General features: G+C 44.8%; 1 protein-coding gene, 1 long non-coding RNA gene and 1 pseudogene across 5 annotated transcripts; 1 reads left to right on the top strand and 2 right to left on the bottom strand.

The window, feature by feature from the left end:
* Positions 1–33,699: 33,699 nt before the first annotated feature.
* LOC100683528 lies at positions 33,700–34,499 on the bottom strand (annotated as a pseudogene).
* An 8,938-nt stretch (positions 34,500–43,437) lies between these two features.
* GNAS (GNAS complex locus) lies at positions 43,438–63,087 on the bottom strand. The gene is given in 13 exon segments (NM_001003263.1): positions 43,438–43,973; positions 44,210–44,277; positions 44,605–44,735; positions 44,911–45,031; positions 45,140–45,198; positions 45,313–45,386; positions 45,518–45,572; positions 48,746–48,843; positions 50,795–50,914; positions 51,001–51,055; positions 55,350–55,394; positions 58,614–58,686; positions 62,593–63,087. Coding segments are annotated over 13 exon segments (1,185 nt in total). The 5' UTR covers positions 62,732–63,087; the 3' UTR covers positions 43,438–43,826.
* LOC119865708 lies at positions 57,342–67,401 on the top strand. Of its 4 annotated transcripts, none has more exons than XR_005378067.1 (2): positions 57,342–57,417; positions 66,596–67,401. It is a non-coding gene; the product is annotated as an uncharacterized LOC119865708 (long non-coding RNA). The 4 variants fall into 4 exon arrangements; XR_005378068.1 differs by lacking the exon at positions 57,342–57,417 and adding an exon at positions 66,096–66,366; XR_005378066.1 differs by lacking the exon at positions 57,342–57,417 and adding an exon at positions 66,096–66,476.
* The last annotated feature ends 4,688 nt before the right edge of the window (positions 67,402–72,089 follow it).

Here is a 72,089-nt window from a genome sequence, read left to right as displayed (position 1 = left end):
TTGCTCACCAATTAAGTGGATGTTAGTCCAAGTGTTTTGCTAACCAATGTTAGTGAAGAGTATTCTGTTCTCGAGAGTAGATCTATATACCAAAAATTATTATTATACTTTAAACTTCATCAGTTAAAATTTTGTAAAGTTTGTTTCCTCTCTTAGTATAAAAGTGCCCATTATTGAGTTCCCCCCCTTCATTCACAGAGCCTAACATATTTACTCTCAGATGTTTTCTCTAAAAGCTTACATGTGTCTCACATTTAGGTCTTTCAACCACTTTGAGTCTATCTTTGTGTGTGGTGTGAGGAAATGGTCCAGTTTCATTCTTCACGTGTCTGTCCAGTTTTCCCAAAGCCGTTTGTGGAAAAGACTGTCTTATTTCCTTTGGATATTCTCTCCTGCTTTGTCGAAAATTAGTTGACCATAGAGCTGAGGGTCCATTTCTGGGCTCTCTATTCTGTTCCATTGATCTCTGTGTCTGTTTTTGTGTCAGGACCACACTGTCTTGATAATAATGGCTTTGTAGTAGAACTTGAGGTCTGCATTGTGACGCCTCCAGTTTTGGTTTTCTTTTTCAACATTCTTTTGGCTATTTGGGGTCTTTTCTGGTTCCATACAGATTTAAGGATTATTTGTTCCAGCTCTGTGAAATAAGTTGATGGTACTTTGATAGGGATTGCATTGAATGTATAGATTCCTGTAGGTAGCATAGACATTTTAACAATATTTGTTCTTCCAATCCATGAGCATGGAATGTTTTTCCATTTCTTTGTTTCTTCCTCAATTTCTTTCATGAGTGTTCTATAGTTTTCTGAGTACAGATCTCTTGCCTCTTTGGCTAGGTTTATTCCTAGGTATCTCATAGTTCTGGGTGCAATCGTAAATAGGATCGACTCCTTCTTTCTCTTTCTTCTCTCATTGTTAGTGTATAGAAATGCCACTGCATTGATTTCATATCCTGCCACTTTGCTGAATTCCTGTATGAGTTCTAGCAATTTTGGGGTTGAGTCTTTTGGGTTTTCCATATACAGTATCATGTCAGCTGCAAAGAGTGAGAGTTTGACTTCTTCTTTGCGAATTTGGATGCCTTTTATTTCCTTTTGTTGCCTGACTGATGAGGCAAGGACTTCCAGTACTATGTTGAACAGCAGTGGTGAGAGTGGACATCCCTGTCGTGTCCCTGACCTTAGTGGAAAAGCTTTCAGTTTTTCCCCATTGAGAATGATATTTACTGTGGGCTTTTAGTATATGGCTTTTATGATATTGAGGTATATTCCCTCTATCCCTACACTGTGAAGAGTTTTAATCAAGAAAGGATGCTATACTTTGTCAAATACTTTTTCTGCATCTATTGAGAGGATCGTCCTTTCTTTTATTAATGTAGTGTATCACATTGATTGATTTGTGGATGTTGAACCACCCTTACAGCCCAGGAATCCATCAAAATCCTAGAGAAGAACACAGGTAGCAAGCTCTTTGAGCTTGGCCACAGCAACTTCTTGCTAGACAGGTATCTAAAGGCAAGGGAAACAAAGGCAAAAATGAACTGTTAGAACTTCATCAAGATAAAATCTTTTGCACAGCAAAAGAAACAGTCAAAAACAAACAAACAAACAAACAAACCCAAAAGACAACCGGCAGAATGGGAGAAGATATTTGCAAATGACACATCAGATAAAGGGCTAGTATCTAAAATCTGTAAAGAACTTATCAAACTTAGGGGATCCCTGGGTGGCTCAGCAGTGTAGCGTCTACCTTCAGCCCAGGGTGTGATCCTGGTGTCCCGGGATCGAGTTGCATCTGGCTCCCTGCATGGAGCCTGCTTCTCCCTCTGCCTGTGTCTCTGCCTCTCTCTCTTTCTCTGTCTCTCATGAATAAATAAATAAAATCATTAAAAACCTTATCAAACTCAAGAACAAAAAATCCAGTCAAGAAATGGGCAGAAGACACAAACAGACATTTCTCCAAAGAAGACATATAAATGGCCAACAGACATGTGAAAAAATGCTCCACATCGCTCGGTATCAGGGAAATACAAATCAAAAACCACAATGAGATATCACCTCATACCAGTAAGAATTGCTAAAATGAACAAGTAAGGAAATGACAGATGTTTGGGAGGATGCAGAGAAGGGGGAACTGTCTTGCACTGTTGGTGGGAATGCAAGTTGGTGCAGCCACTCTGGAAAACATTCTGGAGGTTCCACAAGAAGTTGAAAACAGAGCTATCATATGACCCACAATTGCACTAGTGGGCATTTATCCCAAAGATGCAAATGTAGTGATCCAAAGGGGCACCTGCACCCCAATGTTTATAGCAGCAATGTTCCCAATAGCCAAACTGTGGAAGGAGTCCAGATGTCCATTGACAGACGAATGGATAAAGAAGATGTGGTCTATATATACAATAGAATACTACTCAACCATCAAAAAAAAAAAAAATGAAATCTGGGGCACCTGGGTGGCCCAGTGGTTGAGTGTCTACCTTTGGCTCAGGTCGTGATCCCAGGGTCCTGGGATAGAGTCCCACATCAGGCTCCCTATAGGGAGCCTGCTTCTCCCTCTGCCTATGTCTCTGCCTCTCTCTCTGTGTCTCTCATGAATGAATAAATAAAATCTTTACAAAAAAGAAATGAAATTTTTCCATTTGCAACAACGTGGGATGGAACTAGAGGGTATTATGCTGAGCGAAATAAGCTAATCAGAGAAAAATAATTATCATATGATCTCACTCATATGTGGAATTTAAGAAACAAAACAGAAGATCATAGGGGAAGGGAGGAAAAAGTAAAACAAGATGAAATCAGAGAGAAGACAAACCGTAAGAGACTCTTAATCATAGGAAACAAATTGAGGGTTGCTAGAGGGGAGGGGAGGTGGGAGGACGGGATACCAGGGTGATGGGCATTAAGGAGGGCACATGATGTAATGAGCACTGGGTGTTATATAAGACTGATGAATCACTGACCTCTACCCCTGAAACTAATAATACATTATATGTTAATTGAATTTAAATAAAATTTAAAAAAAGAAATAACCTTTGATTCAAAAAAAAAAAAAAAAAAGAAAGAAAAAGAAACTTTGGTTGAGTTTTGCTGGTAAAATTAAGGGAAAGTATCCATAATTGTCTGAAAAGGCTTTTAAAGTATTCCTCCCTTTTTTAACTACAAAAAAGAAAAAACCAAAAAACTTGCATATTAGGGATGCCTGGGTGTCTCAGTTACTTGAGTGTCCAACTCTTGATTTTGGCTCAGGTCATGACCTCAGGATCATGAGATTGAGCCCTGTGTTGGGCTCCACAGTGGACATGGAGTCTGCTTAGGAGTTTTTCTCTACCTCTGTCTACACCGCCCCCCCCCCCCAAAAAAAGCTTACATGTTAGACCAGATGGACTTAAGAAATATATAAAGACACTATACCCAACAACAACTGCACACACATTCTTCTGAAATGCGTGTAGGACATCTTCCATGATAGACCACATATTTGGCCACAAATGAAGTCTCAAAAGATTTAAAAAGATAGATATACAGAATATCTTCTCCAATCACAACGGGATGAAATTAGAAATCAGTAACAAAGAAAACTGGAAAATTCACAAATTTGTGCAAATTAAACAACACTTCACCAGTGGATGAAAGAAGAAATCATATAGGAAATTTAAAATATTTAGAGATAAATGAAAACACAACAGACCCAAACTTATGGGGTGCAGTGAAAGCAGTACTAATGAGGAAATTTATAGCTATAAACACAGTAAAAAAACAAGAAAGATCTCAAATCAGCAATCTAAATTTACAACTTGAAGAACTAAAAGGGAGAGAACACTAAACCCAAAGCTGGCAGAAAGAAGGAAATAAAGATTAGTGCAGAGGCGTCTGGGTGGCTACGGTCCTGGGATTGAGCATCACATTGGTTGACTGCTCAGCAGGGAGCCTGCTTCTCCCTCTCCTTCTGCCCTTCCCCCAGCTCGTGCTCTTACTGTCAAATAAGTAAATAAAATTTTTAAATAAATAAAAATGTGGGTACCTGGGTGGCTCAGTCAGTTGGGCATCTGCTTTTGGCTCAGGTCATAATCCCAGGGTCCTGGGATCAAGCCCCACATTGGGCTTCTCAGTGGGGAGCCTGCTTCTCCCTCTGCTGCTCCCCCTGCTTGTGCTCTCTCTCGCTCTTAAATAAAATATTAAAAATAAATTATTTAAATAATTTAAAAAATTAGAGGAGAGATAAATGAAATAGAGATGAGAAAAACAGTAGAGAATGAATAAAACCAAAAGTTGATTCTTTGAAAAGATCACCAAAACTGACATGCCTTTAGCTACATGTACTAAGAACAGAGAAGACCCAAATTACTAAAATCAGAAATGAAAGTGGGACCGTTACTACCAATTCTACAGATATAAAAGGATTAAAAGAGATTACTGTGAAAAACTGTATGCCAACAAATTGGATAACCTAGATGAAATGGACAAATTCCTAGAAAGATCAAACCTAACAAGACTAAATCATAAAGTAGAAAATCCAAATAGACTTATAACTAGTAAAGAGGCTGAATTCAGTACTCCAATCTCCTGAGAAAGAATGGCCCTGGACCCGTTGGTTTCATTGCTGAATTCTACCCAATATTAAAAGGAGAATCCTTTTCAAATGTTTCCAAAAGATGGAAGAGGAGTAAACACTTCCTCACTCATGTTCTTTTTTTTCTGTGCAAAAAGTTGTTTTTTATTTTTAATTTTTAATTTTTAAAAAGATGTATTTATTTTAAAGGGAGCGGGAGCAATAGGGAGAAGGAGAGCAGCGAACTCCCTGCAGAGTGCAGGGCCCAAACCCACGGTTCTGCGATCATGGCCTGAGCCAAAATCAAGAGTTGGACGCTCAACTGACTGAGCCATGCAGGCGCCCCAAAAAGGTATTTTTCTTAAAGCCCAGGGACAGGACAGAAACAACCGCACTATGATTATGAGGAATGATTGATTTTTATGGGGCTACCATTACTCTGATACCACAGCCAGATAAAGATGCTACAATAAAAGAAAACTGCACACCAATGTACTATACTACAATAACAATGATTATTGCAACTGATGCAGAAAAAGCATTTGACAAAATTTAACACCCTTTCATGATAAAAACATTCAACAAACTAGGAACAGAGGGAAACGATCTCCACATAAAAGCCACCTTTGAAAACCCTCAGTGAACATCATAGTCACTGATTGAAAATTGAAAAATTTCAATTTTTCAATGAAAAATTGAAAAATTGATTTCCTCTAAGATCAGGAAGAAAGAAGGATGTCCGCTCTCACCACTGCTATTCAACATTGTGCTGCAAATTCTATCTAGACAGAGCAATCAAGAAAGGCAAGTAGGAGGTGTCCCAAATGGGAAGGGAAAAAGTATAATTGTGTCTCTCCCCAGCTGATATGATCCCCTGTATAGAAAACCCTGTATAGATCTCACACACACAACCATTAGAACTATTAAATGAATTAGGCGAAGCAGCAGGACACAAAGTCAACATACAAAAGTGAGCTACATGTATATACGAGGACAATGGGTAACTTGAAAAGGAAATTACAAAACCAATTTCATTTATAATGGCATCAAAAAGAAGAAAAAATCTAGAAGTTAATCAAGGAGGTGAACTATGTACAATGAAAACTACAGAACACTGCTGAAAGAAATGAAAGAAAACATCAGTAAATGGCAACAAATCCCGCTGTCATAGACTAGAAGACATAATATTGCTAAGATGTCCACACTACCCGAAGCCGTCAACAGATCCAGTGTAATCTATACCAAAATCACATTTAAAAAATTCTGGGTTCGGGATCCCTGGGTGGCGCAGTGGTTTAGCGCCTGCCTTTGGCCCAGGGCGCGATCCTGGAGTCTCGGGATCGAATCCCACATCGGGCTCCTGGTGCATGGAGCCTGCTTCTCCCTCTGCCTATGTCTCTGCCTCTCTCTCTCTCTCTCTCTGTGACTATGATAAATAAATAAAAATTAAAAAAAAAATTCTGGGTTCTACAGAGTAGAAAAGCCCCATCCTAAAACTCACATGGAATCCCAAGGAACCCTGAATAACCAAAACCATTTTGAAGAAGAAGAGCTGGAGGACTTACATGTCTTAATTTCAAAACATTCTACAAACTACAGTAATCAAAATACTGTTGTACCAATGTAAAGACAGCTAGACAAATGGAACAGAATAGAAAGGCCTGAAATAAGCCCTAACATGTATATTCAAATGATTTTTGACAAGAGGGGCTGAGACCAGTCAATTGGGACAGGGTAGTTTTTTCAATACATGATGCTAGGAAAACTGTGTAGCCACATGCAAAAGAATGAAGTTAGACCCTTACCTAACACCATATACAAAAATTAACTCAAAATGGATGAAAGATCTACATGTAACACTTAAAACTGAAAAACCCTAGAAGAAAACAGGGCAAAAACTTCACAACATTGAATTTGGCAGTGATTTTTTTGGATATGACCCCAAAGGCACAGGAAACAACAACAAAAAAACCCCAGAAAAATTAGGGTCCCTGAAAATTTAACAATTTTGTTAATCAAGACAGTATCAACAGAGTAAAAAGTTAACCTCCAGAATGGAAGAAAATATTTGAAAATCAAAAAAAGGAATGAATATCTGGAATATTTAGAGAACTCCTAAAAATGACAAAAATCAACCTGATTTTAAAAATGGACAAAAGACCTTAGTAGACATTTCTCCAAAAAAGATACACAAATGGCCAATAAACACAGGAAGGATGCTCAGCATCACTAATCATTAGGGAAATGCAAATTAAAACTACAATGAGACACCACTTCACACCCATTAGGATGGCAACTATTAAAAAAAAAGAAACAGAACTAGTGTTGTCAAAGATGTAGAGAACTTGGAAACCTCATGCACTGCTGGTGGGAATGCAAACTGGCGTAGCCACTGTGGAAACAGTATGGCAGTTCCTCAAAAAATTAAAAATAAAACTACCATATGATCCATAATTCCATCTCTGTATATACCCAAAGAATTAAAAGCAGGATCTTGAAGAGATATTTGTATGCCCCATTTATAGCAACATTGTTCACAGCAGCTAAAATGTGGAGGCAACCAAAGTGTCCCTGAGTAGGAATGGGTAAACAAAATGTAGTTTGTACATACAGTGGAATATTATTCAGCTTGAAAAAGGAAATTCTGACACATGCCACAACATGGAGGAGCCTGGAGGATATTATGTTACGTGAAATAAGCCAGTTGCAAAAAGACAAATACTATGACTTCATTTATATGAGTTAGTGTAGACAAAATCACAGAGTTGGACAGCGGAGTGGTGAATGCCCAGGCTAGGAAGGAAGGTAAGTGGAGAGATATTGTTTAATGGGCATAGAGGTGGATTTTTTTTTTTTTTTAAGATTTTATTTACTTATTTGGGAGAGAAGAGAGAGAACATGAGTCGGGGGAGAGGCCGACTCTCTGCTGATCACAGAGCCCGACACAGGGCTCAGTTCCTGGACTCTGAGATCATGACCTGAGCCAAAGGCAGACGCTGAGCCACCCAGGCGCCCCTTGTTTTGTTTTTTTAAGTAGGCTCCACGCCCCTTGTGGAGTCCAGTACAGGGCTTGAACTCATGACCCTGACCGAGATCAAGACCCTGAGATCAGGACCTGAGCTAAGATCAAGAGTCGGTTGCTTAACTGAGTCACCCAGGCGCCCTTAGAGTTTTGGTTTTAAAAGATAAAGAGTTATGGGGATGGATGGTGGTAATGGTTGCACAACATTATGAGTGTGTTTAATACTCCCGAGCAGCACACTTAAAACCGGTTAAGATAGTGGAAGAAGAGGAGGAGGAGGTGGAGAAAGATCTTGCTCCGTGGTCCTAAAATCTACTTGCTGTGTTTTCTATGGACGAGCGCAGGCCTCTGCTCTTAAGACATCACAGAGGTCTGTTCTTCTTTCCCTGGGCTTATCTGATACTTGGAAATACAGTTGACTCCAGAACAACATGGCTTTGAACTCTGCAGATCCCCCATACGTGGATTTTTTTCCCCCAATAAATGCAATAAGTGTCTTTTAGCATTCTTACAATTTTCTCAATAGCATTTTCTTTTCTCTAGCTTACTTTGTTGTAAGGATATAGTATATAATACATGTAACCTACAGAGTATGTGTTAATTGACTGTTTATGTCACCAGTAAGGCTTCCACTCAATAGTAGGCTCTTAGTAGTTTAGCTTTGGGGGAGTCAAAAGTTATAGGCAGATTTTTGACCATGTTGTTTGAGGGTCAACTGTAATCACCCCGAATCTTTATTCTTTCAGAATAAAGTCTTTAATTCCCTTGAAAAAGATGTTAATATGATACTAAATAGATTAGAATTCATGCTGATATTATTAATAGTCATAGAAACCTAATTGGCTACAGATGGAAGATGTTGGAGAATGAACAAATTATTTTGAATACTAGTAAGTAAAGACAGAGAATTAAGCATTTACCTGTCTATCCTATACATACTATATATTTGGTAACCAAATAGTAGATTAGGGGAAGTTTCTTTTCAAAGAAGCATTCCAGCTAATACATGAGAAAGGAAGGCGACTCTTAGTTTTTGACCATATTACAGGCACTGATGAATTGGAATTGGACAAACATATAATGACATGTACCCGTAATTATGTTATCAGAGTAGTTTCTCTGCCTTAAAAATCCTCTGTACTCCACTTATTGATCCCTCCCTCAACAATGCCTGGCAACCACTGAATTTTCTTTTTTTTTTTTTTTTACTGATCTTTTACTGTTTCCATAGTTTTGCCTTTTCCAGAATGCCATATAGTTGGAATCACACAATATGTAGCTTTTGACTTAGTAATATGCATTTACATTTCCTCCGTGTCTTTTCATGGCTTGATAGCTCATTTCTTTTTAGCACTGAATAATATCCCATTGTCTGGATGGACCACAGTTTATTTACACATTTCTCTACTGAAGAATATCTTGGTTGCTTCCAACATTTGTTAATTATGTGTAAAGCTGCTATAAATATTTGTGTACAGATTTTTGTGTGGATATAAGTTTTCAACTCCTTTTGGTAAATACTACGGAGTGTGACTGGTGGATTGTATAGTAAAAGTATGTTTCATTTTGGAAGAAAAAGCCAAACTGTCTTGCAGAGTAGCTGCGCCATTTTGCATTCCCACCAGCAATGCGTGAGCGCTCCTGCTGCCCCCCACCCCCACCAGCACGTACGTGTGAGTGGATTCCATTATTTCACTTTGCATTTCCCTGATGACATATGATGTGGAACATCTTTTCATGTGCTTATTTGCCATCTGTAAACCTTCTTTGCTGAGTTGTCCATTAAGATCTTTTTTAGTTGTTTTTTTCCTCAATGTTGACTTTTAAGGGTTCTTTGTATATTCTGGATAACAGTCCATTATCAGATGTCTTTTGAAGATATTTTCTCCTGTTCCATGTCTTGTCTCCTCATTCTATTGCCACTGTCTTTTGCAGAACAGAAATTTTTAATTTGAATCAAGTCCAGCTTATCTGTTCTTTCTTTCGTGGATCATGTCTCTGGTGTTTCATCTGAAAATGCATCCCCATATCCAAGGTCATCTTGGTTTTCTCCTCCGTTGTCTCCTAGGGGTTTTACAGTTTTGTGTTTTACATTGAGATCTGTGATCCATTTTGAGTTAGTTTTGTGACGGGTGTGAGGTCTGTGTCTAGATTCATTTTTCAGCATGTGGCCTTCCAGTAGTTCTAGCCCCATTTGTTGAATATGCTGTCTTGACTCCTTCATATTGCTTTCGCAATCAAAGATTAGTTGACTATATTTATGTGGGTCTATTTCTGAGCTGTTTGTCTATATTTTTGCCACTATTACCCCATCTCGCTTACTGTAGCTTTACAGGAAATCTTAAAGTCTTGGAGCACTGGCCCTCCAACTTTGTTTTTCTCCTTTATTACTGGGTTGACTCTTCTGGGTCTTTCACCTCTCCACGTGAATTGTGGAATTTTTTGGTTGATACCCACAAAACAACTGCTGAGCCTTTGACTAGGACTTCAGTGAATCTATAGACTAAGTGGGGAGAAACTGGCAATCTGACAGTATTGCATCTTCTTATTCATGAACACAGAGATCTCTGCATTTATTTAGTTCTTCTTTGATTCTGATCATCAGAGTTTTATGGTAGATCTTGTACATATTTTGTTAAATTTATACCTAAGTATTTCATTTTGGAGTGCTGATGTAAATGGTACTGCATGTGTGCATGTGCATGTGTGTGCGTGTGTGTGTGTATGATATTCCACTTATTCATTGCTGGCACATAGGAAAAGCAATTTACTTTCATATTTTAAAATTGTATCCTGCAAACTTGCCAGGATCGCTTATTACCTCTCGGAGTCCCGCCACCCCCATTCTTTGGATTTCCTACATGCATGATCGTGTCATCTGCAAAGACAATTGTAGGTCTTCCTTCCCAATCCATATACCTTTTATTTCCTTTTCTCATCTCTTATTGCATTAACTAGAAATCCCAGGACAGCGTCGAAAAGCAGTGGTGAGAGGGGACATCCCTCCCTCGTACCTGATTTTAGTGGAAAAGCTTTGAGTTTCTTGCCTTTCAGTGTGAGGTCAGCCATGGGAGGAGGGGGGGTTGAGGATATTCTTTATTTTTTTATTTTATTTTTTTTTTTGCAGATATTCTTTATAAAGTTGAAAATGTTCTCCATTTCTAGCTCACTAAGAGTGTTTATCATGAATAGGTGTTGGGTTTTGACAAATGCCTCTTCTTCATCTATTAATATAATCATGTGGTTTTTCTTTTTTAGCCTATTGATGTGATGCATCACACATTAATAGATTTTCCAATGATGAGCCAACCTTCTTGCACCCCTGGGATAAATCCCCCAGGGTCATAGCATATAATTCTTTTTATACATCATTGGATTCATATGCTATTTTTAATAGTTGACCTAGAGTTTGCAACATGCAGTTACAATTAATCCCAAACTTGTTTCAAATAACACTATATCATTATACCATGTCACAGGTGGTACAAGAACCTTATAATAAGAAATGATTCCTTATTTTTTTCTCCCATATTAGTATTGCTGGTGCCATTCCTTTCACCTATACATAATCCTACATAAGTACTTGCAGGTACATTGGCACACAAAATTGAATACTGCTGTTACTATTTTGAACAAAGTATTACTGGTTAGGGGATCCCTGGGTGGCTCAGTGGTTTAGCGCCTGCCTTTGGCCCAGGGCGTGATCCTGGAGTCCTGGGATCGAATCCCACGTCGGGCTCCCTGCATGAAGCCTGCTTCTCCCTCTGCCTCTCTCTGTGTGTCTCTCATGAATAAATAAATAAAATTTTTTTTTTTAAAGTATTACTGGTGAGATCTATTAAGAATATGAAAAAATTAAAGTTTTTATTTTATCTTCACCATTCCTACTCTGATGCTTTACCTTCCTTTAGGCAGATCTGAGTTTTTGACTACATTACTTTTCTGTAAAGAGCTTTTAACATTTCTTGCAAGGCAGGTCTACTGGCAACAAATTCCCTCAATATTCATTTGTCTAAGAAGATCTTTATTTCTCCTTCAAGAGGTACAGAATTGTAGACTGGTGGGGACTTTTTCCTCTCGAAACTTTGTAAAAATTCTTTTTTAAAAAGTATTTTATTTATTTATTCATGAAAGACACAGAGAGAGGCAGAGACACAGGCAGTGGGAGAAGCAGGCTCCCTGCGGGGAGCCCGACATGGGACTCGATCCCAGGACCCTGGGATCATGACCTGAGCCAAAGGCAGATGCTCAACCACTGAGCCACCCAGGTGCCCCTAAAATTTCATTTTAGTGTCTTCTTGCTTGCATGGTTTCTGAGAAGTCAAAAATAATCCTTACCTTTATACTCTATAGGTCAGGTGGGTTTTTCCCCCCTCTAGCTCTTGTAAGGATTTTTTTCTCTATTCATCTTTGATTTTCTGTAGTTTGAAAATGATATGCCTAAGTGTAGTTTTGTTTTGTTTTGTTTGTTCGACATTTATCCTGCGTGGTGTTCTCTGAGCTTCCCAAATGTGTGGTTTGCTGCCTGACATTAATTTGGCAAACTCCGCAGTCATTATTGTTTCAAGTATTTTTTTCTGATTCTTTCTCTCTTTCTCCGTCTGGAATTCCCATCACACATATGTTACACTTTCAGTTCTCTTTGCTTTTCCATTTTTGAGGATTCTGTTGAGATGTCCTCTGGCTCAGAGACTCAGTCACGCGCAGTCAACGAGTAAGCCCATCAAAGGCATTCTTCGTTTCTGTTCCAGTGTTTGTTTGATCTCTGGCATCTCTTTCGGTTCTTCCTTAGGATTTCCATCTCTGTCACCCTGTGCCTCTGTTCTTGCACGCTGCCTGCCTCATCCATTAGTGCCCATGGCACGGGTGGATGTTGGAAGCACTGTGGGTCTGGTCCCAGGCCACCTCGACAAGGCCAATATTGCAGAAACGCGAGTGAAATGAATGTTTGGGTTTCCCAGCACGTACAAAAGTTATGTTCATCCTATGTTGTATTCTATTAAGTGTGCAATAGCATTATGTCTAAAAACAATGTACATACCTTAATTTAAAAGACTTCATGCTGGGACACCTTCGGCTCAGGGCGTGATCCCGGGGTCCTGGGATCGAGTCCCACATCGGGCTCCCTGCATGGAGCCTGCTTCTCCCTCTGCCTGTGTCTCTGCCTCTCTCTCTGTGTCTCTCATGAATAAATAAATCTTTAAAAAAATAAAAAACAAAATAAAATACTTCATGCTGAAAAATGCTAACCGTAATTTGAGCTTCCAGCGAGTTGTGACCACTGATCGTAGATGACCGCAACAAGTGTAATAATGATGAAAAAGCTCAAAATATTGCAAGAGTTACCAACATGTGACACAGAGACATGAAGTGAGCAAATACTGTTGGAAAAATGGTGCTGACAGACTTGCTGGCTGTAGGGTCGCCTTAAACCTTCAATTTGTGTAAAAAAAAAAAAAAAAAAAAAGGCGGTATCTGCAAAGTGCAATAAAATGAAGTATGTCTGTATGTTTTCATAGTGTTTTAAATTTCCAGTCTGATAATTCCAACATCCCTGCCACATCTGGCGCTGATGCTCTCTGTCTCTTCCAATTGTTTTGCTTCGGTTTATTTCTCTTGAGAGCAAAACATGATGTACTGGGTAAAGGAACTGCTGTAAATAGGCCCTGGTAACGTGGTGGTGAGGGTCAGAGCTGGTGGGGGAGCATCCTGCAGCCTGTTGTTGCCTGTGATCGGTCTTTTCAGGAGCTTATGGGCCTGGACTTGACTCACCCATGTTTCTCCCACGGAGGTGGGGCAGAAAGGCTGTAGCGGGCTGCCCTGGGGTGTTCACCTTCCCCGGGCCAGTTGGCTCCGGTGGGCAGGCCTGGCCAAGGACAGGTCACACTGGGGTATTTAGAAATATTGGGATTTTTCTCAGATACTTATTGTGGGAATCTGTTGAGCTCCCACTGTTAAATCTCACAGCACTGGGGGGACCTCTCCAGGAGGGGTCTTTACCTGGGGGGTGTTGTCAGTTTGGCTCCCCCTGGGGTGGTCCTCCCTGGGCCCACCTGCCCCGTATGTAGCAGCAGGTCCCTGCATTCGCTTTCCAGCCGAGAGGCAGCGCTTTGCCCTGTGTCCTCTCTCTCATGGATCCTATGTCAAGAAGCGCTCTTGACTTTTCACTCTGTTCAGCTTTTTACTGGGTCTTAGGATGGAGTAGCAACTCCCACACTCCTCACGTATGGACCGGGAAACTGGAAGTGGGCCCCACAATGCTCTTTTGCAGATAAATTCCTAGAAGTGGATAGGCTGACTCAGCACTCGTGTGACCCATGAAGACTTCCCTCCTTCCCCAGCTTAGCCTTCGGAGTCCAGCATGGAACCATCTCCTTACCGATGCCCTAATTCCACGGCCCGTCATCCTTTTACCACATACACCCCCAACCCTGGGAGACACTCCCTGTGTCATGCCTACAGCCGGGTGGCTAAGGCTTACAGAGAAACAAAAGCACACAACAGGGCAACCTGTTTCCTGGAAATTCCTAATCACCAACATCAACCAAATGGTTTATCTTTATATCCTGCTTCTCCCTTCTGGTCAACACCTTCTCCCTCTCTCTGCAAAGATGTTTCAGACTTTCTGTTTCCCTCCCCGAACCTCTGACGTCACCAGGCTCCAGCCAGGAGGCCTCTGCTACAGAGAGATCATCACAGAGGCCATCGCCTCGGTGCCCTGCCAGTGAAGGCAGATCCTCGTCCCCACCGGTGCTCACGACCCTCCCCACCCTGCCTCTCGGAAGCTTCATGCTATGGATCTATGGATCTATGGAGGACTCCTTTGTCCCCAGATTCAGTGTTTCCTTTCCGAAATAATATATATATTTTTTCCCTTCAACATGTAAACCTATTCAGGTAGCTTCCATCCTAAAAAGCAAAGCAAAACAAAGACCATCTTTCCTTGACCTCACCTCCTTTGGTCAGCACCCCATTTTTCTTCTCTGCTTGACAGACCACGTGTCCCAGTTACTCCTCCAACCTGAGTGACATTTATTATTCTAGTGTTTTCTTTGGGTCAGGAAGCAGAGCCCAGGGGGGATGACTAGCTTCTGCTCTATAGCCTCTGAGCTTCAGCTGTTGTCCCCAGACTTGGGCTGGCCTTCCCTGCAGGCTTGCTCACTCACTCGGAGGCGGCTGGGGGCTCTCTGCCGGGGACCTCGGGCCTCTGCACGCACCACTTGGGGCTCCTCTGTGGCATGGCAGCTGGATTCCAAGGAGGCAAACACTACGAAAGAGAACCAGGGTCAGTCAAGGTCCTGGAGTCAGAAAGTAGATGGGGGGGTGCCACGGGCTGGGCAGAGAGGGAAGGGGGGCTCGTGTTTCATGGGGGTCACAGCTTCCCTTTTGTGGGTTGACAAGAGTTCTGGAGATGGGTTGCATGACGGTGTGAATGTACTTTACACTAACGAAGTGTACATTGGAACGTGATCAGAAGGGTAAGTTTTATATGTTTATTTTCCTTGAGAGAGAGAACACGAGAGAAGCTGCGTCGTTTTTATGGCCCAGCCTCACTAAGCCCACAGCACCACCTCCTCCGTCCTCCATTGGTCAGAGAAGTCACAGGTGCGCCCAGATCCAGGGCTGTGGGGATGGACTCCCCCTCCCGATGAGGAGAGGAAGGTTCTGGAAGAACGTGCGGAACGGAAGACAGTGCTGTGGTGTTTGCAAACACAGGCTGCCACACACACCGGGCCCTCAGCTCCCACAAATCCCTCTTCCCTCCAGGCTGGTTTTTGCTGTGTAGCTGCTCACGGGAACGTCACAGATGATTTCCATGTGGATAAATCAGCTGGGTTGTCTTTATTTTCTTTTGTTGTGATGTATAGAAATGTTCCAGCATCTTCAAAAGGGGAGCGAATAGCATAAAGAGCCGCCCAGCATCACCCAACTTCCCAAGTACCAGTATCTGCAAACCCCTTGCTTTGATTCCTGCCACCCTCCATTCAGTGACTTTGTAGACAAGCTCATCTCTCTCTCTCTCTCTCTTTAAAAGATTTTATTTATTCGTGAGAGACACAGAGAGAGAGACAGTGACAGTGACACAGGCAGAGGGAGAAGCAGGCTCCCTGCGGGGACCCTGATGGGACTCGATCCTGGGACCCCGGGATCACGACCTGAGCTGAAGGCAGACGCTCCACTGCTGAGCCCCCCAGGCCTCCCAAGCTCATCTCTCTCGACCCCCCAGCAGCACTGGACAGAGGTGGCCTCTCCCTCTGCCTTGAGACACTGGCTTCCTTTGGCTTCCAGGGCACAGATATCCTCCAGTGCCCCTGTCCTTCTAGGCCTTTCTTTCTCAGTCCATTCCTTTATCATCGTCTCTCTGAAAGCACTCTGCCTCGGAGGACCTCAGTGCTTGCCTGGGCCTTCTTCTCGGCCACCTGTCACAGCCATGCCCTCGTGCAGGTGGCTCCTGGGGCGGAGACCACCAGATGCCAACACCCATCCATTCCTCCTCCTTAGGAGCGCTGACTGGTAGCCGGCCGTCGGGCTGCCCAGGGAAAGGCCACCGTTCCCAGCCTCCCCTGCAGCGAGGAGCGCCATGTGACAAAGCTGTGGTCATTGGGAGGTGAAGGGAAGTGACCCGTGTGAACTCTGGGTGGCCTCCTTCTCTCCGCCCCTCCCGGTGCTTGGATGTTGTCCTCGTGATGGGCCACCAGGCCCCTGGGGATGAAAGCATCCCGGGCCCTGGGCCACCTCCTGGGGTGGGGCCACCACACCTGTACCTTCTCGAGCTCCTCCGGGGGGCACCCGTGAACCCACTGTGCTCCTGTTCCTTCGGCCTAACCCGAGAAGCCAAACTTAGATCCTAACTACGCTGTTTCATCAATTCTAAGACACATTTATTCTTTTCATTTTAATTTCTCTGCAATCAGACCTGGTCAGTTCCTGGCAGGTGGCGCCTTGTGTCTTCCTCGGTGGCAGGGGAAGCAGGGCGCACCCCGACCAGGGGCATCGTGGCTGCACGCGGTCCCCTCCCACTGGCTCTCTGGCACTTCTGTTTGATGTCTTGAGGGCAACGAAGCCATCGTATCTGTGATCTGCCCGCCGCCCCCCAAAGTGGATCCAGCACCCCCAGGGACCTCCCGCCCACTTACCACTCCTGTCCAGGCCATCACCCATGTTTGGTTTTTCTCCTCTTTGCCATGTTTTGCTGCTAATATGGACTGCTGTCATGTCTGTTCTGAATTCCAGCAACACCCCACAACTGATGGCCCTTCTTCCATTTAACCGCACCCCCGGGCCCCTCACCACACCACAGCCAGAAGGATCTCAAACCCATGTTCATTCTTGTCGGTGCCTTTACCCAGAATCCTTCAGCAGGCCGCCCGATGCTCTTAGGACAAGGGCCCTCTCAGAAGCTTTGGATTATTCCCCCCTGTGACATACAAGGGCCCCAAAGTAAGAGCACCATGGGTTGAGGTTCCCGGGGCTATGGGAGCCTTCCCTGACTTGGCCTCCCCCCACTGCGAGGGACTTCCCATGCACGTGTGTAGACACCCTAGGCCACGTATCCAAACTCTGTCCACACCCTCAACCACAAAAACTTGCCTCTTGCTCACCCCTTGGTCACCCCTCGGGCCCAGAGTGCACACACTCCGTCTGTCCTTGGAAAGGTGGCCCTGGGAGAGGAGACTTCACAAGGCCTGAAGAAGGTGGGAGCTGTTTGGGGAGGGGACTCCAGGCTGTAGGGGGTTGGAAGCGTTGTCTAGGACAACACAGGCTCCAGACAGGCACCGCAGATTCCTTGTCCTGGAGCGAGGGACAGAGGCCAGCCAAAGCGGAGGGCTCTAAGGACCTTCAGTGGGGCCCCAGCTGCCCGGCCCCATGGGCAGCGCCGCACTCATTGACATGGGTCCTGGTCTGTCAGCAGAGCCCACACGGGCCTCTCCCTCACACCCTCTGTGCCCCAGTCACCATGACCTCTACTTCCCCAGACAAGCTCTGTCCCTTCTCCTCTTGGGGCCCTTGCACATGCAGATCCCTCACTTTGGGACACTCTCTCCTGCTCGTCACTTGGCCAGCACGTTCCTTAGCCCCTCGATAAATAGGTACAGGTCTGAATCATAACAGTTTAAACATATTTTTTAAAATATTTATTTATTTGTGATAGAGAGAGAGAGAGAGAGAGGCAGAGACACAGGAGGAGGGAGAAGCAGGCTCCATGCAGGGAGCCTGACGTGGGACTCGATCCCGGGACTCCAAGATCGTGCCCTGGGCCAAAGGCAAGGCGCCAAACCACTGAGCCACCCAGGGATCCCCTGAATCATAACAGTTTAAAACATTTGCCAATTTCTAATCAGAAAATCAGCTCACCTGTGCCCAGTGAGCAGAACTGCAAATTGGCCCAACGTGAGCAGGTCGGCTCCGTATCAAAACTTGACATTCATTTCTTCATTCAACAAATATTTATTGTAAAAATATTATGTGGGTGAAATGTCTTAGGTTCATCATCACGTCCAGATTTAGGCGCATTAGGGTCTCCTGCTACCTACTCTCAAGGCCCATCCCCTCCCCCTTTACTGTATTACTGAAGATGGTTAGGCCTCTCTTGTCCATTGGTTTGTAACCTTCCCCTTCCCCAGAGGATGCAGACTCCTAGTGGGGGCTGTGCCTGCTTGTTCACACGGTATCTCGGGGGCTTGGAGTAGTGTCTAGTGTGCACACAAGTTATATTGGCTGAATGAACCAATGCATCTCACTCTTTGGTACATGAAACCAACCCATCTTCTCAAAAGCTTGGGCCAGTTTATGCTCCAACCAACCACACCCGAGCATGCTGATGTTCCTCCCGCGAATTCGCAGGCTTTGAAAACGTTTATTATTCACATGGTTCAGACATGTAGTACCCTTCATCGTCCTGCTTTCTCAGAATCATTCATGTCTTTTTTTTTTTTTTCAGACTTCCATCGGCGTGGCCATCTTGCATTAATCTCTGAGAACTCTTTGGCATAAATGGGGTACCAATGCTTTGCCCGACATGTAGGTTACAAATCCCCCCACTCCCATGTGTCCTTAGTCTCTTGGTCTCGCTTATAGAGATTCTGGTGGTTTGGTTTGTTTTTGTACTATGGAAGTTTAGTATGTGTTGGGTTTTTATTTATTACATTTAATTTTAGCGTCATGGTTAGGTATTTGTGAAGGCTCTAATTCCTTCAGTCGCCATATGTTTTGCTAGCTCTTGACTGGGCTTCCCCCCCTTAAATCTTTGTCCTTATAAAGCACATATTGACATCACGAATGAGGCAGAAAAGGGGCATTTCTGGGTTGTCCCTGTCCATTGTATTTGCTCTTTCTCTTTCCCCAGTGGTGCAACCTCTTGGTGGTCTGACATGGTGTGACCTCATCCAGGTGTGACCAGACATCTCCATCTCTCTGGCCACAGGGATTGGTCCAGGGAAGGGCATGTGATATAGGTTGGGTCAATCAGAATTTCTCTCTGAAATAGTTTTTTCTACCCCAACGATTAGGAAAGAACCACTTTCCTTAGGCTACGCTTGTTAAAGTACTCTGTGTGTTTGGTGATAGAGGCTACCACGCACATGTTGGGGAGAGCTTCTCAGAGACAGGGAAAGAAAGATGGAGATCTGATGACATTATTTGAGCACCTAGATCCAACGGACCCACTACCCACAGTGACTTTTGAGTTACTGGAGCCAATATGTTCCTTTAAAAAAAATGACTTGCAATCAGAGGCATCCTGGATGCGTGACCTTACTTCCTACACCAAACACTGAGCTACGATCATCTATCTCTTTGTCTGCCTGTAAGAACATCCCTCCCTTCCTCTCACCTCCCCGCACCCCCCACTTGTCCTGGGAAAGTTTTCTCTTCTATTCCTGCCCTGTGGTTTAAATAGAAGCTGTCATTTTATAGAACCACCTTCCCAGTCACCTTTGTTTTTAAACTTAAATTCAATTTAGGGGCCCCTGGGGGGTCAGTTGGTGAAGCATCTGCCTTCGGCTCAGGTCATCATGGTCCTGGGGTCCTGGGATTGAGCCTGGCATGGGGCTCCTGGCTCAGAGGGGAGTTTGCTTCTCCCTCTGCCTCTCCCTCTCCATTTGTGCTCTGTCTCTTGCTTTCTCTCTCTCTCTTTCAAATAAATAAATTAAATCTTTTTTTAAAAAGAAAATTCAATTTAATTAACATAGAGTGTGTTATTAGTTTCATAGGTAGAGTTTAGTGATTCATCAGTTGCATATAACACCCAGTGCCCATCACATCACATGCCCTCCTTAATGCCCATCACCCATGGACCCCATCCCTCCACCTCCCTCCCCTCCAGCGACCCTCAGTTTGTTTCCTAGAGTTAAGAGTCTCTTATGGTTTGTCTCCCTCACTCTTGTTTTTCCTTCCTTTCCCCTATGTTCATGTTTTGTTTCTTAAATTCCACATATGAGTGAAATCATATGGTATTTGTTTTCCTCTGACTTATTTCACTTACTTAATACCCTCTAGTTCCATCCACATTGTTGCAGATGGTAAGATTTCATTCTTTCTGATGGCTGAGTAGTATTCTATTGTATATATACATATATAGACCACACCTTCTTTATCCATTCATCTATGGATGGACATCTGGACTCTATCCAGTTTGGCTCTGGTGGACATTGCTGCTATGAACATTGGGGTGCAGGTGCCCCTTTGAATCACTATGTTTGTATCTTTTGGATAAATACCGAGTAGTGCAATTGCTGGGTATTAGAGTAGCTCCATCTTTAACTTTCTGAGGGGCCTCCATCCGAGTCACCTTTGATTGGCTCAGGCATGTCTCCTGATTCAAGCCTGACCTATCTTCCTTTCATGAGATTTTTTTTTCTCCGAAGAGTTGGGAGATGAGATGCGGAACAGGAGTATATCCATATTCATATTAGGCTACATCCAAAAGATCCTAAAGAATATACAGCAAAGATCTCTACAAGTAACTCTTGAAAATCAATAAGAAAAATATAGAAACCCTAATAGAAAAAAAAATGAGCAAGCAATTTACAAAAGAAATCTAAAATCAATAAGCATACGAAGAGATGCTTAAACTCATTAGAGATCATAGAGCTACAATTTAGAGCAATAACAGCTATCATTTTACACCCATTTGACTGGCAAAATTTAAAAAAACTGGTTATTGTCAAGCATTGGCAAGATATGGGGATAAATGCACCTTTGTGTCTGCTTATAGCGTGCCCTGGAGTAGCCATCCCGGAGAAGGATCTGGTGCCCTTAGTGAAATTAAGCACCTGCCCACCTGTCCAGAAATCCCACTCCTGGTTGTAGTCCACAGCAATGGTCCAGTGGGCCTGCGGGGGACACATGCGGGATTGTTCATCATACCATCATTTGGGGGGGGCAGGGAGATGAAGGCAACATGAGGGCGTGTGACACTACTCCCCGGGACTGTCTGTGACTATTCTGACCCTCTCTCTTTCTATAGTCGCATGGTAGGACTGGACTTCCCTGCCATTAAAAGTTACGTGGATCCATGTGACATTCTCTGACCATCAAATACGGCTAGAAGGTATGTGTCTCACATTCAGGTGAAAATCAAGTCAGTGCACGACATTCTTTTACCTCTGGCATAGCACCTGGCAGCAACAGAGATGGGGCACGGGTCCCTGGGTGGTTGCAGGGAGCAAAGCCCTCCTCCCAATCTAGAGTGAACAGGAAGCACGAATGAGAAGTCAGCCTTTGTGGCTTTAAACTATTTCAATTTGGGGCATCTTTGTTACTGTAGGGCAATACACTCTGACTGATACAGCGGCCACGTGTGGACATTGGAAGCAGTGTGCTAGGCACACACACAGCAATGTGGGTGGATCTTAAAAATGGTTCTAGGGGCCCCTGGCTGGCTCAGTGGTTGAGCTTCTGCCTTTGGCTCAGGGCCTGATCCTGGGGTCCTGGGATCCAGTCCCGCATCGGGCTCCCCACAGGGAGTCTGCTTCTCCCTCTGCCTGTGTCTCTGCTTCTCTCTGTGTCTCTCGTGAATACATAAATAAAATCTTTAAAAAATGGTTGTGGGTGGGGGGGAAACTGAATGAAGGTCTCTATCATAATACCATTTACATCAATTAAAAATAACGTGCCCCAAACAACTCAAGCATTTTTCTAAGAACACATCCACACAAAAAGGGTATACCTCAAACATACTAGAATTGCTGTTGATGGTGGGAAGAGAAATGCAGCTAGGGGACTAAGTAATTCAATGAAACAAGTGGCCCTTGCACAGGCCAGTGATGGCCTGGCCGGAAACTGGGAGTGAAAATTAACTCTTCTCCTGAGGCCCAGGAGAAAGATTCCCCCTTTGAATCCTCTCCCTGGAAGCATCTAATCATACCTGTTTACTATGTATCCCCTTAGGGAGCTTATATTTATGTCATAAATATAATGTAGTATGGTATAATAAGTTACATACAATTTAGTATGTAGTACATCAGCTTTTACATGTATAATTATATGAAATGAATATATGCAATAATATTAAAATATAGCACAATATTAATCTATAATACAATTTAGTGTTTAGTATATTGATTATATATAATTCAATACGTATTTCATGTGTATGTGTGATTTTTTTTTGTATTTTTTGTATGTGTGATTATAGATGAAACTATGTCATAGAAATATATTTGTTGTAGTATGATGTGTTATGAATAATTTATACCATCCTGCAACGTGGCACAAATAGTATCTAAAGTCTCTTACAATTGATCAGAGTATTTAAAAGTATTTGACAGGTCCTAGTGCATCATAAACACCCAAGAGGTGTGAATTTTACCGTTACCGTTGTATGTATATGAGTGGCAAAGTATCAAACAGTCCTGGGGATACTCCATCATTTCTGTTTTTATCGTTAGGGTCACACATAGGTGAGCAGTAGCACACGAGGCAGTGCGGGCGCTCAGCAAGTGTGCAGTTGAGTTACAGTACCTGCAGGGGCTACGTGATCAACTTTACCTTCTACTTTCTCAGGGTTTTAAATCCAGTAGTGGGCAGCCCGGGTGGCTCAGTGATTTAGTGCCACCTTCAGCCCAGGGCGCGATCCTGGAGACCCGGGATCGAGTCCCACGTCGGGCTCCCTGCGTGGAGCCTGCTTCTCCCTCTGCCTGTGTCTCTGCCTCTCTCTCTCCCTGTGTCTCTCATGAGTAAATTAATAAAATCTTTTTAAAAATCCAGTAGTAATTACTATTATTTTTGGCTAATTGCCCTGGAAGTGTAACCAGAACTTGCAGAGTGAAATTACATAAGAGTGATGAGCGCAGGCACTGTTCTCGCTCCTCCTGACTTCAAGAATGTCGAGAATATCACTGGCTGTGGGACCCGTGCACACACGATGTCGTATCCTTTTATTACTATGCTGCCAAGGACTTTAGAACACAGCCAGGAGGGGGCCCAAAGGTCTCACATGCCCTTTGAACCCTTACCAAGCAGCACTATCAGCCTTTTCTTTGGACCCATTAATATGGGGAATCCCACTGGCCTATTTTGCGATGCTCACCCTCTGCCTTCCTGGGATAAACCCCTCGGGCCGTGGTCCGGAGCCTGTTTGCTGTGATCTCCATCATCTCTCAGTCTGTAAAGAAGTGTGTCAAGCATCAGGGTCAGAAGACAAAGCGTCATTTCAGGAAGAACCAAAGGAGCAAGATGTGTTGCCAAGTTGTTGAACTGTTGTTGACAAACCCAAAGCTGCAGTGGAATGCAGAAGAGAAGTGGTCAGAATTGCTTGTTCCGAGGGCACGGGCAGAAAGCTGGCTCTCAAAACTCATCTGAATTTAAGCTTTTACAATGAGGATTTGGGTTTCAGAAGATACATTGAATTACACCTGAAAAAGCCCTTGTCTTGATCAGGTGTGTAGATAATTCTGTGTCTGAATTGCCTGGTTGAAGAAGAAGTAGGTGACTTATAAGTTCAATTTTTATTTGAGGTAGGTAGGTGTAAAGAAAATCCTGGGTACTTTTTTATTATTTTCTTTTTTTTCCTCCCCCCCCCCCCCCACCACACACTTTTTGTATAGAAAGAAATACAAGACTCTGAGCTTTTACTTTCAACACATCAGTGGGTTTCATTGAGGGTTGAACCTTGATCGAGTGAATTCATATTGTCATAGGCACACCCGGGGGAATCCTGTGGTTTCTGTACTGGTATTGCTACTTAATAAAAGTAAGAGCCTTAAGGCAAATGATAAGCTACTATTACAACTTCAATTTATTGCTAAAACTATTATAAGAATATTTGAACCTCTATATGAAGATAATGGAAATGTTTATAGTTGTGGATGGAAGCTATTATAGAATCCTACATGGGGTAATTTCTCAATTGGTTGTACAATAAGCTATAATTTTATGGGTAAAGGTTTAATGCTTTGTTATCATGTGCTGTCGTTTGGAATTTAACTTGTAGTACCTGCTGATTTTTAGATTTTCGGTTACTAATTAAGGAAAGACCTCTTCTTTTTTGTGAAGTGTATTCATTTCTGCGTTGTATTCTTGTTCCTGGAGATAAATAAGAATTATTCCAGCTATTCCAGTGACAATAATTCTCTTCTATGTGAAGTCAAGAAAACGTGAATTTTTCCTTAAAACTTGCTGTGCTTGCAGTCTGGTTTCTCCCTTACTTGGTACCATTTTTCTTGAGGGGTCTATGCTTCTTTGATCTATGTCTTTTTATGGCCAATCTCTGTAATCTGGTATTAAAAAAAAGTTTTCGGGCAGCCTGGGTGGCTCAGCGGTTTAGTGCCTGCCTTCAGCCCAGGGCATGATCCTGGAAACCCGGGATCGAGTCCCACGTCGCGTTCCCTGCGTGGAGCCTGCTTCTCCCTCTGCCTGTGTCTCTGCCTCTCTCTCTCTCTCTTGTGAATAAATAAATAAAATCTTTTTTTAAAAAAAGTTTTCAGTTTGAAGCTAAGGAAAGAAATTGTAGCAGCAAATTACCCAAATGGAACTACATTGGAGGGTTCCTCAAACTCTAGGAGCCTAAGACATTTCACACTTGAAAGGCATCGGAAAAATGTTGTCATTGTGGACACTGCCAACAAAGGCTACTTAATAATTGAGAAAGACAAAGCAGAGGGAGAAATATTGAATAATTGCAGATTTACCAAATACAGTGTGATTTTTAATTTTTTTTTTTTGCAGTGTGATTTTTAATGGGTCTTCAGATGTTTGCTCAGCACTATTAAATTATAAAACCCTAAAGAACATAGTTTAGAATGTCCTCACTGGCCAGTTATTACAATGTGCAAGGATCCCCATTTTGCTAGTGATCTATGAAATTTTAAAGCAATACCAGACAATCAGGGAGTAAAAGATGAGAAAACACAAAAGCATTCTTAGCCTTTGTCTGAAGGGCTGTTTGGTAATCCCAGCCCTGTGTATAATTATCCATTGCTTAAAGTCCCTGTTCACTGAAACCCAGTTTAATGGAGACTCTCTCTTTCCTTTGAGGATCCCCAACCTTGGGAAACAGGGTCATAGAAATTTTTTTCTTTGATTGTTTCTTTTAAAAAAAAAAAAAAGTGAGAAACTGATTATTCCCTCCAGCTCATGGATCCTTATTTCCAGCAGCTGATCTCAAATATACTCAGACTTGACCTCCACCTCTGAAGCAGTGCATGTGTAGAACAGTCCAGGCCGGTGGGGGGGTCAGGGAAGTCCTACACTCACCTCCCCAGAATCGAGAGAGCCACTTTGATGAGCTCACTCATTTCACCAGGAAGTTGATTGAAATGCCCTCCTGTTTCCCCATGGGGTCATTCTACAACTCTGCTTCCAACAAGTGAGTCTTCCCATCACCTGCCCTCTTCCTTACCCCACCCCCAAGTCCACCTGGCCCAGCCAAACTCTCCGCTTTTGGCTTGTGTTTCTATAGAGCCTCGCTGTGGAAAGGAAGGACCCGAGAGGCCCAGCCAGAGAGCCATGGGTGGTGTCATGAAAATCCTTAATTATAAGCACACATTTGTGTCTCAAAATGTGTGCTTCAGCGACGTGGAGCACACCCGGGACCTTCCACTGCCCCAGCTCCTGCCTCGCCTCACATTTCTGGTCTCAGGCCAGTATCACCTCCTCAGGCAGGGCTTCCCTGATCACGCTTCTGAAGTGATGCCACCGCCACCACATGACCTTCCTGTAGATGGACCTCGTGACCCTCCGAGTTACCTTGGTGATGGAGCTCCTAGAACGAGAGGGCTTTCCTGCCCTGTTCGCTACTGTGCCTAGCACCACGCGTAGTGGGGAGGAAGTACCCAGTAACTGTCTGCTGAGTGGGCAAAATAGTCCATGCTATGACAAAAAGTGAAAATATTTGTTTTGGGTTTTTAAGTTTTCATTTAACTTCCAGATAACATACAGTCTAACATTAGTTGCAGGTGTACAGCATAGAGATTCAGCGCTTGCACACATCACCCGGCGCTCGTCACGACAGGTGCCCTCCTTCATCCCATCACCTCTTCCCCCAGCCCCCACCCACCTCCCGTCTGGTGACCAGCAGTACGTCCTCTGTTTCTGAGTTCACCTCTCTCTTTTTTCTCCTTTGCTCATTTGTTTCTTAAATTCCACATATGAGCAAAATCATATGATGTGTGTCTTTCTCTGACTTATTTTACTTAGCATGATACTCTCTAGACCCATCCATGTCAGTGCAAATGGCAAGATTTCATTCTTTTTTATGGCCTAGTAATATTCATATATATTGCATATTATTTATAATATGTATATATTGCATATATGTATAATATGTATATATATACATATTTATAATATGTATATATACATATATATAATATGTATATATTGCATGTATATATATATTTTATAATATGTATATATTGCATGTATATATATATATTATTTATAATATGTATATATTGCAAGTGGGGTGGGGAGGGCCAGAGGGAGAGGGAGAGAGAATTTCAAGCAGACTCTGTGCTAAGCACAGACCCCAGTCCGGGGCTCAATCGCATGAATTAGTGTTTTGTGTCCTTTGGGTAAATACCTAATCATTCAATTGCTGGGTTGTAGAGTACCCCTATTTTTAATTTTCTGAGGACCCTCCATACTGTTCTCCAGAGCGGCTGCACCAGCTTGTAGCCTTACCAACAACGCAAGAGGGTTCCCCTTTTCCCATATCCTCACCCATACTCATTTCTTGTGTTTTCAAAATATAGAAAAATTACTCTTAACAGATTTATGCTGAGAAACTACCAGAAAGAACACCGTGTTGATAAAAGACTAACCTCAATCTTTATATATCAATAATCCTTGCAATCTTGCTCCACTGAGCCCCCCCAAAATGAAATCCCATTGTGGAAATGTGCTTGGCTTCCCAGCTCCTGAGGACAAGAGCCAGATCTGCCTGGGTCACCATCATCTGGTTTAGTTCTAGTCTAAAGGAGGCACTCACCAGATTTGTATTAGAAAACAGTTCTCCTAAACAGTGCGTTGTTGGTGGGCTGCATCATGGGTTTATTTCCATTCTAGCAATTTGGGGTGTTTTTTTTTCAAAAAATTAAGAGGGGTGCTTGGCTGGCCCAGTCAGCAGAACATGTAACTCTTGGCCTCGGGGTCTTAGAGATTACTTAAATAAACTATAAATAAAAACCAAAATAAAGTAAAATTAAGTGTCTTGGGTCAGAGTTTAAAATATCAGGCTCTGGACTCGGACTACCTGGATCTGAATCCCAACTCGGCCACTTTTGGCTGTGTGAACATAACCCTAGGAAATGGTTTGGCTTTCTGCTCCTCAATCTCTTCATCTGTAAAACAAGGATGATAAAAGCCCCACATTGTCCCTCAGAAAGCTCTTAAACCAGGGTCAAGCAGGTCATAGGCACTCAGTAACATGGTGGCTCTTACTGTCATCATGAACCACTGAGGTGGCCATGTGATTTCTTTATTTTATTTTATTTTTTTATTTTTTATTTTTGGCCATGTGATTTCTATTCATAATTATCTGCAATGATAAACCGTAACATTAAAAGGCTTAAAAAATTTAATCTTGCAATTTAGGGTTTTCCTTTTTTTTTTTTTTTTTTTTTTTTAGGGTTTTCCTTTTTAAAATTTGTAATTAAAATGTCAAGCACAGGGGCACCTGGGTGGCTCAGTTCATTAAGTGTCTGCCTTCGGCTCAAGTCATACACCCAGGGTCTTGGGTTCAAGCCCCACCTCGGGCTCCATGCTCAGCGAGGAGTCTGCTTCTCCCTCTCTCACTGCCCCTCTCCCCAGTCATGTGCTCGTGCTCTCTCTCCCTCTCAAATAAATAAAATCTTTAAAGAAATGCCAAGCTAAAGAAAGAAAGAAAGAAAAAATAAAGAGATGTCAAGCATATACAGAATGAGATGGAGCTATAACATACAGCTCGGTGAGGATAGTTAACAGAACTATATTGTATATTTGAAAGTTACCAAGAGAGTAGGTCGTTAAAGTGGTCACCATGAGGATAAAACCAGGTTTGTAACTATGAGCGGTGATGGATGTTGACTAAACGTATTGCGGTGATCATTTTGGAATCGATACGTATATCAAATGATTATGTTGTGCACCTGACACTAATACAATGTTATGTCTATCATACCTTAATCAAAAACTTTAGAGAGACCAGGAAAAAAAATTTAGAGATGAGGAACCCCCATGGACTCATCACTCCATTTCAGCAAATACCAGCTCCCATCCAGTCTTGTTTTGCCTCTGCCCCTGTTGGTGATGTCCCGGAGCTGGATGCCCGGGTCTGCCAAGAGCTGGTCATCTTCCTCTCTTCTCAAATGATGAACCACAGGGAGTTTGAATTTAACTGTGATGGGCATGTTTACATCATGGAATTTGGCAAATACTCCCCATCGGGGCTCCCCTCCCCCCACCTCTGGGCCAGGGAGCCTGCTGTTAGGCCGTTACCAGCACACCCTCGCTCCAGCTCCCCTCCTCCCTCCGCCCAGCTAGTTTATTTGGGGACATCATATTTTGTTTCAGTGGGTACACCTAAACCATGAGAATTCCTTAAAACAATATAACTGTAATTTCCCATTGCATGTAAAAAAGTTCCCACAACTTTTTTTTTCACACAACTTTCAAAAATATTGTCAAATGTCCATCACTGTTCCAGTTTCCCAGATAATTTTGTGATTTTTTAAAATAGTTGGTTTGGGGGTCCCCGGGTGGTTTAGTCGGTTAAGGGTCTGCCTTCTGCTCAGGTCATGATCCCAGGGTCCTGGGATGGAGCCCCATGTCAAAACCCCTGCTCGGCGGAGAGTCTACTTCTCCCTCTCCCCTGCCACTCTTCTCTCTCTTTCTCTTTCTCTCTCAAATAAATAAAACTTTAAAAAATAGTTGGTTTATTCAAACCAGAATTCCACATAGGTCTGTACTATGGGGATGCAGTATTTTAGAAAAATCTAAAATATGGAAAGCTCTATAGGACGAAGAGCCTGATTCCTTTTTTTATTTGATTTTTTTTTTATTTTTTCAAAGATGTGGGATCCCTGGGTGGCGCAGCGGTTTAGCGCCTGCCTTTGGCCCAGGCCGCGATCCTGGAGACCCAGGATCGAATCCCACGTCAGTCTCCCGGTGCATGGAGCCTGCTTCTCCCTCTGCCTATGTCTCTGCCTCTCTCTCTCTCTGTGTGACTATCATAAATTAAAAAAAAAAAAAAAATTCAAAGATGTTATTTATTTATTCATGAGAGACACAGAGAAAGAGGCAGGCTCCCCGCCGGGAGCCCGATGCGGGACTTGATCCCAGGACCTCAGAATCACTACCTGAGCCAAAGGCCAACGCTCAACCACTGAGCCACCCAGGTGCCCCTGAACCCAGCTCCTTGAACAGTGAAACTGTAAGGGGGTTTGGAGAGGGAGCCACAAATCAAATAAGACATATAAACCAAATGCAACATGGTGCCCTATGCAGCCAGTGGTCTCCTGTGTTTTCTCCTAAAAGCTTTATTATTTCACCTTTCCTGTGTTATTGATCCCCCCATCTTTACTGGGGTATAATTGATGATTTAAAAATATAGATTTGGGGCAGCCCGGGTGACTCAGTGGTTTAGCACCACCTTTGGCCCAGCATGTGATCCTGGGGTCCCGGGATCGAGTCCCACGTTGGGCTCCCTGCATGGAGCCTGCTTCTCCCTCTGCCTGTGTCTCTGCCTCTCTCTCTCTCTCTCTCTCTCTCTCTCTGTTCTCTCTTATGAATAAATAAATAAATGAAATCTTTTAAAAAATAAAAATAAAAAATATAGATTTGAGTTGTACAGCCTGATGTTTTAATATATGTCTACATTGTGAAACTATCACGTAGTCAAATTAATGAACATACCCACCACCTCCCCTGGTAACCATTCCCTTCTTTGTGGCCAGAACACTTACCACCTACTCTTGAGCAAATTTCAAGTACTCAATCCAGTATTAACTGTGGTCACATTGCCGTGCTTTCGATCTCCAGAACTTATTTGTATCACTGAAACGTTACCCCTGGCCAAGATTTCCCCTTTCCCCCTTCACCCCAGCCCCTGGGAACCACCATCCTCTCTGCCTCTATGAGTCTATTTTAGATTCCACATGTAAGGGAGGTCAGGCGGTGTTTTTCCTTCTGTTTCTGGGTTATTTCACTTAGCATAATGTCCAGATTCATCTATATTATCATATGTGGTAGGATTTCCTTCTTTTTAAAGATTGAATAATATTCTAGTGTGTGTGTATGTGTGTGTGTGTGTATATATACTATATATGTATATAATATATATATTTATATATATAAAACGTTTTCTTTGTTCATCTATAGACAGACTTAGGTTGTTTCCATGTCTTGACCACTGTGAATCATGCTACAATTAACGTGGGAGAGCAAAGATCTCTTCAAGATATTGATTGCATTTCTTCTGTCTCCATACCCAGAAGTGGGACTGCTGGATCCTAAGTTCGTTCTATTTTCATTTTTGAGGAACCTCTATATTGTTTTCCGTAGTGGCAGAACCAATTCACATCCCCATCAGCAGTGTGCCAGGGTTTTCTGTTACTCCGACACTTCTCTTCTGCCTTTTGGATGACAGCCATTCCAATACGTGCAAGGTGATACCTCATGGCGATTTGGAATTCCATTTCCCTGGTGATTAGTGCCATCGAAACACCTTTTTTTTTTTTTTTTAAGATTTTATTTATTTATTCATGAAACACACAGAGAGAGAGGCAGAGACACAGGCAGAGGAAGAAGCAGGCTCCATGCAGGGAGCTCGATGTGGGACTCGATCCCGGGACCCCAGGGTCATACCCTGGGCTGAAGTCAGGCACTAAACCGCTGAGCCCCCCAGGGATCCCCAAAACACCTTTTATACGCCTTTGGGTCATTTGTATGTCTTCTTTTGAGAAAAACTTATTTAGTTTCTTTGTCCATTTCATAATTGGGTTCCTTGGTTTTTTGCTGTTGGTTTTTGGATATATATTTATTGGGTATTAACGCCTTCTCAGATATGTGGCTTGCACATATATTCTCCCTTCTGTAGGTGGCCTTTTCATTCTGTTAATTGTTTCTATTGCTGTGCAGAAGCCTTTTGGTCTGACATAATCCCTTTATCTGTTTTTTTGCTTTTGTTGCCTATGTTTTTGGTCGTATCTAAAAAATCACTCTCCAAACCAATGCAGAAGCTTTCCCCCTATGTTCTCCTCCTCTTCTCCGAGCGACCTGGAGGCGAGAGAGGAGGGGAGAGGCGAGGGAGAGCGCGGGAGGTAGCTGAGCGAGGAAGAGAAGAGAAGAGAATAGAAGAAGACGCCCTCCTCTGCTCCCTCTCTCCTCTCCTCTCCTCTCTTCTCCTCTCCTCTCCTCTCCTCTCCTCTCCTCTCCTCTCCTCCACGCCCAGTGTCTGGAGACCCTGAGATCAAGACCTGAGGTGAAATCAAGAGTTGGACATTCAATCGACTGAGCCACCCCTATATTTTCTTCTATTCATTTTATGGTTTCAGGTCTTACTTTTGACCTCTCATCCATTTGCGTCTATTTGGTATATGTGTGTAGACAGAGTCAATTTTCATTCTCTGCGTGCGATACCCGTATTCCCTCACCCGTTAATCAGAACTGTCCTTACCCTCATTAGTACTTTCATCAAAAATCAATTGACTAAAAAATAAAAAAAATCAATTGACTATAGATGTGTGGATTTATTTTGGGGCTGTCCATTCTGTTCTATTGATCTATTTGTCCATTCTTATGCCAGTGCCATGTCGGTTTGAATACTGTAACTTTGTAATATATTTTGAAATATATTTCCATGTGATTCCTCTAGCCTTGTTCTTGTTACTCAAGATGGCTTTGATTATTTGTTTTGTTCCATAATAATTTTGTTCCATGATAATTTTAGGATTTTTTTCTATTTCTGTAAAAACTGCCTTTGGGGTTCCAATAGAGGTTACACTGAATTTATAGATAATTTTGGGTAGTATGGACATTGTAACAATATTAATTTTTCCAATCCATGAACATGAGAGGTCTTTCCATTTACCTGTGTCTTCTTTAATGTCCTTCATTTTATAATTTCAGCGTACCAGTCTTTCACCTCTTTGGTTAAGTCTATACATAAATATCTTATTCTTTTTGTTGCTGTTGTGAATGGGATTGTTTCTTTCTTTCTTTCTTTCTTTCTTTCTTTCTTTCTTTCTTTCTTTCTTTCTTTCTTTCCTTCCTTCCTTCCTTCCTTCCTTCCTTCCTTCCTTCCTTCCTTCCTTCCTTCCTTCTTCCTCTTTTTCCTCTTCTCTTTTTCTCCTCCTCTTCCTCCTCTTTGTTGTTGTTCTTCTTCTTCTCCTTCTCCCTCTCCTTCTTCTCCTTCTTTGCCAGTATAACATTTTAAATACCCAGCGTTTTTTTAAGATTGATTGATTTATGATAGACATAGAAAGAGAGAGAGAGGCAGAGACACAGGAGGAGGGAGAAGCAGGCTCCATGCCGGGAGCCCGATGGTGGGACTCGATCCCGGGACTCCAGGATCATGCCCTGGGCCAAAGGCAGGTGCTAAACCGCTGAGCCACCCAGGGATCCCCCAATACCCAGCTTTTTGAACATAAGGTAAAACAGTCTTAGACAGGTAACCCCTGGGAATTTTTTAAATGTCCATGGCAATTACACAGATATGGATCACATTCAGTCTTTAGTGTTTGATCAAGTTAATTAAAAAGAAGTCAAAAACAAAGTTAAAGTTAAGAACTGATACTTCTTTGAAAAGCTTCTCATGTTAATTTACTTCTGGACAAATAAGTGAGAAGAACCATGAATGTAAACCTATTTTAATTTCAGTCTCTATCCTTAAAATTGTCTAGAAGTTCTTAGAACACAGAAAAACTAACTTTGAATACATTTGTAATAGATTAACAATTTATGGACCCTATTAGGATCTTTTAATGGAATGTTTTGAAATCAATCATAATTCTCTGCAAAGATAAATCAGAAAAAGAAAACAAATTTTTGAATGGCATGTTACAATGTCCTGGAAAAAAGTAATTATCAGCTGGTAATAATTAACACACGCGACAGATTGAGAAATTAAATCCTCTGCTATACGCTTTTAAGTATTTTGTCAGATATGAGGAATGTTTCTATCAATAACATTCATCTTCTCACAAATTCAATTTTATTTTAAACAAGAAAATAATTCTTTCTCTCCAGATTTTTATGTTTATCAGTACGAAGTGAAACAAAGCAATCTCAGGAGATTGCTTATTACAGTCTTAATTTAGGAAGTTTTTTTCCTCCAAAATGTACTAAAATGTGTCCAAATCATGAGAATGATGAATGTCAATGGCATCCTCTGTGTCTGTCCACCTTTGCCTCTCCGTGGCCTTCTGAGGGCTTATCTTTTTCTTGTCTGTTTCATTCGTGCCACTTGCAAAGGTTTCTCATAATGCATCTCGATCTTCTTAAAAATTTACATTTTTGGGACACCTGGGTGGCTCATTGGTTCAGCTCCTGCCTTCGGCTCAGGGCATGATCCCGGGGCCTGGGGATCGAGTCCCGCGTCAGGCTCCCTGCATGGAGCCTGCTTCTCCCTCTGCCTGTGTCTCTGCCTCTCTCTCTCTCTGTGTCTCTCATGAATAAGTAAAATCTTTAAACAAAAAATTAGATTTTTAATAGCTTGTTTCATCTTTTTTCTCCAACACTTGTGTTCTCTTCCTAGCAGCCTTTTCATGTTCATACTCCTTTTGATTTTCAGTGTAGAAAACATCCTTAATTTGTTCCTCGCCGACACTAGGAATGTTTCCCAGGAGATCTGGGAAAACACCACCTGGTGTTCTTCTTCAAGTAGCATCCATCATGAAAAGGCCAGCCGCATTTTGTTCAACTTTGGCATTTCTATCAGTTCATTTGCCTTTTTGTTCCCAATTATCCTCACTCCTTGTGCTATCAGATCTTTCTTTGGTGCCTGCAACCCGAAAGAAATTTTATCAGCCGCTTTCTCATGTGGATCGTCCTCCGTGATCTGATACTGGCCGGTACAGGTCATTTCTAGTCTGTCCCCAGGCCTGTCTTTAACGGGTCAGTTCTGGGTGAGGTGACCTCGCCCATTTTTCTCTCCCTTTGATCTCATTTTTTTGCCACCACGCTTCTATTCATCTAGGTCTTTGTCTGATTCCTTTGTATGTTCTCAAGATTTCCTCTTAAGTTTCCTAGCAAGCAAATAATTGTAGGTCCCCCATCGTCTGGTTCTGTCAACAGCACCCTCCACTCCCAAGATACCGAGTGGCCACTGCGCCTCGATTCTCTTCCGGTAGCCCAGCACCCCGGATGGTGTCACCTTCTTAGGTCCAGGCACACGTGGTTTCTGGCTGCTCTGACTTGGGAGGAGGCTTAAAATATTTCTGTCGCTTGCATTTCAAAGAGAGCTATTATCATCTGCATCAGAAAAACTCTCTTTGCTTGAATCCATACTTTTTTCTTAAGATTTGATTTAATTATTTGAGAGAGAGAAAAAGAGAGCATGAGCAGGGAGAGGGGCAGCCCCCCCCCACCCCCCACCGAGCAGGGAGCCTGACTTGGGACTCGATCCTAGGACCTCTTTGGTCATGACCTGAGCTGAAGGCACCCACTTAATGGACTGAGCCAACCAAGCGCCCCTGGATCCACACTTTTAGAGTCTGCTAATGTGATACACCCGGGTGCATATTGGTGTTGCTGCACCCAGGGAGGGCCTCCCCGTGCTGCCCCCACCTAGTGTTTTCAGTACCTGCAGCAGCCTGTCACTGGGAGCAGTGGTGGTGTCGGAATCCAAGTGGGAAAGCTGCGCATCCTCCATGTCACCAGCCTCCCGCACCGTCTTCCCACAGCCTAGACTGTTTTCTCAACTTCCTTTTTGGATAATTTGTGTTTGTGTATAGAAACATGACTAATTTTTGTACGTTGATTTTTAATTTCGCAGCTTTACTGAATTCATTTATTAGTTCTAACAGCTGTTGTTGAGCTTTCAGAGTTTTCTGTGTATATGATCATGGTCATCTGCAAACAGAGATCATTTTACTTCCTCTTCTCCCATTTGGATGACTTTTATTTCTTTTTCTTGTCTGATTGTTCTGGCTACAACTTCCAGTTTTATGTTGAACAGAAGTGCCAAGAGTTAGCATCCTTGCCTTGTACTGGATCTTAGAGGAAAAGCTTTCAGTTTTTTCCCATTGATTATGGTACCAGTTGTGGACTTTTTTTCATACTGGCCTTTATGGAGTTGATATAAGTTCCTTCTATACCTATTTTGCTGATAGTTTTAATCATGAATGGATATTGAACTTTGTCAAATGTTTTTCTGCATCAATTGAGATGATCATGTACTTTTTATCGTTCATTTTGTTAATGCATTGTATCACACTGATCGATTCGCATATATTGAGCCATCTTTACATCTTAGGGGTAAATCCCACTGGGTCATGGTGTATGATCCTTTTAACGTGCTATTAAATTTTATTAGTATTATATCATTTATGTTCATCAGGGATATTGGCCTATAGTTCTCTTTTCTTGTGGTGTCTTTATCTGGCTTTGGTGTCAGGGTGACACTGGCCTCAAAACACGGGTTTGGAAGTGTTCCCTCTTTTTCTATTATTGTGGAAGCATTTAAGAAGAATTGGTATTAATTCTTCGTTGAATGTTTGACAGAATTCACCAATGAAGCCATCTGGTCCTGGGCTTTTCTTTGTTGGGAGGGTTTTGATTACAAATACAATCACCTTATTTGTTATTGGTTTGTTTAGGCTTTTATTTCTTCTTGATTCAGTATTGGTAGGTTGTATGTTCCTAAGAATGTATGTATTTCTTCTAGATTATCCAGTTTGTTGGTGTTTAATTGTTCATAATATTCCCTTACCCTTTTTATTTCTGAAGCACCTGTTGTAATGTCTCCTCTTTCATTTCTGATTTTAAAAATCTGAGTCAGGGCACCTGGGTGGGTCAGTTGATTAAGCATCTGCCTTCAGCTCCTGGGATCAAGTCCTATATCAGGCTCCCTGCTCCGTGGAGAGCATGCTTCTCCCTCTCCCTCTGCAGCTCCCCCTGATTGTGCTCACTCTCTCTGTCAAATAAATAAAATATAAATACATAAATACATAAATAAACAAACTGAATCTTCTCTCTCCTTTTTAAAAAAGATTTTATTTTTTAAGCAATCTCTACACCCAACATGGGACTTGAAACTGTCAAGATCAAGAATCACATGCTCCAATGATTGAGCCAGCCAGGCACCCTTGAGTCTTCTCTCTTTCCTTAGTCTAGCTAAGGACTTCTTTCTTTTTCTTTTTTTTTCTTTCTTTCTTTCTTTCTTTCTTTCTTTCTTTCTTTCTTTCTTTCTTTCTTTCCTCTCTTCTTTCTTTTCTTTTTTCTTTTTTCTTTTTTTTCTTTCCTTTTTTTAATTCATGAGAGACACACACAGAGAGAAAGGCAGAGGGAGAAGCAGGCCCCATTCAGGGAGCCTGACGCGGGACTCAGTCCTGGGACTCCGGGATCATGACCTGAGCCAAAGGCAGATGCTCAACTGCTGAGCCACCCAGGCATCCCTAGCTAAGGATTTCTTGATTTTGTTTATCTTTAAAAAAAAAAAAAAACTAATGGTTTTTTCTATTGGTTTTCTATTTGATATATGTCTACCTAATCATTATTATTTCCTTCCTTTTGCTAGCTTTATGCTTAGTTTGTTATTCTCTAGTTTCTTTAAGGTGTAAAGTTAGGTTGTTTATTTAAGATATTTCCTCTTTTTTTCCCTCTCTCTCTTTAATGTAGGTGTTTATCACTATAAACTTGCCTATTAGTACTGCTTTTGCTGCATCCCTTAGGTTTTGGTAATTTGTATTTTCATTATTATCTCTCTCACGATACTTTAAAAATACCTTTCAATTTTCTTTTTGACCCAATAGTCACTTAATGTATTCTTTAGTTTCCACATATTTAAATTCTACATATTTTATTTTATTTATTTTAAAGATTTTATTTATTTATTCATGAGAGACACACAGAGAGAGGCAGAGACACAGGCAGAGGGAGAAACAGGCTCCATGCAGGGAGCCCAGTGTGGGACTCGATCCCAGGACTCCAGGATCACCCCCTGGACTGAAGGCAGCGCTAAATCACTGAGCCACCCTGGCTGCCCAATTACACATATTTTAATTGATTTCTAGTTTTGTTTTATTTTATTTTGGATGGGAAAGACACTTGGAATAATTTTGATCTTCTTAACTCTGTTAAAACTTGTTTTGTGACCTAACATTGCTTTATCCCATTACTGTTAAGAAGAAAGTTCTGTATATATGTTAGGTCTACTTGGTCTATAGAATTGTTCAAGTCAGCTGTTTATTGATTTTTCTGTCTGGATTTTTTTTTTTTTTTTTTTTTAAGATTTTATTTATTCATTCACGAGAGATGGAGGGAGAGGTAGAGACATAGTCAGAGGGAGAAGCAGGCTCCTCACAGAGAGCCGGATGTGGTCCTTGATCCCGGAACCCCGGGGTCATGCCCTGAACCAAAGACAGACACTCAACTGCTGAGCCACACAAGCATCCTCTCTCCAGATGTTCTATCCATTATTAAAAGGCTATTGATTTCTCATGTAGATCTTATAAACTTGTTCTTTACTAAATTCTTTTTTTTTTGTAATTACTTTTCTGTAGATTTTTTGGGGGAACTTATGATAGTTACATAATTTGCGGTACAAGATAAAGTAAAAGTTTTACTTCTTTCTTTCAAATTCTCAGGCCTCTAATTGCTTTCTTTTGTCTAATTGAATTGGTGTATATTTCCAATACAATGATAAATAGTATGGTGATATGGCATCCTGGTCTTTTTTGTTTCTTGTTTCTGACATTAATGGGAAAGCTTTTAGAGGTTTCTCATTAAGTAAAATATTGGTTTGTTTGGAGTGAAAAAATGTGTAGAGATACTTAATATATCTATATTAATTGGTTACTTAATCATCAGTTATAATATATTTATATCTATATTTAATGTGTGTATAATGTGTTTCTAATATTTAATACATTTACATATATAGAACATAGGAAAGTACATTTTAAATACTATATGTTCATATACACACAATGTATTTTATATATTATATATACACACATACATATATATATGTAGTATACCTATAGTCATTAAGAAAGCACCCATTACCATTTTATTGGATTTCCAAAAATATAAATGGGTATTAAATTTTGCAAATATTACTATTCTGCTAAGATTGAACCAACCTTGAATTCATAGAATAAATCTCATCTAGGCATGATGTATTATTTTTTAAATGTAATATTGGATTCTATTTGCTTATATTTTAAGATTTTCACATTAATATCATAAATGAGATTGGTCTGTAATTCTATTTTTGGATGCAGTCTTTGGCATATTTTAAAATCATTGTAAGGGGTGCCTGGGTGGCTCAGTCAGTGAAGCGTCTGTTTTTGGCTCAGGTCATCATTCCAGGGGCCTGGGATCGAGTCCTGTGTTGGGCTCTCTGCTCAGCCTGCCACTCCCCCTGCTTGTGCATGCTCACTCTCTCTCTCTGTCAAATAAATAAATAAAATCTTTAAAACATTTTTTAGAAAATCAATATTATAATTTCTTTACAAAAATAATTTTGAAATTTTCCTTTGGTTATACTCTGGAATAATTTAAGTAGTATTGGAATTATTTGATCTTTAAAGATTTAGTAGAATTCTCTGTGAAACTACCCAAGTCTAGTGCTTTCTTCCTTCCTCTCATTTAAAAAAATGTTTTTGAAGTATAGTGTATAGACTGAAATCTTCATGAATTGTGGCTATATAACTAAATGAATTTTATTAAATAACTTTGTTTAATCAGCATTTAGGTCAAGAAACAGATATCTCATAAGCCTCCCTCATGTCTCCTTCCACTTGCCAGCTTCCCACTCCAACATCAGCCTGGAGCCATCTTATCATGGTGCTCACTAGGCTCTGTGGTTTGTTTGTTTTCCTACAGTAACTGATTTGCTTAGATTGTTTTTGTCTCCACTGGAGTCAGTTTTGATAAACAGCATTTTTCTGGACGACTATCTATTTCATCTAGGCTTTCAAACTGATATGCATAGAATTATCCAAATTGCTCTCTTATGATTTGAGAGTTTTTTCCTATTATCTTCCCTAATCCTTAAAAACTACAAGCACTAGATAGATCTTTCTAGATGCTCCATCAAGGTCTGTGCAACAGAAAATTGCAAATCCTTCTCTCTCTGTGATAGTGTTATTAAGCATACATTTTTCTGTCTGTCTAGCTAGTTATCTAGGCATCTAACTATCTTGCTCTCTAGGTATCTATGTATATTTCACGTGGTTGAGAAAATGGAAGGGCAGCTACAAAGCGTTTGCATTCCTGATAAAAGAGACAGTTGACTAGGCTTTCTCTCCCTCTCCTCTCTGCCTTGGGCTAAGATGTGATACCATGTCTTGCAACCAGGAGAGAGACGCCAGGAGAATTGTGGCGGCACCGGCCCTGCCATTGATGAGCTGCTTAAGTAACAGGAGGAACCACTTTCAGAATTCTTCAGGACTCCTGTGAAGTGAGTTACAGGCCTCTCTTTCTCTGTGACACTCCAAGTCAAGGGCTGTAACGCGTTCCTGACTGATAGAATAAATTAGACAAAACCAGCAAACTTTAGATGCTCATAGTATATGCGTGTTTAAACATACCAAAATTATCACAGAGATGCCAAATCCCTTAACTCTAAAATAGGAACCTGGGTAGCAATTACTCCAATCAAGTGCTTACTGCAATGGCCTTTTTAGTGTAGGCATTGTTAAAAGCATAATTTGCATACATTATTCACCATGTCTCAGATATCACTTTTTGAAATTTTGTACAATGGGGTACAGATTGGGTACATCTTGTATAGATGACAGAACACATCCTCAAAGGGTTTCAAAGAGATTAAATGAGATAATTCACAAAAAGGGCCTCGGACAGCACCTATCATATGTTAAAGTACTCCATAAATATTAATTATAATCTTTTAATAATCAGGATTAATAAAACCCATTGATGTGAGCTACTTCTATGGATGGCAAGCACCTTCTCAACTTTTGCATTCCCATGAGAAAATCACCTCCCCCGAGAGGCCCTCTCTGGCTGTTCTATCTAAAGTGGAATCCCTCCCCAAATACCTCCCATTCCCCATTGCCCTGTTCTTTTTATTAGCTCAGAGACCTTGTTGCCATCTGTAATTCTTTTGATTATTTATTTGGTAAATGTGTGTCTCCCCTGATAGAATGTAAACCCCATGAGAGCAAAACTCTCAGTGGCTGGCAGGGATTCTGTACTCTGTATGCTTGTATTGCATAAAGATGACCAGTAATATCCGAGGAACAATTATAATAGAAGGCCATTTGACGTAGAAGGGTTTTGCAGAGGTGGTCATTTTTTTGGATATGATTTCGCCCACATTTAAGTAAAAATGACAGTGGATAAAGATTCTGCTCAATTCTAGATACTCCTCATATACTAGTCCTTATTGGAGAGCTTGCTGGTTTATTATTATTTTTATTTATTCTCTAAATAGTCACTAAATAGTTATACATGGTCTATACACCTTTAGAAAGGGTGGCACAACTTGTTACCTTTATTTCTTAAAATCTTTAAAAGGTTTTATTTATTTATTCATGAGAGACACACAGAGAGAGGCAGAGACACAGGCAGAGGGAGAAGCAGGCTCCACGCAGGGAGCCTGACATGGGACTCGATCCCAGGACTCCAGGATCACACCTTGGGCCGAAGGCGGTGCTAAATCGCTGAGCCACCCCGCTGCCCACAAATTGTTACCTTTAGAAAAATGTTGTTTTGCATTCATATAGAGATGTAAAATTCAGCTGAAATTTTAAAAACTAATGGCTACTTGTAATCAAAGATTTAGATGAAATTCTTCATAATTTTTTGGTCTTCTGAAGGTCCTAGAATTTAGATTTTTAAAGTAGCCCTATAAAAGGAATGTTTGGGACCAGATCCGACGGAAAATAGAAATGGAAATGTTTTAAGTAGAAGGAATAAATCCATAGGAACAGAAGGAACCCTCAAACACATTTGAGTGACTAGGGGTGGCCCCATGGCAAACATCTGAACTGGTGGGGAGGCAGGAGTATGGCCAATGCCACTGTCAGAGGGAAGAGGACCCCCTCCCAGCTCAGCCACTGACCCCACCCACCCCATCATCACCACTGGCTTTGGATTCCAGAAGAGTCCTGCAGGATTTCCCCTCCTGACAACTGGCATCCTGGACCCAACAACAGGAGGCCATTTTCTCTTTTTTTTGGTATCTTCCAGAAGGGACAGTATGGTATGGTACTCAAGCAGTGGGCTTTGGCTACCAGAGTTTGAAGCCCAGATTCCTGGTTAAACAGCCATGTCTTTTGCAGCAAGTGATTTTGACCTCTCTAGGCCTTGGTTGACTCATTGGTAAAATGGTGGTGATGGCCGAAACTGTCTCATTGGGCAGTGGTCGGCACATAATAGGGGCTGGATAATTGTGACTTAAGTGACCCTCCTTCTAGAGGTTATTGTGAAGTTATTGTGAAGTCTGCCAGTTCCAGGGGGTGGCCAGGGGGTGGGGTTCTGGGGTATCATTTTCTGGGTGTAATTGCTTTATGGCCTGAGAATTTGTTTCTTAATTTTGATGGATCTGTGGCTAGTGCTGTGGTCATTTCCTGTGGATTCTTCAGAGAAGGTTCCAGAATATCTAGGGAAGCATACAGGCAGCCATCTTAGAAGAGCTGGCCATCTTGGTGGGCTGACCTTGATAGCTGATACCCAGATTTTAGTTAGCTGTTTATTTGGAGTACTTTGGAGGATTATGGGGATTGGTGGGCTGGTCTTGTGGCTTTATTTGCATAATAAGCACTTAAGTGGATTGATGTTAATTTGGGGGATTGTATGTTAATTTGGGGGTACTTTTGAGGGTTGTTTTGCAACAAAATCTACAGAGAATGCACACAATTTTTGTGTGGACTGAGACTGAATATTACGTAGGAAGCTTTCAAAGGGTTCATGGAAGTATTTGCTACTTTTTCTGCCCTCCTTGGGGCTTATTTTGCTCACCTCTGGTAAGCTATGCTAGAGGATTAATTTGGCTAGGATTAATTTTATCTGGAAAATAGAACCAGAAGTGGATTTTTGGGCTGAATTACAGAATCAACTTAAAGTTTCATTTGGCCACTTTCAGAGGGTGCAGTGGTTGATGCTGAAGAGGAGCTGGTCTCACTCTCCCACTTCCCCAGGAAGCCACACCAGGGGTGACCATAAGCTTAAGGTATGACCCTGGGGATGAAGATTAGGGAGCCCAAGTGGACATCAGGTCCAAGCCACCCACAGTTCATTACAGCTTTACTGAGTTTCATGTGGGGCCTGTGAATGCTGATGACCCCCACCACCAGAGTTTATAGTGTATATTTCATTTTAAGTTAAGACTCCCCATTTTTCCCTTTATTTGTAATTTTTAAAGTAAACTATGTTTATGAACTTTGCATTTTTATGATGGCTTATTAGGGAAATGAACCCTTTGTTACAGATTTTTACCCAGTCTCCACCCATTCATATTTTGTTTTATATAATCTTAACTTCCTATAGCCCACCTCACCCCCATGGCTTGTGGCTATTAGGTCATATAGAAGGGGCCTCCTATAAACCAATATTCTGATTGTAAATATACCCATTTTAAAGTACATTAAAAAAATTAAACATGTGATTGATCAACCTAAAATTCCTTTGTGTATGGAGTGAGGTAGGGATCCAGTTTAAGTCTGTCCCCAAGTGTTTATCCATTGGTTTAAAAACCATTTCTTTCTGATAGCTTGTTCATTTTTTCTGCCAGCTTTGAGGGTAATTGACGAAATTCTGAGATACTTATTAGAAGTGTACAATGTGAGGATTCAATAAAGGTCTACATTGTGCACAATTTGAGTAACCCCACTTCCCCTCTTTTGAAACTGCATTCCTGAATTTCCCCCGTATACGTGAGCCCATACCCTCAAGTTGGACAGAGCCCCAAACTGAAAACCTATTTCGGGGAGACTCTAGGCACACTGTGATGCTATATATCAGGGAAGCTGGTGGAATGGGTAGGGTGGCAACCATCAATGCAGAATTCTTAGACATGGGCCAATGGTTTTCTATGGGGCATGGGCAAAGGACAGGGGTGGACCTTTATGAGTTATCTGCAAATTGTTTTCAGATACCCAAATCAGGTCAACAAAAAAACAGTGTCAAGATTTTACCCCATTTTATAAACCTTGGGGACTTTTCCACGTGGGGCTTCCCATCTCCTATAGCCATCAAAACCGTTAACAGGTATTTGCTCAAAACTGCAAATAATTCACAGGACTCACATCTTTTGCTCACATTTAATTTTTATTTTGATTTTTTTAATGCTGCACAAGACAATATTTATTTCATTTATTTCATTTATTTCTTTTATTTCATTTATTTCTTTTATTTCATTATCTCTGTTTGCTGCTGTTATTTTAATTACTGAAAGAGAGAGGGAACTTTTGTGGCCTTTTTCCTTTTCTTTTTCTCTGTAGGCCGCCTTAAGCCTTCTAAATTTGGAATATTTAAGCAAGCGGAAGGGAAGAAAAGGGGGTTTCGCAAAATCACTTGGGGAGAAAAGGAAAGGTTGCGTTGTTAATCATGCCCTATGGTGGGTGATCAACTGCGTGTACAATTACGTTTCACTCTTAATTAATTGTGCTTAAGGCTTTAATTAAATTTGGGTGTTCCCTTCTTAGAGCAGCTCATACTGACGAAGGTGCATGCGCTGAATGATGTCACGGCAGTCGTTGAACACACGGCGAATGTTCTCGGTGTCCACAGCGCAAGTGAAGTGGGGGTAGCAGTAGTGGCGCCCATCTCCACTAGCAGTGCTGATTCTCTGTGGCACAAACACAAGAAAATGGAGTCAGTGCCACCTCTCTACGATCATCAACTGGGGACCTGCTGAGGACTAGCTGACCAGCTACTGATGTTATGTTAAAGCTAAAATTCTCAGTGGCTATCAGTGACATAAAATGGAAGAATTCAACAGTTTAATCCCCAAATGTTCAAGTAAATTTGCACTTCTGAGAAAAAGAACCAGTAAAGAGAGATCTAAAGATGGACTCTACTCACCAGAAATTCGTCGCGGATGAAGTACTTGGCCCGGGTCACGCGTGGGTCCTCTCCGGGCTCGGGAGTAGCTGTGAAGAAGAGAAGTATTTTGGTAAGGTAATTAAAAGGTTAGGAGCAGAGCTTGAATGCTGGCATCCTTGTAGCCCCTTATCTCCTGGGATTTTTCCATATGCAAATTAGCAGAAATAAATTTTTCTTGCTTCCCTACAGACCCCCTTATAGTTTGGTGGTGCAAGTGAAGGGAGATTTCCATTCTTAGAGGTGGTTCATTTAGGTGATTCTTCAACTCTACGTATGAAAAACCTCCAGAAATGGAAACTTTTAGCACTTTCATGAATGTATAGGACCAATGAACTTAGACATGTCCCAGTGCAATGGCAGAAGGCCACACGTACCATCCTCAGGAGTAGTGTAGCGAGCAAATTCTGGAAAGTAGTCCTCAATCTTCGATTTTCCAGCAAGGACTTTCTCAGCGAGCAGGTCTTGCTTGTTGAGGAACAGAATCACAGAGATGGTGCGCAGCCATCTAACAAAGAGGGAGGCAGGTTTAATGTCCAGGAAAAGAAATCATTCTTTCTGGGAGGGGTTTGACATTCTTACGTGAGTCTTTTTATAATAGTGCAAATACAGGGCCTTGAGATCACAGTAACAGGACCCCTGGGTGGGAGGGTGGGAGAAGCCAGGGAAGATGCTCCACAAACCTGTTGTTCCAGATGCTCTTGAAGAGGTTCAGAGCCTCCTGCAGGCGGTTGGTCTGGTTGTCCTCCCGAATGACCATGTTGTAGCTGCTGCTGGCCACCACGAAGATGATGGCAGTCACATCTTCAGCACAAGAAAGCAAAAGCAATGCACGTTAGAGGTGAAAATGACCCTTAACGATCGAAAGAGCAAAACGTGCTTATAGAGCTGAGAAGTCCATGGCTTCCATACCATTGAAGCATTGGATCCATTTGCGGCGTTCATCGCGCTGGCCACCCACGTCAAACATGCTGCGGAAGACAAGAGGACACCGGGTCGCTGCAAAGGGCTAACACCACTCCACCACTCTGCTGGTGGGAACGTAAGGGAACCATTCTGTTTCAAAATGGGAGTCATTCACTTACTGGAAGTTGACTTTGTCCACCTGGAACTTGGTCTCAAAGATTCCAGAAGTCAGGACACGGCAGCGAAGCAGATCCTAAAACAAAACCCAGGTCAACAGATCTCCCCAAAACCAACTGCAATATTAGTAACTGCGAATTGGAAAGCAAAATCTTGACTAGCTTGGAATGAGGGCTCCGAGTCCCACGACCAAGAACTTCTGCATACCTGATCACTGGGCACGTAGTCAGCCTGCTTGATGACATCAATCTTGTCCAGGAAGCTGGGAGGCAAGGAGAGACACACCGCGGTTTTCAAGGAGCTCATAAGCTCATGGTGATTGGCCCCCAATTCCTGCCTCGCTACAAAGCTGAGCTCAATGGAAATGATGGTGTCATCGTTACGTGGCGTTAAGTCAATGGGAGTTTTGCCTGCGTTGGGTATGTTTATGACTCAAAGCTTATGCCTCAGAAAGGTTAGCTCAAGCAGCATTTAAGATAAATGCATTTGGCTGATGAGATCTAGGAACCAGGAAGTAGGATGGACTCTTGGGGCCCCTGGCCTACAGGTACAGCACAGGACAAAAGGTGGGGTTCTGGTTCTGTGCAACCAGCAGAGGCCCCCAAACCAGGCCTATCTGATCTTGTGCCATTTGAAAATGATTGACTAAAGATTTAAAATTTCTCGGGTTGTTTGGCTTGGACTAAAATGACAAGTAATCTGAAAACTGTATACTTATGCTCCACACATTTTTTTTTTTTTAAAGTAAAATGGCACACTTAAAAGCAGCAAGGATTTTCCCCTCAAGGGACTCATGAAAATGAGATTGTTTGAATTACTCAGAATGGGTATCCCTTCCTCCTACTTTTTAAGAATCTCACTTATTAAAAGAGAACAAAAGAGGTTGACACAAGAGGCCCTTTCTGGCCTAACCACACCGAACAGGAAACGAACACAAAGTTCCCTTCCGTTCTATTTGGTCCATGAAATAGAACACTCCAGAGAGGAGACTTTTAGTTATTAAAAAAAGAATCCCATAGCCCTCCAAGGTTATGGATCCTTCTCTGGCTTGGATCTTGCACAAAAGAGGGGCTTGGGGCTTGAGAGTGGATCTTCCACTGGAGGGGAAGTTATGTGGAAGAGGGGGCCCCGGCCATAAACTTCCCAGAGCAAAGAGGACCCTGCTGGTGTTGCTGGACTAGACACACCATTAGGAAAAATAACTTTGGAAAGATCGGGGGGTCATTTAACTAATATGCAAAGTTCATGTTAAAACTAGGGGGGAGTTTTGGGGGCGTGCCGAGGGGAGGAGGGAGGGGGTATGGAACTGTTTGAAAACAAAAAAAATCACAAAGGGAGAAGAAGTCTACTGAACGACATTCTGCAAGTTTTTTCTCCCCTTCTTTTTTACCAGTTTAGAGTTAGTCTGGCTTAGAGGATACACTAACTTGCCCAATCAGTCCCACATTACAGCACCGGTCCAGAAATAGCTCCCCAGCCGCCCTGGCCTCCAGCATGTTGCCATGGCAACAGAACCACAGTTCTATAAATAGATCATCAGCACCAAATCTTGTGAGAGAGACATCTGGAGCCCCGCCAGCCAAACCCCAGCTCAACAAATAAAAATAGGCAGCTTAAGAAATGGGCAAGAGACCAGGATGGCAACTTTAACGTAAAGGCAGTTAAACCAGACACACGCTGGTCAGCGTGAATGCGGGGCTGTTCCAATCATCCCGCCAGGGAAGACATTTTAAAAGTTTGAAGCTGGGTTTTTTTTTCCCCTCCAAGTTTCCTTAAAACTTTCCATAAACTGTGCAAACGTTGCCATTTTCAGATAAAGTTGCAGGAGCAACTGAATGGTGCTTTAAGAGAAAACTTTTAAATGGTGGGAAATAAAAATTAAAAAAAATAATAATAATTTAAAAAATCCCAGAAACCTGGCTGAAATTCCAGTCAATGAACTTGTTACACCCTCCCCTGCCCCCTTCCAGGGCACTCAAAGCCTCGAGGGTTAAACCCTCCTAATCTTGTACCTGTGCTTCTGACTTGGATCCAAAATACAAAACGCAAACAATTCCAGGATTTCCATTTGTTTTGAGTTACTATAATTAGCACTTCCAGCTTTTAGTTCAAACTTTTGAGAAAATCAGGGACTTTGTTAAAGAAGTGGTAGGGGGTTGGGGTCACAGGGACCGGCCAAGATGGACTGTTTTTCTGTTCCTTGAGAAAACACACAGATTGGCGTGTCTAGTCCACTGCGACACAGCTCTGTCTGTGACAACTGGAAACAATCCACTGGGCACTTCCTATGGGAAGGCGGGGCCAGGGAGGGAGGAATTGATAGGTTTCACAGACCCTACGAGAAGCTTCTGTGATTTGTAGATAACAGGATTCTAGGGGACTTGCTGTTTGTTTGCTGTTACCTGTTCCTCCCTCCTATTTATTCAACCGGTGGTAGAGTCACAATAAATCCCTCAGGTTTGGGGCTCCTAAGTAATACACTTGTTGCTGTTGCTGAGCCAACTGGGAACCTTGCTCCTGACTCCTTATTTTCTATAGCAAAGTCGTTTCTGAGTTTCAGCTACCTACATCACCATTTGTCACCTCCCTCCCCCCACCAAGTCATAAGACACCCCAACTTCAGAATATTTTCACCGAGACCACGTAGCGTGTTTGCGCTACCTTCAAAAACCCTTTATGGCTCTGACCGTCATGTATTTACTGTGTCAGGTACGGGATCGGGGAGGCTGTAGGCTATTTAAAAGGCAACGCTCCAGGTAGGTATGGTGCTGTCCATTGGAAGAGAGCTCAGGAGGGGACAGGGCAAGGACCCCACAGGGGGAAGCATCCTTGAATTAAAGCCCTGTGTGAATGAACAAATGAATGAATGAATGAATAATACGGGTAGGCAATGGAATTCAACACAAAACCTCAGTCCACATGAACAGCATCCAGTAACGCTGGACACGTCCTGCAGTCCCTTACCTGACTGCAGAAATAGCAAGGCCATCATCAGCCACCAAGGAGGGGGAGGGGCATGGTTCTGTCATCATCATTTGTTAGGTTTTTAAATTATAGCAATAAAATATAGTATTTTTACATTATTCAAAGCCCGAGAGCTGCCCAGTCTTCCTTCCAAAAGCTTGGAGGTCAATCCAATTAATTACTTCAAGCTAATTAATTACGAACATCACTTTACTGCAAGTAATTATCATTTTGCTCTCACAGGCATTAATTGTTTATATAAAATAATGTCACTGCACTGAAAAGTGCAATTAAGGGCTTTCTGAAACAAATGAATCAGACTAGAACTTTCTACGTGCAGGTGGAGCTGACTGGCTGGCGTCTATGAACAGAAGCCCTCTGCCAGTAACTTCACAAGCGGGAATTGAGAGTTTGAGCACTTTCTCCACGTGTGCGTATCCCGCGTGTGGCTGTGGAAGAGGGGTTACTCACTACTGGGCGCAGTCAATCAGCTGGTACTCGTTGGAGCGCTCATAGCAGGCACGCACTCCTTCATCCTCCCACAGAGCCTTGGCATGCTCATAGAACTCCTGAGAGCAAACACAAGAAAGGCCAGGGATGAGCATGTGCCCGGGCAGGAGCACGACCCCTCCCAACCCTCCAACTCAGGCACCACCAGGTGCCCTGTGACCAGCATGGGGTGGGATTCCCGGTGGTGAGCCAAATTAATGACTCTCTGCTCACAAGAACTTCCATTCAATTTGTTAAACGTAATTAAAAGCCAAAGTAATTAATTCCTGCTGTCCTCTTATTGTGAATTAACTGGTCCTGGGTAGTGTTCCTCCTATGTTATTTTTTGGGGGGGCGGGAGGGGGAACACAGGGCAGAGTAAACTACTGAATCATTTTGTTTCCTCACACAATTGCCTTTATGGGAAAGATATACATTAATCTGAATTAGGAGAATATGCCAAGGAATGATTCAGTGTTGTGAAAACAAGATATTTCATTTGTAAGATGTGCTGGGATGAAATTTCCCTTCCAGGAAAATTTGAATTTTACCCCAAAAATATGATGGTTAGGAATTGCTGGCAAAGCTGGCCTTCTCGGTGCCCATCCCTCGGGGAGGGTGGTGATAGGGAGAATAAAAGGAGCAAATGACCTCTGGGTTGTTCTGAACTGCAGTGGGGGTTACGATGCCCATTTCATTTGAACATAGAAACGTTTTTAATTATTTGGGGGCGATATTCCCTTAACAAGGAAAAGAGGTTTTTTCTTCGATGTGAATTCAGCAAGAGAAGGATTAAAAGTAGGAAGGGACACAGTCTAGCTATCAGCACAACTAATAAAAGGTTACTGTTCTGGTGCATTTTCAATAGGCTGCCATCTCTTCTTCTATTAGAAATAGGCATTATATATATTGTGCTGACTGCTTGAATTTTTTTTTCCAAGCAAATGCTGTTTAAAAAAAAGCACCTAGCCCTACTTATTAATACTGCTTCCCTGCTAGTAGTAGTAGTTTGCAGCCAAGCCCATTTAAAATACACAAACACAAATTCCCAGGAAAGCCTGACAAAAGGCAACAATAACTCATTGTTTTAACTGTAGACAAGTCCTTTCCTTCTGGGCCTTATAAACTTGCGCATCTTTCCATCTTGTTTCCCCGTTTTCCTCTCATAAACTACTCCTCCCCTACAAACAGGGGTGGGGGGGGGTCAAAATGTATATGCTTGGGCCTGGGCAGTTTTGTGTTACCTAAAAATAGTCCTTTATGGAACAGAGGATTTTTGTAAACAGCGTCCTGCACACCAACCAGGGCGCACAGAAGAAAATCTCCAAGTTATAATTTAGGTGAAAGTCCTTTTTTTCCCTTTTTTTGCAAAAAAGGGAAAAAAATGAGAAAGGGTTTCATTTGCCCCAATGCCAAGGACTGATTTTTGGGAAAAACAAGACAAAAAAACCTTAATAAAGGTCAACTAGCAAATTGTTTAAAATGAGAAAACTCAGGGCTGGCACTTCGTTTCTGCATTCTTTGGTATCTTGGGATACTTTCCTCTAACTGGACAATTAGCATTTGTGTGCCATGTTTAACATACAGCTTTGCTTGTCACAAGTCGCGTACAAGGGCATGATTAAGGCTGCGACACAACTCCTGACACTTTCCCGCATGAAAATTTACGATCTAATCAGGTTGAAGATTAAAGTGTGTTTACTTGTGGGGATGGGCGAGGCAAGATTTACAAGGGGTGATGGAATTCTGCTCACCCATTTTGAGCAAAAGCTCTAATGATCTGATTATTAGGGTTTTGTTTTGTTTGTTTGAACATTAAGGATCCTAAGGGAATTCACTTTTTCCTAAGAATCAGGATTGCTGAAACGAGTTTTGCCCGAAGTGTGTGGCTTTGGCACAGGTGTGCCTGGGGGTTGTGTGTCACCCATGTTCCTGTGCCACATACAGGTGACTCGCCAACAGAGCTCACCACCTGTGCCGCCCAGCGTGCCGGGGAGGGGGTTAAAGGGACAATCCAGGAGCTGAGCTTACAGGAGGGAAGTCAAAGTCAGGCACGTTCATCACGCTCAGAATGTAGTCCACTCTGAACTGGTTCTCAGGGTTGGCCAGCTCCACGGGGGGCACCAGGTTGCTCATGGCGGCCACGATGGTCTGAAAACAATTTAGCAAAGAGGTCAGGGGGACAGCACTGTCTGAAAGGGAGGCGAAGAGAAAAGAGAAAGGACCCAGACACGTACTTCGATCGCCTCTTTCAGGTTGTTTTTGATGTCCTGAACTTTGGTTGCCTTCTCACTACAGTGGGATTGAAAAGAGAAAGAGATCATATTGCATCACATTGATGAGCAGGGCCTCTTTAGTCAAGATATTCCAACTAAAAGCATAGTATTCTGTTCTTGTAAGAGCCGTGGCTTCCAATCTGTCCAGATTGGAGGTTCCTGAATAAAGGATGGTTTCAAATTATCACTCCCAAAGGTGTGTCCTGAGGACATGCCCGATTGGGGCAGATTAGCAAACTGGCATCAAGATAATGATCAAGTCTACTGTACCAGAAGTCAGGCCTGGCTCATTGACCGTTTCAGATGGGTTCCATTTTGTGAAGCTCCCACTGCACAGCAACACTCCTACAAGGTTCCTATTGGCCCTTTACAACACCCCTGTGTGTGTGTGGTGTGTATATTGGGGCTGGGGGAGGCTGATAGGTCAATCACATATTGGGGAGGAGAAAAGGTTTCATGGTTCCACTTGGGGCTTACTCCATCACTGGATTAGTACAGGGAACCAGTGAATGCAGATGAGGATACTATGAATTTTAAGAATTTGGGGCCGTTTTTATTAAGTCACCATGTCAGTCACCAGCCAGCAGCAATGATGTTTTTCAGTGACATTAATATAGGTTGATCCTTTGATATGAATAGGGATAATGTAAGATTCTGTCCCCAGAAGGCTTCATGACCTGGGACTTGTGTGCTGGGGGTGGGGGGTGGCAAGGGGGGGGTACCTGTTAGAAGTTAAAGGTTTAGCAGCCTTTTTAATTACGATTTGAACTTAAGTCATATAGGACATGTGGGATGATCTTTATTCAGAGTCACTGGGGCTGTAAGTAAAGGCCACACCCTTTGGCTCGTGGGGGCGGGGCAGGGAGGGACCCTGATGGAATGTGTCAAACAAAGTGCGGCAGGTGTCTTTCAGCGCTGTCATTTGAGACAGGACCCAAGCAGATTCAAGTCTGTGTCTTCAGGGAATAAAAAGGACCTCTGCCTTGGGGTATAAATCTTATCACACCTATTGCCTCAACCTTGTGGTTTTGGGTGGGGGGGGTGGAAGGGAACCCGAATGCAGGACACACCTACAGTGCATTAGAGCCGCACCGCAGGAGTTGATATTACTGTCACGTGGCAGGAGGGTGCCACCCCTCAGAGGGAACTAAGGCTGAGGAAAAGTGAGTCACAGAAGCAGAAGGAACAGAGCCTCCTCTTTTTCTTGCTGTGTAGGACTTTTAAAAAGAAGCTGAAGATTCGTATCTGTGAAGCTTTCACTTGGTGGATTCACCAGGAGTCCTGGAATGGGGGGGGGGGGGGGGAGAATCAGGCCTGTGACCACCCAGGAGAAGAGGAAACACAAGGAGGGGGGGTTGGTTAACAGCTCCCGCAGGCTGCAGGGTGGTTAGTAGTAGAGCAGGGTGCAAGGGGTGCAGGGTAGAGGGGAGGTGCAGGGGGTCATGTGCTCACCTGCCAACAGCCCTGCCCCCCGCCCATCCTGGCCTTGGGCGTTCTAAGGAATAGCTAACATTTGCTGTCTCAATCCTATCAAAATAGAGATCTGCATATTGATCTGAGGGGTGAGCCCAGATTTCGGATTTCATTTCACCCCTTCTCCAGAGTCAGCCCTCTTTCTCCCTTAAACTGGCCTCTGAGAAACTGCTTTTGATATCGAAGAGGCTGGTTTAGGAGTGTTCTCATCAGTGGGGGGAGGGTATGTTGTGGGGTGGGGGTAAAATATGGTCCCAGGAACACGCCCCCCCGTCACACCCACTTAAAAGTGCTGAAGTCAGGAGAGCTTGAGGAGCAGACATGACAGCGAGAGGCGTCCTGCAAACAGTCCAGCAAACCGGGAGTGTGGGCATTCAGGCCTCGATGGGAGGCTGGGCTCTGGCCCCCTCCTCTTAATGCAACCTCCCTACGCTGTCCTGACCCTCCTTGTGGGGCTTTTCTGCTCTCCACATGCACCACTCACTGAAGCTTATTTCTGAAATTAGGAACCCTGTGCAGACCCAGTGCTACTAGGGTCAAAATCAGTTATTTAGACATGAGAAATTTCTAAAGGATGTGTGTTTGCCCCTAAAGTTCACTTATGGACCCAAATTTACCTAAAATCCCACGGGACAGATCCATTCCCATTCATTAAAAACAGGCTCCATTTGCATGGTAATGAGAGCCATTAACCTTCGCTTTCAACGTCTCAGAGTAGTTAAAATTAGAGATGTCCGGGTATTAAATACCCAAATGTACATACAGCAAGAGGAAAGTACCTCCAGAAACTAGGTTCTTTCATTCAGTTTGATATTTTGGTCTAAGTAGTAGTATGATAATTGGAAAACTTCCAGTCTTAAATACGGATATTTTGAGAACGTGTTCAGTATTCATCTACGTATGTGAATAGGTGTGGGAGTATATCAAGTATAAAACAGCTAAAATAGAAATCTAAAATCTAATTCGGGTGTGTAATACTAAAACATAAAATTCTTCCATTGAAGCAATTACTATGTAGATGGAGATATTATACTGGGGCTGGCAGGTTTATCATCATTTTTACTATCACTTAATGAATTTAACGTTGATTGTGAAAATCAGAGAAAAATCCCTCAGAGGTCTCTAAAACTACTTACAAAGCCAAATTATGTATCCATGATCAAGTCTGCATGGACTAAAATATCAGGACTGGGGCTGAAGTGCTTTTTAGCACATTGCTCCCCCCTCCCCCCATATGTATATAAAGCCTGTTGTCAGGGTTTGAATTTTAAGAGCCCGTCCCCTCCCCCTCGTCAGCTGCCTAAGGGGTAGGGGGGAGGCTAGGTCGTCCTAAGAGTCTCTTTTCCGTCCTATAATACCTTATCATTGTGCTTTTGTGGGAAAGGACAGACAAAAGAAGACAGCAGACAGACGCAGGATACAGGGATTGCTGAGACATGCAGAGAATTTTTATTTATCACGTATGTTAATTCTTATATTTACTTGCAGAACAGTCACAGATAGAAGTGCAGGCAAGGTATTAGTAGGGTGCAAGGGTCTAGTACACAGTAGGTGGTTAAGGGCTTGTCAGGTAGTTCTCAAACGCCAACTTTTGGTACAGTAAACGGTCACTTTTACGTAGATGCCTTTGAATTGCTGTTACACTAAGTTTTTGCCAATGAAGGATTTCATGTCATGTATTTTTTTTTGTGGGGTTTTTGTAAATTGTTTTTGTTTTTTTTTTTTTTTGAATTTTTTTTCGGTTTTCGGTTATCTTTAGAGGTTAGGTGGTAGGGCCCCATTCCCCTCCCCCCCACAACAGAATAGTATTCTTATTAGAAGTTCCTAAGACCAGGCAATTCCAGCATGCAAAGTGTGATAGGACATAGCCAGGAAGATGAGAAACTGTAGCCATCATCTAGGGATAATATATTCTAAAAGAAACAGATGAACAAACATGTGTAAGTTACTTTGTCCCAGGATCCTTTGCCCCGCCCCACCCTGGCCTCAGAAGCTATTTCTTTGAGATACCCTAGGCTAGGTCAATTGGCTCTGCGTGTTCTCATGAGAAATAGCTGCTTCATCACTGCATGCTGAATGTGCAAGCAGACCTGCAATGGTTACCTGGCATGCGTGTGCGTGTCGGCATGTGATGGGGAGTGGGGATGGAGAACTGAAGAAACACAAAAAAATTGATAATGAATGGAGAAAAAAAAAAAAGCGGATGCCATCGTGAATTTCCTATCCACTAGCTAACACAAAATGCCTCCAATTAAAAAAGTACTTGAAAATCTTGAAAAGATCGGAGACTTTTCGAGATCATTCTTAACAATGACCTCCTGAGAGGTGCCGAGGCACTTTTTTTCCTCCCCAAATTACAGACAGTGCAGCACCCCGTATTTTAATAGGAGAGAAAGATTTTTGTCTCCCCCCCTCAAAGGTCTGAAATTTTAAAATCAGACCAAGCACTGGGTGGAGGGAAATTAGTAGATAGTTTTTAAAAACAAGTAGCCAATTTGAATGGACAGCTGGGGTAGGGGTGGGGAGTGGGGAAACAAACCATACGGAAAAACATCAATTCTCGAAATCTTAAACTGATCAGCTAAAGCTGAAATGAAATCTATAATTTGTCCCCAGCTGGATTTAATTATACTTAAAGGCTCCCCCCCCCCATTACGTTCTGCGCTTCCCTCGCTCTGCAATGTTAAGAGACTGTTCATGTGTCATGTGCGAACGTAGACCATGATGGCTGATGGCCCTGAAATGATTTTGTTTCCTCCCCGGGTCTCGGTTTCCCAGTGTGATCTTCGTGTGTGTGTGTCTGTTAAAAAAGTTTTTCTGTTTTTGAATGTGCCTACCCATCGCTGTTGCTCCTTGCAGCTTGCGGGTCCTCTTCGCCGCCCCTTTTAAAGAGAGATTGAAAGCTCACCTAATCTGCAAGGCACCGCGATTTCCCAAAAACCCCACACAGCCTCTCTACATTCCTAAACAAATGTCCGCCATCCTCCCGGGTCAATCCTGGTCGCCTTCCTGGCTAAGTTGGAATGTCTACTGAGACTGCGGCCGTGGAGGGAAGAATGCCACACCTCCGCCACCCTATTAGCCGAGCCCTCTGGAGACTCTCTGGTCGGGTATACAGAAGGGACGGATAATTATTTTCTTGTGCTTTCACTAAATGTACACGCATCAGGGAGATAAAGCAGTGATTTATCTCACAATTCTTTTGAGAATATAGCAGCTCGTAAGGCTTATTTCTCCCAGATCTCAATCTTTCCCATGTTGTATCTGAACACACAAAGGCAGACATGCCTGATTTTTGCCCATGATTTCCTGGTGCAGTATTAATTTCCTCCCTTCTTGTAGTCGGGGTAACTACCTCTAAAGTGTTTTTATTTATATAATTGTTCCCGATAAATTGTCATCAATTAAAATTGTGTCTGCACCATGAGGCAGCAAAAAAAAAAAAGAAAAAAGAAAAAAAACTGGAAGAACAAAATCCACTACTACCACCATAAAAAAATAAAAAATAAACAAACAACCAAAAGCCCCCAAACCCTACTCAAAACCTAATCTTCATAAATGGTAGGAATTCCTCCTTGAAGGTGGGAAGGGCAGCGCAGCTAAGCGTTCTACATGGGTTTTTTTAATTGATTAGCTTATTAGCTCAACCAATGTTAATGGCACCTTCCCCCACCACCCCAACATGAGGAAGAGTTAGCTTTGAGTTAGGAAAATCCACACTTGACCTCTGTATTTCTCAAGGTCAGATTAATATTACACTTTACTCTCAAAATGTAACCGGCCCGGCAGTCTGCGGATAGTTAAGGCAAATTTAATAGCTCAGCCCAGCCCTGACAAAGCGCACATTTACGGGAGTGAGGAGGGAAAGGCCCCGCGCCACGCAGAACACCCCGAGTGGATGGATGTCACCATTATTTCATAGGGAATTCCTAGTGAAGAAGGAAACCGCTTTTGTTGCAATACCGCAGTGAGGAAAAAGAAAAGAGGAGGCTCATTTGAAGGAGACAAAAATAAAGTTTCTAGACTCACACGAAGAATTCCCCTGTATGTCACTTCCACGGGCTAAATTTAACATCCTGAGAGATTACCTATGGCTTCCTCTACCAGGCAGGCAGACTGGGAATGTTGCTTCCTCTTTTTAAAAAGAAAATAGAAAAGAGAAGTTCTGGTTTAAATGCCTCGTGTGTGTTACAGACTGCTCGTCAAGGGAGAACCCTTTCTCTAAAAATTAAAAAACTGTAGGGCAGCCTGGAGAGTGAGGAAGCCTTAAGTTATGGCAAGGATGTCCTACCTTCTGCTGGACTCAAGAAGGTAAACAGCGGCGGCTGCGTCCTTTTAAAAATGCTAGCCATGTCCAGTTTTAATCAAAATATTTATCCAGAGGGTACATGGTCAAATTATTTTTGCTTAACTAGCCTCGTGAAGAAGCACTCCCCGGCAAGTTGCGAGGGGCGGGAATAATTATACAAGATTTATCTTTAAATTACAAATTCACATAACTAAAAGTCAGTTTTGTTTATCAACTGCTGGCAATCTCTGGGAATAGGGCTTTATTGAAGGGTGTGTCAGGAATTAAGAATCTCAGAATTTGCTTTGTGACAAGTGAGAGTGAGCCACTCTATTAGTGACCTGTATGTGCATATTGATAACACATCGGGTCACTCCTTAAAATTGGTAAAGTAGCCCATCCTAGCGAATCCATACTTAAAGCATAGAAATCATCCTAAACTAAAACACCCAGTTGTATGTGTGACATCATCCTCAGCCCGGATTAGCTGACCTAAGAAAATTCTAGAATGTTCCATTAAGGGCTGCCTTTAAGTGCAGTCCTTTTACCTCTGAAAGGTAATAAAATCCATCATTGTGTCCTCAGTGCCTGGTGCGTAGAAGGCATCCGTACGTAAAGTATGTAAATGGCATTTTATTTGGGGGGGGTGGGCAGAGGGGGTACCTTTGGTGCATAACAAACTATGCAGCCTTGACTCAATGTCCCCTTTCGAAACCAAAGGGGATGCAACGGAGAGACAAGTTTTAAACTGAACCCAGGTTTAGGGAAGGGATTAGGACTGCTAACCAGCTAGTAATTCCAAACTAGTGCCTTCAGGTGTTTGCAGTCTAGTGCAGTGAATGGCTGTCACCCCAGTGAAAGCAGAGGACCAGAGATTTAGTGTCTTCTGTTTCCCCAGGGGGGAGGAGGGGGTGTCCATTTGGGGTCTGGAAAGAAAAGCAGTGCCCTGATGATATTGAAAGCTCCCCTCTGTTTGCATTCTTCATGGCAAACAGGACCCTACATTTCTCTTAGGTCCCTCACTCTTAATCTTTGTTCTCAATGCGGTATTGTCACCCTGTCCCTATACCACGATGCCTGCAAGGACTTTTCAAAGGCAAAAATGCCCCTTGACCCGGCCGGCCGGAAGTACCTAACTCCCAATCTCCATCACTTACATGTCTCCTTTTTCTTTCTTTAGGCAAGACTATTGATTTTTTTTTTTTTAAAGAAAGGGAAACAATGATTTGCCTATAATATTAATTCCAAAGGGGGCTGGTGGGGGAACAATTAACAGGGACTACTTGCCTCTTCTAACTTTGTTTTAGATGAGGACATTATTGAAACAGTGTTTTTCTCTAATAGCTTAAAACATCCTGCATTGGTGCATTGCGCTGACATCTACTGGGATGCGGGGGTGGGGGTGGGGGGGGCTTCTCTGCAGTGGCCAGGGTGCCCGCAAAGGGGGTGGCCTCGGCAGGTGTCAGCCATGTTGAGGACCCACTGCACCAAAATCTGTGGGCAGGTCTGCGGCAGACCTGTCACAGGGCCAGCCAGGTGCTGTTTTCCTGGGGTGGGGTGTGGGGTGGGGGTGTTTTCCTAAGAACCCTGGTGCTTTATTATTACTGTTATTATTTATTGCTGCACCAAAGATTAAAAGGAGGGAGGGGGGAGGGGAAATCCCCAAAGAGCTCTTCCCTGGATTTTCTAACATGTAGGCTGAAAAAATTAAGTGAAAATTGGCTACCCAGCCCCCAAAATCTACCTAAACTTCCTAAAGGTTAGTATCAAACGTGTTAATCCTGCTGTGCCCTTGCACAGAGTTGACACTTACTCTCCATTAAACCCATTAACATGCAGGATCCTCATCTGCTTCACAATGGTGCTTTTACCAGATTCTCCGGCACCTAGAAAATGAAAGTAAGTCTCAGGTTATGAAGGAGGCATTTTACACACTTTGGGCAGGGAAGAGGACTGCCGTCTTTTCCATAGGAGCAGCACGCAGAAAAAACAAAATAACAAGACTTGCAATTTTCCTTGACATTTCGACGCAGAGAAAAATGAAACACATGTACAACTCTGTCTACCTGCAGTATTCACCATCACCGTTAACGAGAATTCAAAAGGGATTGCTGTTTTCAGGATTTTTCTGTCCCCCCCCCTCTTTGGGTTGCTTTAAAATTTGTGGGGTGGGGAAGCCAAGGGGCAAAGGGAAGGAATGACGCAATTTTGTCATATGGGGGGGGGGGGAGAGAAAATTGAAGTTAAAACTGAAACTGAATTCTTGAAATAGGAGCATTCACTTGGTGAAACGCACACATCAATGTAGGCAGCCACAGAATTCACTGTTTGTTGGAGGTTTCATGGTTAAAGCACCCAGGATTCACAAACAATGCCCAGACACCGCAGTCTCCTTCAGCTTTGCACTGACGCAGCATTTCCCTCCCGCAAATTCTCACAATGCAGCTTCTTTGCGGGCAGCTTTCTCTAGCCTTGGGCTACTCAAAAAATCAACCCCAACCCTCAAGGTTACGAGGATCCTCCCTCCCTCCCCGCCAAAGGTATTATCCTAAAGATAAATTCTCTCTGGATACAAGCACCACCATGTTGCAGGGGCGGGGGGGGGGGGGGTAGCTGGGGTGCTGGGGGGGGGGAGTGGAAGCCCATCAATTATATGTCATCTTTCTCGAAAAATACATTTTTAATATCAAACGTAGTGCTTGAGAACAACCATATTCACATACAGCAACAACTGTAGAAAGTCTTAAAAGGACACGACTTAAATCATGAGGAAAAATATTCCTGGGAGCTACTGAATTTTCAGAACCCCCAAGCCCTTCTCTGGAAGTCAGAAGGAGCACATGCCTCCATTTTAAGTCACCTTTCATTTGTAAACATATATTTTATGGGGGGGAAAAAAAAGGCACATTTCCACCCAGCTAGAAGGAGGATTGCTATTTTTTCATTTTCTTTTTTGCAAATGTACACTCTCTTCAACAGATACTCTTTGTGTGAAAAATTTTTTGCCCTCCTCCCACACAATCCTGTTTGGGTTTTTTAAATTTTTAATTTTTTTTACCCTTTTTCTTTTTTTTTTTTCACTTTTCATTTTATTAATTGCTTTTGTTTTACTGCCCAGAGAGCAAAGCATTCCTCCTTCTCTTGCCTTTTCATAAGGCTGTAATCAATATCTGTAAAAGTTAAAATTAGTTTCCACAGAAACATTGATTTCAAAGCAAACACTGTATCTTAATGAGACCAACTCTAATAAGTCAAAATATTATTCTCTAATAATGCAGAGAATACAGGACATTAATCAGGATCTGCAAATTCTTTTGTCAGAAGTGTTAACGTGTGTAACACCTCTCTCTCACAGACACAAACAGGTCTGTGCCTCAGTTTCCATATTTATGAAATTAGAGGATTGGGCTGAAAAATTACTGCAGGGGCTTTAGTGGCGCTGTAATTTACTCAATTTCATGTGATTAATAAGATGCATTTACAAAGAGGATCTGGGGTATCATTAAGGTTTCCTGGAGGGGGGCATTATTTGGTGAGAACTACCATTTAAAAATGCAAAATGTGTGGCACTGAGTTGGGCTGCAGACCCTTATGCCAGGGGCTATCAATAAATCATGATAAAATGTAGCCATAAAAGCTAGGACACCTGGGGAAAATTAGCCCACAGGGATGCAAGGTGTGTTTCAGAGTAACAGTCTCAAATTAAGTGGAGACTTTGTGATCTCTGAGCAAAGGTGTCAGAAATCTAAGGCACCTTTAGTATCACATTTGTTTCAAATTAGTATTCAGGTAGAAGGATGGCATTCCTAGGAAATATTCTAGACTTTTCCAGGCTTCTACTTTGAAATCAAGTTATATACACATTAATATTCACATAGCATAATTCTACCTTTAGCAGTTTTAGGCAAGACTTCAACACAGGTTATCATTTAATTTTTGAAATGGCAAATGCATAAACACCAGACTTATTACCACTTAATTTTCAGCTTTATAGAAATCTGGACCCAGGAGAACAAAGGGGTGACCCATCCAAAAAAAAGCAAACCAAACACCACCAACAAAGAAAAATCAACCTTTTTACATTTTTATTCTTTATACTCAAGCTGTTTTGTTGAAATGTGACCATGAACTAGGCTTCAACCTAGCAAATTCACAAATTAACTCAGATAGCCAAATTACTAAGGAAGTGGAAAACTTCCATACTAATTAATGCTTGTGTAATTCTTCTGGTCATTTCAACAATTTCTTTTATGCTTCTGTTTTATTTTGTCCCATCCCCCCCTCCCTTAAGGAAAAAGGAGGAAAGGCCATCTCCTTATAGTTAACACGCCCCCCCTCCCCGCCTTTTTTTTTTTTTTTCTGGCCAAAGAAAAACCGCAATCAAGAGAAAACCCAAAACCAAACAACCAAATGTCACTTGACAAACAACTAATTAACGTCTTTTCATCTCCTTCCACCTGGAAAAGAAGTCTTCTCCTGAAAGCGCTCTCAATGCCCCCTCCCACCTTGAAAAGGACCCAAAAAAAAAAAAAAAAAAAAAAAAAACTCACGCCATTTCCAGACCAAGAAGCCATTTACAGACAAATGTCATTTTCCAGTTCTGATTTGTGAATGTCTTTTTTTTTTTTTCCTTCTTTCACAAAGCACTCTCAATGTGGCCGACTAACAGGAAAATGTGTGTGTGTGTGTGTGTGTGTGCGCGCGCGCGCGCGTGTGTGTGTGTGTGTGTGTGTGTGTTAATGGTTTGGTGCTGGTGGTGGTGGTGGAGGGGCTACAATTAAATTCTCTTTGCTTTTCAAAAAGCCTGCATGTCTGGAAGAGGATAAAAAGGTCATACTGTAAAAATGACGTGTCATTTGGCTTCACTGGGCACTTAGCGTACTAACTCCATTTTTCTTTTTTTTTTTTAATTTTTTTTTTAATTTTTTTTCTTTTTTGGGGTCTTAATTTTATTGGATTCTCCTGGTCTTCCTTCCACGGCCCGACCCGGCCCGGGACACGTCTGCTCCGCGCACACGGCGTGTCCTGCCCGAAACGCACCGAGTCGCGCCCAGCGGCGGCCGCGCTCCCGCCCCCCGCCCCCCCGCTCCGGCGCCACGACTCGCCCGCGCCCCCTCCCCCCCACTGCACCACCTTTACCGCTGCGATCCCTTCCGAGGGGCTGATGTCACCCGCCCCCCCCCCCCGCTCCTCGGCCACTTCCCCCGCCGAAGCCTCCCCTTGGCGAGGTCCCCCCCGCCCCGCGTCACCCCCTCCTCTCCGGCCCCTTTCTTCTCCCTCTCCCAACAAATCACACATCCCACGGAGGCGGGTCCCCCTCCCCCTGCCCGCCACCCCATTTCCTGTCCCCGAAACCCTCTTTTTTCTTTTTTTTTTTTTGTCGCAGTCTCCCGAGCCCGGCGGGGCTCCCCCTCCCCCTCCCCAACATGCACCCAAACCCCTGGCGTCGTGTAGGCCTCGCGGAAAACAGAGAGAGGAAAAGAGAGCGAGGGGGAGGCGAGAGAGCGCGAGACGGACGGACGGACGGACAGAACGGGCGGGCCGGGGGGGGGGGGGCCGCGCCCGCGCCGCCGCGGCCCCCTGCCCCGTTTTGAGCCCCCGCCCGGCCGAATCCGCGCCCCGGGGTCCCCCTTCCGGCCTCGCCCCCCCGGGGACGGCCCGCGAGCGGGCGGCGGGCTCGGGAGCGCGCGCCCGGGGCGGGGGGCGGGCTCGGCGCGCGCGGCCTGCGGGGCGCCCCGAGGGGCCCCCGGGCCGGGCCGGGCCGGGGCCGGCGCCCCCCGCCCCGCCCTTACCCAGCAGCAGCAGGCGGTGCGTGGCCCGGTAGACCTGCTTGTCCTTCTGCAGCTGCTTCTCGATCTTTTTGTTGGCCTCGCGCTGCGCCTTCTCCTCGTTGCGCTGGTCCTCGGTCTTACTGTTTCCGAGGCAGCCCATGGCGGCGGCGGCGGGGCGCGGGGCGCGGCCGGGCTGCGGCGGCGGCGGCGGCGGGGCCGGGCGCGGGCGGCCTCACGCGGGCCGGGAGGGCCGGGAGGGCCGGGAGGGCCGGGGCAGCGCCGGGCGGGCGGGCCGGGCGCGGGCTCGGCTCCTCGGGGAGGAGCGCGCGGGGCGGACTGCGGGCCGCGGGGCGCGCGGGGAAGGGAGGTTGGCGGTCGGACCGAGGGGAGCGCGAAGCTCCCCGCCCCTCGAGCCGAGGCCGAGGGGGGCTGATGGCCGCCGCCGGGCCGAGGCGGACCAGAGCAGGAGCTGCGGGAGCTGCTGCCGCCGCTGCCGCCGCCGCCGCTCTTATTGCCTCGGCCCGGGCCCGTCGCCGCCCCGACCCAAAGCTTTGCAGCGGGCGGGGGGAGGCGGGGGGAGGAGGAGGAGGCGGCGGCGGCGAGGGGGGTGGAAGGAGGAGGAGGAGGAGGAGGAGGAGGGATGAGGAGCGGCGGCGGCGGCGGCGGCGGCCGCGGCGGCGGGGAGGGCGCGAGCTGGCGGAGGGAGGCGCCCCCCGGCTGCCCGGGAAGGGGGGTCCCTCCGCCCGCGCCCGCGCCCGGCCCGGGACGGCCCGGGGAGCCGCCCCCTCGCCCCCCGGGCTCGGGCCCCGCTCGGGCCGGGCCGCGGGGGGAGAGGGGGCGGCCCCGAGCCGGTGACGACCCCTCGCACGACGCCAACGCTCCACCCCCCGGGCCGCGTAGCCCTGCGGCCCCCGAGGCCGAGCGCCCCCACCCCCCCTCCCCGCCCCTCCCGCGGGCGCCGCCGAGGGGCCGGGGTGGGCGGAAGGGGAGGGAGCGCGAGCCCGAGCCCGGACTTCGGAAAATTTTCGAAAAGAGAGAGAGAGAGAGAGAGAGAGAGACACGGAGAGAGCCAGAGAGCAGGGAGAGTGTGGAAAAAGCGAGGCGAGCACGAACCAAAGGACAGAGCAACCGAAAAGGAAAATGTGTCCAAACACACACACAAATACTCAATAAAAATCCACACTACACAGCGATGGTGGTGTCTGGTGGCGGTGGCGGTGGCGGGGGGCGGGGGGCGGGGGGCGGACTAGATGAGCCGCTCGTCGCGCCCCCGGCGCCGGGCGCCGTGGCCCGAGCCGAAGGCGCCGCCGGCCCCCGAGCGCCCGCGGCCTCTGCGCCTGGCGCGGCCGCCCAAGTAGGAGAAGAAGGCGCAGCCCAGGAACACTCGGAAGCAGCAGGTCGCCCCGAACACGAAGCCGCAGCCGCGGCCCTGCTCCGTGCGCTTCTGCAGCAGGAAGTTGAGCACCCACGAGGGGCTGCGCACCGAGAAGACCAGGAAGACCACGAGCGGCAGGTGGGCGCTCAGCGCGCCGGCCTTCAGCGGCCCGGGCCGCCACACGACGCCCCCCACGCGCGGCGCCGAGTAGTAGGCGTCGTCCTCGTCGCCCGAGTCCGTGTCCCACGCGGCCCAGGCCCTACTCGCGCCCCCGCCGCCGGCGCCCTCGCCGCCCCCGCCGGCGCCCTCCGCGGCGCCCTCGTCGGCGGTGGCGGCGGCGGCGGCAGCGGCGGCGGCCTCCGGGCCTCGGGCCTCCTCCGGGGCTTCGGGCGCCGCCGCCTTCTTCTTCTTCTTCTTCTGCATCTTCTCCAACTTCTTCCTCTCCTTCTCCTTCTTCTTCTCCTCTCTCCTCCTCTGCTCCTGCAGCTTCTTCTCCACCTTCCTGCGCTCCTTGTCGGTCAGGAACTTCTCGGGGGGCGCGCCCCGCGCCGTCGTCGGGGTCCCCTCGGCGTCCCCGCTCCTGCGCGGGGCGAGCGGCTCTCTCGGCCCGGCCAGCGCCGCAGCCGCCGCCGCAGCTTCGGCAGCCACCTCGGCCGCAGCCGCCGCCGTCTTCTTCTCGCTCTCCGCCGCCGCTCGGGCTTTGATCTTCATGGCCATCTTCAGCATGGTGGCTCGGCCCCTTCGGGGTGCCCGGCTCTCGCCTGGCCCGGGCGCCCTGCTTGCCCCCGGCCTCGGCCTGGCCGGACCCCGTGCGCCCCGTGTCGGGGAGGGGGCGGGGGTGGGGGGGTCGGCCGCGATCCCCGCCGCGCTGCCCGGAGCGGGGGACCCCGGAGCGGGGGACCCCGGAGCGCGCGCCGCGCCGCTGGCTCGCCCGCCCGCCCGCCCGCCCGCCCGGCCGGCCGGCCGGGGCGTCGGGCTGCTGGGCTGGCTTGCCTAAGAGTTAGCGCCAAAAAGGATGAGCAAACGGAAAAAAAGGGGTGAGAACAAACCAAAAAGCACCCAACAACAGCGAGAAACCAAAAAGCACCGAGAAATGTCAAACAACTCAAAAAAGAAAAGTGCAGAGGCGCGATGGCACGAGTTTGCTGTTACCCTCAGGCGCTCCTCGGTTTGGCTCTTGGGCACGCCAATGGAGAGGAGGAGAAAAGAGAAAAGAGAGAATTGGGGGGGTGCCCGGCGGGCTCGGGGCAGGGCGGCAGCGCCGGGGCGCCCCTGCCCTGTCCCGGCCCCGGCGGCTCTTGCCCCGCGCCGGGCGACTCGCACTTCCTCGGGAGGCCACGGTGCACCCGGACTTACATGTGAGTGAGGTGCACTCACACGCAAGCAGTGCCTGCCTGCCTGCCTGCCGGCCGCCCGCCGCCGCCCCGCGCCGGGACAGGGGTTCGCTCCAGCCGGCGCCGCAGCCCCGAGCCGGAGAGCCGGGAGCCGGGGAGCCAGCGAGCGCCGCCGGGCCAGCCACCTGACGCAGCCCGCTCCGCGGTGCCGACGCGACTGAGTGTCCCCGCCGGAGACGGCGCTCCTAAGCAGCCCGATGACGCCCCAGCCTCTTCAGAGGACGGACCCACAGCGGCGGCCCCTATAAACCGAAGGGGAAGCCGAAAAATCGGCCCGCCGAGGACGCGCCCAAACGGGCCGCCGCGCGCGCCGGGGGTGCGGGCCGGTGCGTGGGGGGCGTGGGCGTGGGCAGGGGGCGCGGGGGGCGCGGCGGCGCGGGGCGCGGGGGCGCCCAAGGCGGTGGGCGCCGGACCCCGCCTCCCGGACCTGCCTCCCAATTTTCGGTGAGTGGTGTAGCCCTGGGCGGCGTGCAAAGTGTGCGACGGCGGCGCTCGCCCCTGCCGCGCGCCTCCTTACCTCCAGCTCCGGCCGGCGCACGCGGGGACCGCCGCCCACCCCTCCCCTTCCCCGGCGGCGCGCGCCCGCCCGCCCGCGGAGCTGGGTGTCGGAGACACTAATTAATCGCGACGCCCGCGGAGGGTGCTCAGCTGTCCTGGCGGGAGGCGCCGTGCGAGCGAGCGCTGCTGCAGAGGCCGGCGGCGGGCGGTGCGCCGCGGTGCAGGGCGCAGGGCGCAGGGCGCAGGGTGCAGGCGGCGGGCTCCGGGCGGCGGGCTCCTGGCTGCACCCTCGGGGCCCGCGGCGGCTTCCCGGGCCGGACGGGACGCCTGCTTCTCCGCGGCCCGGCTGGGGAGCTCTGCAACAGAGGGGAAAAGTAGTTTACGGAACACGAATTAGTTTGAGCGTCGTTTAAAAACTTTATAAAAGTGTGTCCCGGCGCCAGGCACACGCACAGGACGCGGGGTGCGGAGCAGCGACACTGAAGTTCTGCAACACCGACGCTGCTCTCCTCCCCGCGGACCCCCCGCGTGAGTCACTTGCACCCGTGTCTGCTTGGGTGCAGCTCGTTCGTTCGTTCATTCATTCATTCATTCATTCATTCAATAAAGGTGGTGCATGTGGCTCACCTTGTGCGCAGGTGAGCACAGGTGAGCAGGCTAAGACACCGCGACTGCCTTTGGTGGGTGGGCGGGTGCCACCACCTAGACTAGGTGGTCGTGAACTCTCTCCCACCCTTGACCTTCGTTGACTTAACAGACTTCCCGGAGCCTCCGGTTAAAGTGAGGAAGGAAGCCCACCTGTAAATGGAAACACACCTAACAGAGCTAGGGGCCAGGGGTGACTGATCCCACCGGACGCCTGGAGCCAACTGTCGCCAACAGTTCCTAAGTTTTCTTTGGAAACCGAAAGACACTAGTAACTGTTCAACGGCACTACTGAAATCCCCTTTCCCAAAAGTAAGAGAAGCTGTGACAGATGAAGATGTCACCTATTATTTTTCTTGGCCCCATCAGGTACACCTCCATCCCTGTTCTACAAGGCCTCTTTTTTATGGATCCGGGAGACAACAGGGCAATTCAAAGTCACTAAAAGAACACTTGGAGTTAAGCACAGGAAGCAGAAGCCGCAGGCCAGACCCTCAGCAGCAAGGCCCTCAGCAGCAAGGCCGCCGAAGGCCTCCGAAGCTCTCCGCCGGCCACCGGTTGCTGTGCTTGCCTTCCCCTCCTCACGCGCAAACTTCACCAGGTCTCTATCACACACATCTGGCCTCTCTTCCACACAAAAATATACCTTCTTTTGAAAAGAGCTCAAAAGAACTGCTGTTCCAGGTTGACTTTTTTTTTTTCTTTACCTAAACCAGAGCGGGTAAAAATAGTGAACCCGTGGACCCAAAGGGGCCTGAAAGCCACCTCCACAGCAAGGCCTTCAGAGCAACTATTCTGTGGCTCTTCCGAGAGATCGTGACTCACAGTCATTCACCGACTAGATTAGACACTAGTTGAAGACAGGGCCCACGTTTTCTATCTTCCTATATTGAATAAAAACTTCTTGGTTGAATTTGATTAACTGACTGTGGATTTTTAAAAATTGGCCAAGATTTATAAGGAGGAGGAACAGGCCAGAAATTTGTTACGCTCCATTTGTACAAAAGCATCTTCCTTCCTGCTCCTAATGTGGCAAAACACAAATATACTGTATTTAAGAGGAACAAGGTAAATAGTAACCAATGATACTTATGCCAGTAGCTACACCTTACTACAGTGAACCTAATGCCCAGTCTCCTTATTTGGAAAGCCTTGAGGTGGGTTACCCTCTTCCCCCCCTTCTAGATAAACGTCACACCTAAACTTTCAAAGGGACGAACCTGTCCCATGTCACACTCAGAAACATATTCCAGGCAAGGTACAATTGGGACCATTGTCCCGGAAATGTATCGAGCAAGGTCAGACTTCATTCATTTCAGCCTCTAACCCAGCAGGCCATCCTCCAGAGGTCTTTGTTTTGTCTTAGTGTAGGTTTCACCTATATGTCATTATGACCACTGATGGACAAATAAAGCATTTACTTTGTAAATAAATGACAGCAGGTGGAATCAAGGGTTTACAGGTAAGCAAATGACACCGAGCACCCTGGAACACAAGCTCGTTTGTTGTCTGTTCGGCTTTCTGTTTTCACCCGACACAAACTGAAAGACGAGATTTTACTTAATTGGCGTGGTGAGCCGACACCGTCTAGAGTTTTCGGTCTAGCATTTGACCTACCCAGGCCTTAAAAGCTTTAATTTTTTTTAAAAAAGGTTTTCACATTTGGAGGCCACCATGCGTGACCTTTTCATATGAATTAGTAATTTATTCTAATAGGTCGCTGCCATTTTAAGTACCTGGCTTACGCTTTGAAAGTACAGCAATCCATTAGCATAATTCTTGGAACAGTTCAGCTAGAGTTTTTTTTAATGGAAGGGGCCTCTCATTTGGCTCTGGGGGAGATGGAAGTTGTGGAAAATTAAAGGCTCCAGAAAGGGGCAAAGGGCCGGAATGTCCTGAGGATAAAATGTCTAGGGAGGGCACAGGTCCCTGGCTCAGGTGACCTGCTTCCTGGCCAAAGCCAGCAACTTGGGATAGCACACCCTTAACCTAAAACATTAGGTCCCCTCATGATACGCCTTGGATTAAGCAGAGCCGCACACGACCCAGAGGGATGGCCTAGCAAGAGATCTTCCCAACACGACGTTTTATGACAATGAATTCACATGTCTCGGTTTGAATTTTGTGGTCTTGCGAGCTTCGTATTTAGGGATGGATGTGTTCCTTGGCTCTTTTGCATCTTCCTGCCTGGGTAAGAAGGCCTAGTCTGCTTTTAGAAGCAATAGACTCGCTATAGCTTGGAATCTTGAAAATATTGTTACACTTAATGATGTAATTCAGTTTTTGGACAAGGGTGTTCTTACTGGCTTTTCATCTGTTGGGGTCATGGAAAGAGCCCAGAGAAAATATAGTAAGATTTTAACAGCCTCGGAAACAATAAATAGGTTTCCACTGAAACGGAAACCTCAGCTGTAAGATTTTAATAGTATTTAGTGCTTCCACAGTGTTTTCAGTCTTTAAAGCACATTCTGTACTTTATTTAGATAGAAGGACTAAAATGGTTGCAAATGAACGTGACCTGAAACCTGTGCTATGTAGATGATGAGAGTAAAAACTAAGACCCAGTAAATCCCTGGTAAGGAGGTCCTATTATTTAGGACCACAAAGTTCTTAAAATCTAACCTGGTGATTACCCAAGGCATCTTTTTCTTGTCATATTCCCTAGTTAGTAACTTCAATCACAAAGTACTTCTAAACTTGCATTCCAAACTAAACGCAATGTTTAAGTCAGTAAAACTTCATTTCAGAAGATCTGAAGTCAAAGAATTAACTACATGCCATGTGAAAAGTCCCTATTTCATTGCCATCAACTAATTTCAAAACAATTTGTTTCAAATTCAAAACACAGCTGATCCAAGCAGAATGTGGGAGCACAATGGTCCATGTGTTTGGACCCAATTTCTTGAGCACTGGCTCAAGAGCCAGTGCTTTGAGATGCCATTGAAGCATCTACTTGAAAATGATGGTGCACAATATGAGGGTGACTGAGACTTTTTGCCTCTTTACTGATCTTTCTTGACTCTGATGAGGGGGCCCCATTTATGAAGGGAGCTTTCTGGTCTCCACGGATGCCCTGTGTCTGGGGCCATGAGCGCCCTCCTTACCTTTCTCACCAAACCCCCAAAAGGCCCCAGAGTGGGTGGGAGTAAACCTTTAACAAAGCCAGCCACCATCTAACCTTAAAAGGGGGAAACCATCCAAGAGAGACTATGTGCTTTACTCTGTTCCTTTTAAAGCTTAAACCTAAATAATATGATACACATGTTAAACTTGACTGAAGATTCTAGATGGACAGACCCTTTGGATTAGGGGCACAATGACATCAAACATAACAGATCCATGGACCCACTAACTGGAGATCATAATTGGGTTTGAAAAAAAAAAAAAGCTGTACGAGTGTTACTGCCCTTGAGCAGGAAAATTAATTTTCCTCAACTTAAAATATTTTTAACTCCCCTTGGGGGAAAGTCTTTTCATGAGGGCTAAGGTAATGGCAAAACCTGTTGCTTAGAACTTTTAAGTTGGCCTTGAGTACGGAAACTCATCCAGGATGGGGAGTGGTGGAGGCAGGGCCGGCTAACTTCTATTTTCATTTACAGGGTGTCTTATTTAAATGGCATTTTGATCCGACATCTCACTAAACAAGGAACAGCATAACAGGAAAAATATAAACAAAAAGCAAGTTGGCGCGATCGATAGAGCGCTAAAGTCCTAATCAGACCTCCTCAGATTAAAGAGGCCCTCTAATTGCTCTGATTTTAAAGATTTTAGTTTTTTTCCCTATCGCATTCAATTCTTCAAATTCAGCCCCCTTTAATTAAGAGTTTAGAGAGTTAAACGCTCCGGATTAATCAGGTAATAAATTTCCTTTCACTAAATGCTGCTTTGTGTATATAACATTCGCAAATGCAACAATTTCTAGCTTCAAGTTTTACGTCCTGGGTTTTACTTCATTTCCCTACCAACTAAACGCAGGTGATCATTTTCAAGTGGCCCTGCAGTTAGTTACTAGCCCCCCCATTTGCCATCACTGACATCCTGGCGAGGCTGGGGTGTCCTCTGCCCTCCTGGCTGGAGCCCCCTCCCCTTGTCCCATTTCCATCTGCTGTTGGTAAACCCTGAATGAAGCAATTCATGTGACATAATTAGTCACATGCCTTCTTCATCTAGACATGGATCTACCTTTTCATCTTTTTGTGTTTGCCCACACACGTTTAGACTGAAATAGAAAAATGTGTAATTATAGTGTGGCTCCACCTATTTCCCTGGGTTTTTGTTTGGAGGGGGGAACAAACCATCCGGCCGCCAACAGCAAGGCCCCCAGATGGGGAAAGCCGCCTCCTCCTGGCTGTCCCCCCACCCCCACCCTACCCCACAAACTCCACTAAGCCACCATTTGGTGTAATTCAGGGTTTGCTGGGAGGCCCAAGGCTGGTCCCCCCTGGCTCCCTTCCCTCAGGTTACGGGGTCAGCAGGGTGCACAACTGTGGCCGGCCTGCCTGTCAGGAGCCCATGGACATCAGCAGAGCCCCGCTGGCACTCTGGCTTCCTGAGGTCTCTGCCTGACCTCTGGAAGTTAGGACTAGAAAAATCACTCAGCCAAAGCACCAAGCAGTTGCAACCAGTCTGGGGATCAGATGAAAAGGAGATGTTTCCATGAGCTCCAGACCTCAGCCCTAGCCACAGCCGCCGCGTCTCGGGGTCTCTGCACGCCCGCCCAGCACTGGGAAGGCGGCCTCTGCCGCTTTCCTGAACATTCCTGCCCATCGGTTGCCTTAGTCTCTACTACCTTCTCAGATTACGGCTCCTTTTGTGCTAATTACACTGAAAAAATGGAAAGAATGTCGCTGACTTTACAAAGAACACAAAGCAGGGTTGCCTTAAACCTAAATATAGCCAATTTCTTTCAGAAGGCAGACAACTCGGCTTTCAAACGAGCTGCACTTTGCGGATTAATTGCAGATGGCCAATTCATTTATTAAGACCCAGGTGACAGAAGGGCCCAGCGATTGGGAGGACAAATTAAAAATGTGTGTTGCTTTTGGGGGCCATTTACATAAAATGAGGAGACCTGATTAACGATGAGCTCCCCCCCATCTCACCCCATCCGCCCCGTCCTAGCACTTCATTGTAAATTATGACTTGCCAATGATGGCAGGCTAACGTGGCAACCCAGGGAAGAGGGAAGAGACCAAAGCTGCAGACCTGCAGAAAGCAGTACCTGTTCTAAGGCAGGTAAAGACATCAATGAAATGCAAGCCTCACTTTCCCCCCCTCCAAGGCGGTGGCTGCAGCCGAGCAGAGGATTTGGTTTCTGCTGCCCCAGCTCTCCACTAGGTAAGAAGCGGCCCCGGGAGAGACAACACCGGAAAAGATGAGCTATCCCCGGGAGCCAGGCAAATTATGGATTACACCACCCCTCCTTCTCTGAAATCCTCCTCTAAGGGTTAATAGGTGAGCAGTAGCAGCTTGGAATGATTTATTTTTCTAAGGAACATTAAATACTGAGTTGCTCATGCTGAAATAATGCCACAGCTGTGACCCGTAGGGCTGAATTTTGGACACGGGCTCTAGTGACAGGTGTACTTGATGTATGCCCAGCTTGG

The sequence above is a fragment of the Canis lupus genome, chromosome 24 (genome assembly GCF_011100685.1).
Source record: "Canis lupus familiaris isolate Mischka breed German Shepherd chromosome 24, alternate assembly UU_Cfam_GSD_1.0, whole genome shotgun sequence".
Lineage (NCBI taxonomy): Eukaryota > Metazoa > Chordata > Mammalia > Carnivora > Canidae > Canis > Canis lupus.
The sequence above is the reverse complement of the archived record's forward strand: the minus strand, read 5'-3'. Positions and strand labels throughout refer to the sequence as shown.